General features: G+C 44.7%; 5 protein-coding genes across 6 annotated transcripts; 2 read left to right on the top strand and 3 right to left on the bottom strand.

The window, feature by feature from the left end:
• Positions 1–25,068: 25,068 nt before the first annotated feature.
• LOC123078102 (cyclic dof factor 2) lies at positions 25,069–28,666 on the top strand. Its single transcript, XM_044500501.1, has 2 exons — positions 25,069–25,435; positions 26,972–28,666. The coding sequence occupies exons 1-2, from the start codon at positions 25,271–25,273 to the stop codon at positions 28,421–28,423; spliced, it is 1,617 nt and encodes a 538-aa protein (XP_044356436.1). The 5' UTR covers positions 25,069–25,270; the 3' UTR covers positions 28,424–28,666.
• A 223-nt stretch (positions 28,667–28,889) lies between these two features.
• On the bottom strand, positions 28,890–33,928 carry LOC123078103 (mediator of RNA polymerase II transcription subunit 27). Its single transcript, XM_044500502.1, has 7 exons — positions 33,596–33,928; positions 31,951–32,112; positions 30,599–31,052; positions 29,770–29,829; positions 29,609–29,677; positions 29,417–29,460; positions 28,890–29,321 (listed from the first exon to the last, which is right to left on the bottom strand). Exons 1-7 carry the CDS (start codon positions 33,901–33,903, stop codon positions 29,180–29,182), a joined length of 1,239 nt encoding a protein of 412 aa, XP_044356437.1. The 5' UTR covers positions 33,904–33,928; the 3' UTR covers positions 28,890–29,179.
• A 216-nt stretch (positions 33,929–34,144) lies between these two features.
• LOC123078100 (pentatricopeptide repeat-containing protein At5g57250, mitochondrial) lies at positions 34,145–37,789 on the top strand. Of its 2 annotated transcripts, none has more exons than XM_044500498.1 (2): positions 34,145–37,498; positions 37,604–37,789. In XM_044500498.1, exon 1 carries the CDS (start codon positions 34,183–34,185, stop codon positions 37,438–37,440), a length of 3,258 nt encoding a protein of 1,085 aa, XP_044356433.1. In that variant the 5' UTR covers positions 34,145–34,182; the 3' UTR covers positions 37,441–37,498; positions 37,604–37,789. The 2 variants fall into 2 exon arrangements, with proteins under 2 accessions (XP_044356433.1, XP_044356432.1); XM_044500497.1 differs by having other exon boundaries at positions 34,145–37,516.
• Positions 37,790–39,193: 1,404 nt separating this feature from the next.
• Positions 39,194–41,096, bottom strand: LOC123078101 (peroxidase 15). Its single transcript, XM_044500500.1, has 3 exons — positions 40,783–41,096; positions 40,051–40,242; positions 39,194–39,955 (listed from the first exon to the last, which is right to left on the bottom strand). The coding sequence occupies exons 1-3, from the start codon at positions 41,005–41,007 to the stop codon at positions 39,371–39,373; spliced, it is 1,002 nt and encodes a 333-aa protein (XP_044356435.1). The 5' UTR covers positions 41,008–41,096; the 3' UTR covers positions 39,194–39,370.
• A 7,409-nt stretch (positions 41,097–48,505) lies between these two features.
• Positions 48,506–50,556, bottom strand: LOC123078099 (peroxidase 49). The gene is made up of 3 exons (XM_044500496.1): positions 50,154–50,556; positions 49,350–49,541; positions 48,506–49,268 (listed from the first exon to the last, which is right to left on the bottom strand). The coding sequence occupies exons 1-3, from the start codon at positions 50,382–50,384 to the stop codon at positions 48,684–48,686; spliced, it is 1,008 nt and encodes a 335-aa protein (XP_044356431.1). The 5' UTR covers positions 50,385–50,556; the 3' UTR covers positions 48,506–48,683.
• Positions 50,557–71,128: the final 20,572 nt, after the last annotated feature.

Raw genomic sequence — 71,128 nt, 5'->3', positions numbered from 1 at the left:
CGCGTCTTCAGCTTGCTCCAGTGCTTGTATTCATCTCTAGGTGGTTTTGCGGACATGGATGTAATTTGTGTTTCTTCTCGTGTTCTTTATATTGGCATGATGTTTGATGAATACTCCCTTCATCCCTAAATATAAGTATGATGTTTGATGAATACTCCCTCCGTCCCTAAATATAAGTCTTTATAGAGATTCCACTATGGACTACATACAGAGCAAAATGAGTGAATCTACACTCTAAAACGCATCTATATACATCCGTATGTGGTTTATAGTGGAATCTCTGCAAAGACTTATATTTAGGAATGGAGGGAGTAGATCAAAAAGTTTCCCCGCAAAATTGAAACACTTTGTTCTTTTACATGCCATAAAAACAAGATGGAACACTAAATTTATAGTATTTAACCAATAAAAATAATGAACAAAATCCAAACACCAAGCAAACATAAGCGCATCTGCAAAGCATACCCTCAAACCGACCGCAACTGTCCAGACTATGTGGTCTGGACGTGTTTTGCGATCCAACGCGTCCCTGTATCCGTCCGCTGGCCCGTGTGGACGTCCATTTCCTATAAATCGGAAGCAAACTAGCGGGCTTTGCAGGAGTCCCGACAACAGCCATGTAAGACTGCGACACTCCGGCTCACCCGAAATCCCTCTGAGACCCCATGTCTCCATCATTCCCTTTTTCTCTGCATCTGTTTTCTCTCTCGTGATGCAGCCGCTACACCTCCTAGGTCGCCCGCCAAACCCTTCCCGGAGCTCCACAACCTCCACCACTACAACCAAGCATCCATGCCGCTTTTCCACCACCATAGGTCCACACCTCTTCTCCGTCCGCCGCGCAGGTACCATGCCTGGCAAGTGTTTGGTGAAATGCCCATGTTAATTTTTTTGTCCCTTCTTCTTTGAAGCAATGGATTCATATATGGAGTACATGTATGAGCACTATGTTGAGTTGTCCGACGAGGAGGACTACGCGGATGAGGCGTCGATGATGCAGGAGGTCCTTGCAGACGTGGAGTGTGCGGAAGAGCATGTTATCAATTTCAAGGGATTGATCAAGGGTCATCGAGTGCTCAATCGGATAAGGGCGCAAGACTATTTGACACTGATGAGCGACTACTTTGCCCCCGATGCATATTCCCTGCCAACTTTCGCCGGCGCTTTAGGATGCGAAAAAATGTATTTAATCATCTCTACCATGGCGTATGGTCCTTTGATAACTACTTCATCTTGCATATGGCACGACCGCTGATTCGTGGGACGAATACCTACGGATGTCTAAGAGAACGCGCGAAGATGCCATGGAAAAATTGCTACTTCTATGGTCTCGATGTTTGGATCTCAGTACTTGAGAGAACCAATGTTGCACGCACCGATGGACTCTTGGCAATGTCTGAAACAATAGGGTGGCCAGGTTTCCTTGGATCTCTTGACTGCATGCATTGGAGATGGAAGAGCTGGCCAAAAGCTCTACAAGGGCAATACCAGGGTCATATTAAGAAGTCCATTATCATTCTTGAAGCAGCTGCATCATAGGATCTCTAGATTTGACACGCTTTCTCTATCAATGGCCGGGTCTCACAATGACACCAATGTGTTGCAGCAATCTCCATTGTTTGCAGGCCGACTGAAGGGAAGGCATCTCCTTCCTACTATACTATCAATGCCCAAGAACACAATATGGGTTACTATCTGGTTAACGGTATCTATCCTCCTTAGGCTACCTTTATCAAGACCATCTCTGAGCCACTTAGTCAGAAAATGTTTCACTTTGCCCAAAGACAAGAAGCAGCTAAAACAGATGTCTCTAGTCCTGTTTTACGGTTGTTCGTGGATGTGCTAAACAATGAGATTCGAAGACCTTAAGGGAGGTGATGGTATGTTCTGTGATAACAATGTTGCAGAGGATGAGGGTAAGGATGTTGCCTCGACTCTTGAATTTGAGAACATGGGTGATTCTATCGAACTTCCAAATCAGATTTTGGCCACGTTTGATGAGTTTGCTCAAATGCATCAACAAACTCGGCAGAAAGCAACTCATAAGCAACTCAATTAAGATTTGATTGAGCACCTGTAGGCAGTTAAAGAGGAAATAGAATATATATGCTATTTGATTTCATGTTTGAGCGACCGAGGGGGCAAACCCTGCCGCCGCTCCTAGTCCGCCGCCTCCAGATCCCTCCCTTGCCGCCGCCGACGTGCGCAACAGATACGGTCAGTGTAGGCGGCGGTGGGGATCCCTTCTCCTCGCACGATGCCCGGATCCATGGCACGGTGGATCCTGGCGGCAGCGCTTGGCGGCACGAGTGGATCCGTTGGGCATGGTGTGCCAGTCGGTTGGACATGGCTAGAAGATGGAGGTCGGGCTGGGCGTGGCCGATGGCGGCGGCAGCGTCTAGCCCAGATCCGGTCTTGGCGGTGACGACGGCGACGGCTGACCCGGATACGACCATGGTGGTAGCGGCGTTCCCTCCGCTGGGGATGACAGGCCAGGTGGTGGGTCCTTGTGGCGACGCCAGAGGCGGCGGATCTTGGGATCCCGTGTCCGGGCTCGTCGCGGGACACGCATGGCGGCCAGAGCTTCCTCCGGCCTCGACGGTGCTTGATGCGGGATCGCGGCGGCGGTTGCCGTTGTATGGGCGACGACAGCGGCTGCCGCGACGGTGGGTGCTCCCTGTAGTGCCCGGAATCGGGGCGGCGACCCCTCTTCATCAACGGCGGCAGACTCCGGGTCGTGTTGGCGACTCGGAGCCGGATCTCGAGATGGCGACGGCCTTCTGAGGCTGGGGGCGGTATGCGACGTCCTCTCCATCAACAGACCGGGTTCGATGCGGCTCGGCAGGTGACACATGAGCCTCTCTCGGAGTTGTCGGGCAGTGCCTGTCGTCGGCAGGTGAAGCCACCGGTGGATATGCTACCGGCGGATGCTACGCATGACATCTTATACGGAGGCGTCAAGTCATGCCTGCTGTCGGCAGGTTAATCACGACGGCTCTGGCGAAGGTGTCAAGTTTAGCCTGTTGTTGCTGGGTCGATGGTGGTGCGACAGTAGCGGGAGGCAGGTGGTATGGGACGTCTTTGTCTTCCGTTGTCTCCTCCAGAGATATCCAACTAGCGAGGCGTCGGTAGACGGATAAAGGCGAAGGGTACAAACAGCTTCAACGACAAGCTTATGCACTCCGGTGGAAACACAAGATCTCTGATCAGGCTATGTCATCGCGCGCCTGCGTCGTGTCCTTGCTGAAGGTGATGGATTGAAGCTTTGCTTTGGGGATGAGAATCCGAAGTTCAACCTTGTGGTGGACTCGCCATTATCGGCGCACGTGCGGCGATTCCTTCTTCAAGGGGTAGCCTAGGAGTTGTGTATTTTTCGTTTATGTTGTGTCTTGTATTATTGGGTTAGTGGTTATCTGCGGAAGTTACTGTCGTGAGGTATATGGCCTCAGAATTTGTTTTTTGCTTTTTTTCGGATCGATCGTGTTTGGCTGCTGGATTTTGCTATATTAATAATATATGGCTGCATGCATCGTTCTGATGCAGAGGCTGGGGCTATCCTTCTTTTCAAATAAAAAAGAATGTTTGGACTACGTTAATTTAAAAACTTCGTCATATTGTAATATTTAAGTTAGAATTATGATTTGATTTGCGGTATTTTAAGCTTGCGAACTTCAAATAAAAAGAACCGAAGATTTAACTATGATTGAATGACCGGCTCCCGCATCAGTAACTGTGGACTGGTTCTCACCAATCCACGGATGGATGCGGTGCCCGATTTGGGGTCGAAGATGCCCTAAACCACACATGCTCCGTTGAGATACTCATACACCGCCGGTGGATCCGACTGGAAAGCAAAAACCTATCGCGGTTGCATTCCATGCGCCCAGTGGCGGAGCCAGGAAAGAAATGGTGGGTGTGCACACCTAAAGAAATTCTACCTAATCCAAGTGTCATACATACAATAGTTGGCAAAAATATAATACAAATAGCCCAATCAAGTCAGACAACATTATAGTTCCCAAATATTCCAAATTTGCAACGTTGCAAATACAAATAGTCTTACATGAAAGATACACATATGTAGGCATGTAGAAACTATAACACTAAGTAACTCTACGACGTTCCTTTGCCATGAAATCTTCAACTATGTCTTCCTCGCTTACTTTCAAGAACACGTCTCGCTCAATGAATGTTACTAAACAGTTGTTCATGAGATCATCACTCATACTATTTCTCAACTTATTTTTCACTAGATTCATTGCCGAAAATACTCTTTCAACACTCGCTGTGGCCACCGGTAAGATCAATACCAATTTGATAAGCATGTAGACCAAATCATAGAGAACATGTTTGTTTGTACCGACAAGCATAACAGAGAGTTCACCAATATTACGCGCAGATCTGAACCTATCATCTTGTCTCATATCATCAATAAAAGTATCAAGTTGGAATTCAAGCCTTACCAAATCCATGCTTGATATGTCCTGGGGGTAGAATTCAGCAAGTTTCATTACCTTGAGTGCATCATAAGAAGCAAATGAATTGGCGGGGTTCAAAGCAGACATGCAAATAAGCAACTCCATATTAACCTCATCAAACCTATTGTCAAGCTCTTGAATGATTTGATCAAGGATACCAAGATATACTTCTTCTATAACGATCATCATTTGTTTGCACTTGATAATACCGAGGTGATCTTCCATGAGGCACATAATTATCCTCTGGTGTAGGAACTTCAATGCCATGTTTGTTGCAAAACAATGTCACCTTTGCAAGAAATTCTTCCCAGCCATGAGACCTCATATGTCGCATTTTATTCTTTGCCAAACTAACAAGTGCCATTGCATTAACAATATCTTGATCTCTCTTTTGCAATGACTGAGACAACTCATTAGTGTGGCCAAGAATAACAAGCATCACGTGAAGATTGAAAACAAAGTCATATGACTCCAAGGCAAAAGCCACTGCACGTATTCTTGTCCACTCACCACTTTGTGAAGGATCTTTTCCAATAGTATCAAGTACTTCTAGTATTGTGGGGTACATGGTAATAATGTGCAGAATGGTTCGAAAATGAGAACCCCACCGAGTATCACCGGGTCTAGCTAATCCCATCTCTTGATTTAACCCACTTCCACTTTCAATTTCACCCATTTCAAGTGCTTCCAGAACCTTTTGAGCTCTAACATCTCGAAGCATGTCATGACGCTTGCAAGAAACTCCAACAATATTCAGCAAGTAAGAAACATGATCAAAAAACCATTTACATGGTTCATTTCCCTTTGCCACGGCAATAAGAACCAATTGAAGTTGATGTGCAAAGCAATGAATGTAATAAGCAGAGGGCGACTCTTTCATGATCAATGTTTTCAACCCTTTAATCTCTCCTTTCATGTTGCTAGCCCCGTCATATCCTTGCCCACGGATTTGAGTAAGAGTCAAATGATGATCGGTAAGCAAAGATTCAATTGCAGCTTTAAGTGACAAGGAAGTTGTGTTGGCAACATGAACAACTCCAAGAAACCTCTCACACCCCTTTCCAACTTTATCAACATAACGTATGCAAATAGCAAGTTGCTCTTTATGAGATGCATCACTAGACTCATCAGCTAGGATCGCATAGTGCTCATCACCAAGATCTTCAATAATTTGTTTTGTAGTTAGCACAACACAAGATTCAATAATTTGTTTTTGTATCGTTGGACTAGTCAAGATGCAGTTTCTAGGAGCATTGTGCAAAACAATCTTATCAACTTCTTCATCATTTTCTGCAAGCCATTTTAGAAGTTCAAGAAAGTTCCCCCTATTGCTAGATTCTTCACTCTCATCATGTCCACGAAATGCCAATCCTTGGTTCAAAAGAAACCTCAAGCATCTTAGTGAATAAGTTAGCCTAGCCTTGTAAAGACGCAGATCATGTTTAGACACCCTCACCATGGTATTACAAATTGACGTTTGAGGTGTCACAAATAAATTGTACTTCTCTTGAGCTTGGTTGTGAATGCTACCAATACCGCCCATATGTTTGTCCAGTGCATCAGGTTTGTTCCAATTTCTCCAACCAGTTTTAACAAAGGCATCACCCCTAGGCCCCCCATTAGTTTTCCCTTTGAACAAATAGCACACAAAGCAATATGCTGCTTCCTTTGAGACACTATATTCTAGCCAACTGTACTTTTCAAACCAAACAAAACTAAAGTGTCGATTTTTACCATAGATTTTCCTGACTTGAAAAGCATGTGCATATGGTCGGCATGCAGTTTTTGCAATGTATCTTCTTCGAACACTATCTTGATCATTAAAAGCATACTCTAAAATAGGAGTTCTTTTCCCTGGATCACCTGAAAAGACATGTGCACTTGGCTGTTGGGGTGATGGAAGACTTGGCGTTGCATCTTCAATTTCAACATCGATCTCAGTATCTGTATCCATGTCCGTATCGGAATGGATTGGAGGTGGGGAATTAGGACACCGCACATTTTCAATAACTTCAGTGTGATGTTCAGTAGCAATCTTCCTCGCTTTCTCTTCATGTTTTCGAAAAAGGTCCAGAATGGCACCGTTCCTCTTCATGTTCTGCTCTGCAATTATATCAAAATTAAAACATCATTGGTAGCAGCAGCATACCGAATCAGTTCTACACAATATAAGCATCAGCTATTGACCATTGCATATAAACCAGTACAAATAAACGCTGGATTGGGCCACCGGGGCACTGGACATCAACTACTAGCAATTCATAATTCATATACACTGGACTGGGCATCAATTTATTTGGAAGCAGCAAAGCATCAATTTTGGGGGGAAGCTTGGAATCTCACCTTGCTGATTTGTTCAAACGGAGGTTGGGGAAGATGATTTGAGGCCGTCCGGCGCAGTACTAGTCCGGCGGTGCAGTGGTGAGGGAGACGCAGCTGGAGAGGCGTCCAGCCAGCCGCGAGCACGACAGGATCGATCCAGCCGCAGTCTGCAGGGGAGACGCAGCGGATGCCCCTGTCTCGTCTCTCGCCTGACGACGGCGACTGTGGGCGGGGCGAGCGGCGAGAGGAGGGGAGAGGAGGGGAGCGGCGAGAGGAGGGGAACCAGTGGCCGGAGCTCGGAGGAGAGACGGGTGAGGGCTGAGCCGCTGAGGCGGCGTGGCCAGAGAGGAGACGGGGGCACGGAGCTGCCTTCACACGCGAGAAGAAACCTAGACGGCTGGGGCTGGGCTTTGGACAGTCCTTTGGGCTAAATTAGTACATGGTAGAAAAAAAATTCTTCAAATTCTGGGTGGGCCACGGCCCACCGTGCCTACACGCTGCCTCCGCCACTGCATGCGCCCGTAGCGATCTATAGTAGTAGCACCGTTCTATCCACATGGTAGCGTGGGCGACTGCGTCAGAGACGAGGAGCGAGGGCCGCTGGATATGTACGCTTGCGCCCAGAAAAAGGCAGACGTGGGGAAAGGAGGCAGAAAAGTGTGGCTGGCAGCTGCCCTTTTTGGGTCCGCTTTCCGCCTGATTCGCACCCCCGCGCGCTGACGTCGGTGGACTGCCCTCCCAGCCACGAGTTTTCGTGCCTGACGAGCCCCCTCGCCGCTGACCTGGACGCCAGCTGTCCCCCCGCCGGGCGCCTCCCCGTCGCCGTCTCGTGTGCTACTTCCCACCCAGATCGGCATGCACCAGCGTCCTCCTCGAACCAGATAATTGCGTACACACCCCTATCGCTGCACTTGCTCACGAGAAGGCCGGTGCTGCTTTAGTTAACTTAAACCGGCCGCCATTTGCTGCACATCTGGATTGGATAAAGCCTCCCTGCAAATTTAGCTGCTGCAGCTTGACACCACGATTGCTACTGATACACGTGTACATGCATGCATATTGATACACATGTACGTGCATGAATATGGATCGACATGATGTGCACGTAGCCAGGTTGCCGGCGACGGTGTTTTCAGCTAGGCAACAAACACGCACTGGGAGGATGAATTACATGTGACTTGTATCTGTGCTACTTGGCCAAATGTTGCCATCTCTCTACACTAACGTGAATGTCTTTGCTTGTATATCCGCCACTGTGCCCATAAGAGAAATTCCAACGCCGCCGGCCCTTTTCATCCGCGCATGTTCGTTTGGATAAAAATCAGATATATCTAAACGAACCTGCGTCAGCTTTTCATCCACCGGGCGACCCATTTCAGGCCTAAATTTGGGTCTCATTTACGTCGGCGCGACACGAGGTGGACATGCGCGACACCCCCTACTCCTCCTCTGCCCGCCAGTCGGTGGCACATATGTCATTCTCTTTCTTCCTTCAGCAACAAGCACTCGGCTGCCCACCCTGTCACCGTCGCCGCCCAGTTTCAGTGCCCTCACCAGCCGGACGCACCCACATACCTCCCCGCAGCACACCACCTTGCAACATCGCCGCCTCCACCACCTCGCCGCTGGGCCACCGCAGCTTCCCCTGACGTCGCCGCCAGCACCACCTTGCCCCCGGCCAGCTCCTTCGACGACGACGCCGCGCTCGCCAGACGCCGCCAGGGCAGCTACTTGGTCCAGGGGAGGCGCGAGGCTCTTCGCCAACCTGCTTAGACGATGACGCCCGCAAGCTGTTCGACGGTTTGCCCACAAGGTACAAATGGACTCCGTCGACGAGTTCTTTTTTCACAATTGCATTTGCGACTCAGATGATTCTTCATCATACGATGAGGAGATGGTGGTTGCTGTATTGGTCGTCCATGACCACCTTAGTAGGCAGCGGCCGTTGTTCCGGGACTCGATTCCGGGGCACACTCCGGCGTTGAATCGCAACCGAGAGAGCGGTCATTTTCCGTCTCTGAAAGGACTACTTCGAGACACCTAATCCGCTCTTCAAACACCACCTATTCCGGCGTTGTTTCTGTATGGCTAGGCATCTTTTCAACCGTATCCGGGAGGGGGTGGTGGCATACGATAAGTATTTCGCTGCAAGGAGGATGCCCTTGAAAAGATTGGCTTCTCCTCTTATCAGAAATGCACTACAGCTATCCGGATGCTTGCATACGGAGTTCTCGGTAATCTCATTGATGAATATGTCCGTATGAGCAAGTCAAAATGCCTAGACTCCATGTACAAGTTCTGCAAGGCTGTGATAGCAGTGTTTGGCCCTGAGTACTTGAGAGAGAGAAATGTTGTCGATACAGCCCGCTTGTTGGCGATGAATGCCAGCAGAGGCTTTCCGGGGATGCTTGGTAGCATATATTGTATGCACTGGCAGTGGAAGAACTGCCCTTCTGCTTGGCAGGGGCAGTATAGGGGCTATGTCAAAGCTTGCACCGTCATACTAGAGGCCGTGGCTTCACAAGATCTATGGATTTGGCATCTTTCTTCGTCATGGCCAGATCTCACAATGATTTCAATGTGCTTCAACGCTCTCTGGTGTTTGCAAGGCCTGTCGAAGGGCAATTGTCCGGATGTGAATGTTAACATCAATGGCCACAACTACAACAAAGGATACTATCTAGCTGACGGTATCTATCCTCAATGGACTATCTAGTGAAGGCAGTTTACAACCCTGTAGGAGAGAAGAGGAAGAGATTTTCCCAAGCGCAAGAGAGTGCTAGGAAGGATGTGGAGCATGCATTCGGTGTTCTACAATCTCGATGGGCCGTCGTTCGGTGTCCTGCTAGAACTTGGAGCACCAAGAAGTTGTGGGAGGTGATGACTGCTTGTTTGATTATGCACAATATGATCGTAGAGTATGAGTGTCTGGAACGTATCTACGACCAAGGGTTTCAGTTTCAGGGTGACAATGTTGTGCCCAAACATGGAGGAGCGGCAATGTTTTCACAGTTCAACCAATTTCTTCATCAAATGCATGATTGGAAACTCAAATTCAGCTGCAAAATGGTTTGGTTGAGCATATATGGACTCACGTTGGCAACCAATAGATGTATTTTCTAAAAATGTATTTGAGAAAATTTAACTTTTATTTGGCTTGTAAACTATGATATATTTATTTGGCTTGTGAACTATGACATATTTATTTGGTTGTGAAACTATGTAAATGTTTGTATCTTGTTTGAATTATGTTTGAAAGCAAATGGCAGGCCGGCCGCGAGGGCGAAAATGGGTCTGCGTGTTGGGTGCACAACCGACCCAAACGCAAAAGGGGTCAGACGACAAGCGGGCGGTCAACCCAAACGGATAAAAAAACAAACAAAGCGCGCGTCCGTTTGGGTCAGCCCGCAACTCAAAATCCTGTTGTTTGCGCTTGTCCATTCAACACAACAGAAATCTGCATCATTCGACATATTGTTTTATGATTTTTACTTTCATGTATTATTACACAAGTAAATGTGTACATTTAAAACATGTTTTCTTACGCAGCACAATCAAAGCCGACCACATAGACAAGCATACACTCACATATATGAACGCACGCACGCACACCATACACATATGAGCATCTCCGAGGGACTGAGCTTGAATGCGAGCACGAATGTCAAGTTTAAGATTTGAACCCTGGTGGGTTGGGTATATCAAAGTTAACCCTGGTGGGTTGGAAATTACATAAACGCAAGACCAAAGGTGTGCTCCTCAAACTAGATATATCTCGAGCCTTTGACTCCTTGTCCTGGCCATTCCTTTTTGAAGTTCTTAGAGCCAAGGGTTTCTCGTGCACATGGAGATCGTGGATTGCCACTATGCTTAGAACGGCGAGCTCTAGAGTGATGGTTAATGGCAGTGTTGGGGAGAAAATTGTGCATGTCTGTGGACTTCGACAGGGAGCCTCTTTCACCATTACTTTTTGTGATTGCAATGGACGTGCTCACGGCGATGATGGTCAAAGCGCAAGAAGGGCAGGTGCTCAGCAGGATTCCTGGATGTCTTCCTATGCAACGGCTATCTCTGCATGCAGATGATGTGGTGTTGTTCATCAGACCGACGAGACCGGATCTGATGTTTGTCAAGGAGGCGATCATGATTTTTGGAGAGGCCTCGGGCTTGAGGATTAACTTTGCAAAGTCGTCGGCAATCATGATTAGAGCGGAGGAGGAAGAAGAGGAGCTAGTCAAACAAGCTTTACCGTGGAAGATGGAGAAATTCCCCTTCAAATATCTTGGATTACAACTGGGCATTAGGCAGCTCACGCGCTTGGAATGGCAGCCAATTGTGGATGATGTGCTGAATTTTGTTCCAGGTTGGCAGAGGGGCTTGGTCACGAGGCTGGGTCGGCTCATCCTAGTTAATCAAGTGGTACGAGCTCGCCCCACCCATCACTTAATGGTGGCAGAAGCGCCCAAATGGGCGATTGAGAGGGTGGATAAGGGGTGTCGCGCATTCTTTTGGGCAGGTACTGAATCTGTCCATGGCGGGGAGTGTTCTGTAGCCTGGCAGAAGGTTTGTCGCCCCAAACAGCTTGGTGGGCTTGGTGTGATTGACTTGCATAAGCACGGGATTGCGCTTCGTTTGCAGTGGGAATGGCTCAAACGACCGGACAGCTCGCGGCCCTGGCAAGGACTGAACTTTTCCTCCGACAAGCAAGTGCAAATTGCGTTCGGCAGTGGCAGCTTGGGGAAGGATCCAGCGTGCTGTTTTGGAGAGATCACTGGCTGAATGGAGCTCGCCTGGCTGAAATTGTGCCTTTGGTTGTTGGTAAGGTCAGGACTCAGGTGGCAAACAAGAGAACTGTCAAGAATGCGATGCATCTCCATTCCTGGACTTCAGACATTGTTGGAGATATGTCGACGGAGGAGTTGAGTCAGTTCGTTCATCTCTGGACTAGACTGATTGAGATAGAGCTCATTCCTAATGAGGAGGATAAACCGATCTGGCCAGGGGATGCCTCGGGTAAGTACACGGCAAAATCGGCATATAAGATGTTGTGCGAAGGGGGAATCAAATTCCAATGTGCATCTGCAGTCTGGCGGTGTTGGGCGCCACTAACTTGCAAGATTTTCATCTGGTTGGCTTTGCACTATCGTCTTTGGACGTCTGATCGGAGATACAGGCACGGGTTGCAGGATCAAACGTCTGTATGCTTTCTGTGTGATCAGGAGGAAGACACGGTGGATCACAATCTTTTACAGTGTGTTTTCGCTCGTCAGGTGTGGTATCTCTGCTGCACTAGACTTGGCATTGATGTTTCCATCTTGCCAACCACGACGGATAACCTGGAGGAGTGGTGGACTAGGTCGAGGAAGAGGATTCACAAGACATTCCGTAAAGGTTTTGACGCCTTTTGTATACTAGTTTGGTGGAACTTGTGGAAGCAGAGAAATGGTAGGGTATTTGCGTCACGAGCCATTGCTAGCGAATGGGGCACTGCTGAGCTGATTCATCAGGAGCTCCTGCGTTGGGTCCAAGCAGGAGGGAGAGGAGTACAACATCTAACCGAGGAGTAGTGTGTTTGCGTGGGAGTGGTGTGTTCGATGTGTTATCCGTCTGTGGATGGCCATCAATTGTAGCTCTTGTATATAACCTCTGCCTTCTATAAATCAATGGTACGCGTTTTGCGTACTCTAAAAAAAACCCACCCAATCACAAGTTGGTTTGCACAAGTAAAACATGTTGAACATACTACATGGCATATGTGGTGAGCAAATCTAAAAATAATGGATAAAAACATGTTGAACGTACCACGTGGCATATGTGGTGAGCAAACCTAAAAACAATGGAAAAGATATGTTGAACATAGTTCAATCACGAAACAACAACCCACTAAACTGTTTTGTTACATCCAACATCACTCGTGTGGACAGAAACTATAAAAAGCATGTTTTTTTGCATGATTTATAACAAGGGTCATATACATTTAAAAATTAGAGGGAATTTCATCGTTTACCCTCTAGTTTGACTTTTTACACTAATTACCTCATTCAGCACTTCTTCATCCAGATTACCACATTTAGAGAAAGTTTTGCTACTTTTATCCCTTTTAAATCTTTGAGGGCGGTCTAAAAGGTGGGTTTCGTCCGTCAACTACTCGTGATGTGCCATGTCGCGGGTTTTCTCCTGGCATTCTTTCTATGTATGAACTAGTTGAATGGCTTAACCAGACACATTTCCTCCCGATCAGGTGTACACTCATCGCATCATGGAGATGGTTTTGCTAAACAATGAGTGCGAGGGAGGTCCGACTTATGGATGCAAAAAAGTTCAAACGTGAGAAAAAAAATACAAGGAGGACAACCGCGACATGACATGCCATACTTATTTGACAGCCGAGACCGACCTTGCAGATCGCTCTAAAAAATTAATGAGGTAAAACTGTCCACATAAATCGATAAATAATCAAAATTCATTTTTATGTTATATAAAAGAGCCACTACTCTAAAGACTCAAATAACATCACTAATTAAGAGCGAACATATTTTTTATTAAAGATATTGTGTAAAATGCATGCAGCGAGGATAACATTATAGAGCAATCAATTAGGACATAACAAGCATATTGCTTTAAAGGTTGGATTAGAAATTTAAACATACCGGCTAAACAATAAAGAAACTAAATTATGCCTTTATATAGGCCTACATGATTATGGTCCATCGGATGCAAATCCTAGCGGTGATTTTGATCATGTGATGAATTATTTCTTTAAGTTCATATTGTGTTGATGTCCTATGTTTGATTTATATATGCATAATTTCCCCCGGTTTATTTCTCTTCTCTTGGCCAATTTACATGGGTAATCAGTAGTGAGAAAAGGTGTGAATTTGTTGGATTTAATCTTGCAAGTAAACTATCCCTGTGACAAAAGATGAAAAGGCCGTGTATTGTATTATTGCCATAAGGATATATCTTTGTATGAGACCTCTAATGATATCATGCAATACAACACCATGTCAACTTGCTTAAGGAAATCAGTCTTTTTATACTTAATACTTGGATGATGCCGAGGGTATATCGGTTTAAGAGTGGATTGTTAGCTATAGATGCAAGGTAGGTCTCAGTCTATATAATTATGGGCGTATCGGCTATATAACATCAACACATTACATGTAATCTAGAATGAGCATGCAATATTTCATATGCACTTTTTTTCACATGACTGTGTTAATTGTTGCATTTTTATCTTACGAAGAGTTACACTTGGTGAACTTACGAGCCTCAGTCCAGTTTTTAGCATAAGATAACACTTCCAACAACTTCTACTGGAACTTCTAATTTTAGTCATTATTTATTTCAAAAATACAGAAAATATTACCTACCGCATTATCTTCTAATATCTTGTACAACTAGAAAAGCTAGCAAGGTTGATACTGGTGTTGGGGACACAAGTGAAATTTTATTTGTGCTGCAGAGCTTATCGTTAGTGTAAACTCTTGTACTCTCCACAGAGATACCTTAGTTTCTCAGCGAGGAAAAATCTTGTTGCTTGCTAGAAACCATTGTAACTGCGTCCAACTAGTTGTTAGGCATAACCTAGCAATCATCACCCATCTCTATTCCGACATATACAACTCACCTAGAAGTGGTGGAGGAAGATCCAGGGACTTTACGAGTCTGCCGATAAGTTGCATAGGACCCGTCGTGTAACGCCCACGATGCGGCTATATCTCCCACGTGTCGAGGCACGACTTAGAGGCATAACCGCATTGTGGTTTTGTCGCAAGAAGGGTCATCTTCACACAATCCCATGTAATGAACAAGAAAGGGATAAAGAGTTGGCTTACAATCGCCTCTTCACCCAATACATAAATAAAACATACATCATTCAGAGATACCCACATAGGCCCGACTACGGAACCAAAAGAAAAGAAGACAACCCAACTGCTAGATCCCTAATCATCCCAACTGGGCTCCACTACTGATCAACAGGAAACGAAACAACACAACGAACAAGAGCTTCATCGGGCTCCCACTGGAGCTCAGTTGCGTCACCTGCACTGGTATCGTCGGCACCTGCAACTGTTTGGGAAGTATCTGTGAGTCACGAGGACTCAGCAATCTCACACCCGCGAGATCAAGACTATTTAAGCTTAAAGGAAAGGATGGGGTAATGAGGTGGAGCTGCAGCAAGCACTAGCATATATGGTGGCTAACATACACAAATGAGAGCGAGAAGAGAAGCAACGGAACGGTCATGAACTAGCAATGATCAAGAAGTGATCCTGAACTCCTACTTACGTCAAACATAACACAAGAACCGTGTTCACTTCCCGGACTCCGCCGAGAAGAGACCATCACGGCAACACACGCGGTTGATGCGTTTTAATTAAGGTCAAGTGTCAAGTTCTCTACAACCGGACATTAACAAATTCCCATCTGCCACATAACCGCGGGCACGGCTTTCGAAAGATAATACCCTGCAGGGGTGTCCCAACTTAGCCCATCATAAGCTCTCACGGTCAACGAAGGATAAACCTTCTCCCGGAAAGACCCGATCAGTCTCGGAATCCCGGTTTACAAGACATTTCGACAATGGTAAAACAAGACCAGCAAAGCCGCCCGAATGTGCCGACAAATCCCGATAGGAGCTGCACATATCTCGTTCTCAGGGCACACCGGATGAGCCAGACGTCGGGTTGGCATAGACCTTGGTTGCCCAGGGGGCGCCGGACATCGCTCGGTTTGGACCAGCACTCGAAGGAGAACTGGCCCGGGGGGTAAATAAAGATGACCCTTGAGTCTGCAGAACCCAAGGGAAAAAGGCTTAGGTAGGCAAATGGTAAAACCAAGGTTGGGCCTTGCTGGAGGAGTTTTATTCAAAGCAAACTGTCGAGGGGGTCCCATAAATCACCCGACCGCGTAAGGAACGCAAAATCAAGGAACATAACACCGGTATGACGGAAACTAGGGCGGCAAGAGTGGAACAAAACACCAGGCATAAGGCCGAGCCTTCCACCCTTTACCAAGTATATAGATGCATTAATTAAATAAGAGATATTGTGATATCCCAACATAAACATAATCCAACATGGAGCAATCTTCATCTTCACCTGCAACTAGCAACGCTATACGAGGGGCTGAGCAAAAGCGGTAACATAGCCAAACAACGGTTTGCTAGGAAGGTGACAAAGGTTAGAGGTTCATGGCAATTTGGGAGGCTTGATCAGCAAGTGGTAGGTAGCGCGGCATAGCAATAGATCGAACAACTAGCAAGCAAAGATAGAAGTGATTTCGAGGGTATGGTCATCTTGCCTGAAATCCCGCAAAGAAGAAGACGAGTCCATGAAGAAGACAAGCGGACGTAGACGAACGAGTCCTCACAACTCCGGAACGAAACCGAAGCTAACGAGAGAAGCAACCCGGAAAGAAACAAACGACATAGTAAACAACCATCACAGAAACATGGCATGATGCACAATCAAGTATGATGCATGTCCGGTTTAATGAGCATGGCATGGCAAAGTGCAACAAACAACACTACAAATTAAGTGGAGCTCAATATGCAACGAGTTGCATATTGACGAAACACCACATTTAATTATTTAGTTCTCTCTCATTTATGTGCCCAACAATATTAAATGTTATTAACCATGGCAAGAGGTGAAGCATATGGAAACTACCTATTTAGGCAATTTAAATGAGGCCGGAACAACAAACAATAATTCCGGAAAATCCTCATGCCATTTAGCAATTTTAAAGCGAACATCAATTTTAGACATCTTAAATGTTGTTATCATGATGCGAATGACAGATGTAAGTTATATATGCAATTTTATGAAAATGTTGACATGAAGATGATTAGGAGCATTTGTCACCGTGGTGGAAGAAAGGGGTGCCACGGCAACGAATCCGAAAATGATGCCACGGCAACATATCGGTTTCGGTAGCTCACGGAGATACCGGTGCACAAGAAATGGGCGTGAACGTGTCGCGCAAGGATGGTGGGGTGCTCCCGGATTCCGGGCTCCCACGGGTTAGTGGTATGGAAACGAGGAACGTGCAAAGACCTCTCTCGGAAACGGTGCAAACACGAGCATCTCAAACAACACACATGCATTCGGTCCACGGACGTCGTCTCGGGGTTATACCTTTGAAGCGTGCATTCGGGGCGGAACGCGTTCGAAGTGGAAGTAGTTGTTCACGGGGGCGGTATTAGAAGTAGCGGTACACGCGGAGGTAGTCGAACTTGACGGTTCTGTTACACGGGTCTTCGGCGACGGTAGTGGAGGTAGTGGCACATGTTCGTTTTCGGAGAGGTACTTGACGAATCCGGGTAACTTAGGGTCGACGGTAGTCGTTCACGTTCATAGTCGCACAAGTTTCCGTAGATGTTCGGGGTCACGGCGAGGAACTCGGCGTTCCGGTGCGGTGTAGAGGAAGTAGACGTTCTCGAAACGGTCGTAGTGGAAGCAGTGGTACACGGCGACGGTAGTGGTACACGGTCGTCGTGGTACTTGGCGAGTCCGCGTAGTCGTAGGCGTTCCAAGGTACTTGACGCATCAGCAGGTGTAGTCGTACATGTTCGGAGAGGATCTTGGCGCATCCAAAACGAAGCAACACAAAAGGGCCTCCGGTCTTGGTGGTCAACGAAGGGAGGCGGGCGACGAAACAGCAGCAACGAGCCGGCAGTCGGACAGCATGGCCGTGAGGTGGAAGGGCCCCGGCACGAGACGGTGATGAAGAGGAGGTCGCAGGGAGAGCTGCTGGAGGCGGATGCAGAAGGCCACGGCAGCAGCGGCTACTGGCGCAGTGGGGTCCGAGCGCGGCGTCGGCGAGAGGGAGCTGGCGCGCGACGCATGGTGGTGGTGGTGGGGAGCTCTGGCAACAACAGGCTGCAGGAGGCCGGCCTTGGAGCATCGGTGAGAGGGCGAGGAGCAGGAGACGGCGTAGACGAAGTCGTGGGGCGCGGGGCCTGCTCCATTGAGGCAGAAGGAGGCCGGGGCAGGAGCGGCGTGGGTTGGCGAGGTGGTAGCGGGGGCTCTAGACGGCGCGGAGGCGGAGAGGCGTGACGACGGCGGTGAGGAAGTTCGCGAGGCAGGGGCGCCGGAGTTGGCCTCCAGTGGCGGCGCGGGAGGAAGCTCGCGAGGAGGCAGAGGGAGGACGCGGTGGCTTGAGGAGGCGGACGAGCTCCAGGACGGGCGCGACTGGAGGTTGCCGCAGGTCTCCGGCGACGGGCGGCGTGACGGAGAGGCTACGCAGGGACGGCACTGCGTCTCTTGCGGCGGCTGCAGTAGGAGCTTGGGCGCGGCCATGGCTGAGGGAGCAGAGGAGGGGGCGAAGCAGAAAGGAGCTCCTCTCCCTTCGCTCGATGCGTGCGTGACGGCGCAGGGAGGGACGAGAGGGAGAGATGGGGATCGGGAGAGAGCGCTCGGGCTAGGGTTAGGCTTAGGTGGGCCGCGGGGATGGGCTGCGGGAGGCCGAGGTGGCCTGGGCCGACTGCTGTTGGGAGGCCCAGCTGGGCCGGCTGGGGTCTCTCTCTTCTCTCTCTCTCTTATATCTTTTAGCAGAAAAGAACTAGAGAGAAGAACAAGAAGGATAGGGTTAGGGAAAGAATTTACGCATGGGGATTATTTTCCTGGAATCACAAAAATGCGCTTGATCCAGGAAAAATAGAAGTGGCCTGATTGGACGATGTAAATTCATATGCATTTGAATTTAATTCAAATGATTTAAAGGAAGTGAGGGTTGGGAAGGTCCAAAAATGTTCGGATTTTTGGTGGAGCTTCGGAATAGATGAAAAAAATATAAAGCGAGGTTGGAGACCAAGAATTAAGATAACAAAGGCATTGAGATATTTGCAAGTGTGTTCCGGTTGATTCCAAACTAATGGAATATTTATAATATAGCTCCCTAATATTGGGAGGATATGTTCTAAAGAGAAGTCACCCTTCCCTCGATTTAAATAGATCGAAGATCCATGCAGTTTACTTGGTTGAGTTTTAAAAATTAATGACATGATGGCATGATGACATGATGCAATGCAAAAAATAAAGAGCAAGCACCAAAGAAACACGCGGTGATCACGAGAAAATGGAAGTCTTCTGAAGCATCGGTCTCAGGCGTCACACGTCGACTCGTAGCCAATCTCTACATGAGTGTGTTTGTTTTGATTTACCCATATAGCCCACATGACAGAAACCATGATCACTTCAACCTTCTTACTAATGAACGACATGTCAAGCAAATCGCTAGCCCATGTCAACAAATGTAACTTTGGCAGCTTCAAACCGAAGAAATGATAGGCTGAATGGTGGTGCAGATGATCTTAGAATGTCTATCCCTTCCTTCGGGTTACCTCCTATTACTGGGGATAAGGTGGGCCTTGTGGGCCTACTGGTAGCCCCCCCCCCCCCCCCGTCGAGCTCCCTGTGGTGAGCCACCCCGGTGTATGAAACCGTCACTGAATCCCGAACAACATGGCATGACCACATGCAATGAGAGCATGAAATAAAGACCTTACATCATTGCCACACATAGGACATGTAGATGCTTCCATAGTATGTCTTCATCTCATCTCCCCATAAGATGGAAACATGTTCTTCATCACTCACCACCAGAATATCCTGATCTTCGACTGGATTCACAACTTCCATAATGCCTTCCATGTCTCCACAGTCCACACCATCAGTGGAATTGCTTTGTAAACCTTCACTCAAAAACATCTCTCCAACATCGATGGGTATGCGGACCTAACCGAGAACACACCTAATTGCTCCCATCTAGAGGCTAAAAATCGCCCGCCATTACTCTCGACCGTGGCATACATAAGATTGCCTCTGCATTTGGAGGAATGAAGACTGACCGAATGAGATCCACATCCCATTTCCCATTACCAGCGTCAATGAGGTCCCCCACCAATTGCATGGTTTCATCCGAGATTCAACGCAAGGGCCTCATCATGAGAGTTCCCAGAATCCACTTGTCATGCCATATTTATGTTGTCAAACCATCCCTAACATTCCTAATTGGACCCTCCATCGGCACCTTTCTCCGTGTGTAATCGCCTCCCATGTCAGAGTAGAACTTTCAGGACACCTGACTTGTAAAAACTCTCCATCGGAGTAGCATCGTCCCTTTATGACTCGTGCACACAAGTTGTCGGGTTGCTCCAACGTCCTCCATGCTTGCTTATCAAGCATTGCATCATTGAAGATTCGCCAATCTCGGAAACTTAGCCTTCCTATAAATTTTGACACATTCATCTTATCTCATGCTTGCCAATGCATGCCTCTCTTATCGTGTGATCCCGCTAACCAGTACTTGGCCATAATCATCGTAACTTGCAGTACAATAGAGTTGTAATTCACAAGGAAAAATATATCCAAAATCCTTTTTATCCAGCATTAATTTGGAACCACGTGCATCTAAAGCACCCTTTACTAAGATCAATGTAGTTGTATGCAAACCTAGAGCAATAGCATGATGAACCAAGAAATCCCCAGGTCCTATTGTTAAGAAAAGCGAATTACTATTCTCATTAACAACATTCAATCATTCGGGCAACCATAGGCTTCGACCCGCATTGAAAGCGGGGCCATTCGTTGAAGATAAGAGTATATCGAACCCATATGTCGTCTTGCCATGAGCAGATTGTATCCATTGGGCAAATATAGGTTCGATCAAGATTTTCTTTTCTGGAGTACCAAAAGCAAGCATGACGTCGTTATGAACATAAAGGCCCAAGGTATGAAATCCTAGAAAGAGGCTAGCCCAACTTAAATGAGATATGATAGCTTCTTTATGGTGTAACATTCTTGCCAATACATTATGCTCATTCTGTTCCGGATTGTAATCCCTAATGAAAAAAATAGCTCCATGAGCAAAAGCCCCTGTCATGATGAACCCTGCAATATATTGGTGATGAGTATATAAAGCAGCTTGAGTAGTAAAGTCTTGTGCTATGAATGCATAAGGAGGTAAAGAGTACATATGTTGAGCTACTAAGGAAGTAATAACCCCTAAAGAAGCTAGAGCAAGACCTAACTGAAGATGAATCGAATTGTTGATTCTGTCATAAAGGCCCTTATGCCCACGCCCTAATCGACTCCCCGGAGGAGTATGCGCTTCTAAAAGTTCTTTAATACTATGCCCAATTCCGAAGTTAGTTCGATACATGTGACCGGAAATGAGAAAAATAAATGCAATAGCTAAATGATGGTGAGCCATATCGGTCAGCCACAAACTTTGTGTTTGTGGATGGAATCCCCCAAGAAGAGTTAGAATGGCAGTTCCCGCTCCTTGAGCAGTACCAAATAAATGATTACTCGAATCAGGGTTTTGGGCATAAAGATTCCATTGACCCGTCAAAAGGGGTCCCAACCCCCGGGGATAGGGTAATACATCTAAGAAATTATTCCATCGAACGTACTCCCCCTGGATGCGGGAATAGCAACATGAACTAAATGTCCTGTCCAAGCCAAAGAACTTACCCCGAAAAGTCCTGACAAATGATGATTGAGACGAGATTCCGCGTTTTTGAACCACGAAAGGCTTGGTTTCCATTTGGGTTGTAGATGTAACCAACCCGCTATTAAGGACAGCGTAGAAAGAAATAATAGAAAAAGAGCTCCAGTATAAGGATCCTCATTGGTGTGTAATCCTATTGTATACCACCACTGATAAACTCCAGAATAAGCAATATTCACTAGACCAGCAGCACCTCCTCGAGTAAAGGCTTCCACAGCGGGTTGACCAAAATGAGGATCCCAAATCGCATGAGCAATAGGTCTTACGTGTAAAGGATCATGTATCCATGATTCAAAATTTCCTTGCCAAGCTACATGAAACAGATTTCCGGACGTCCATAGAAAGATTATTGCTAATTGCCCAAAGTGAGAACCAAAAATGTTCTGATAAAGACGTTCTTAGCCCAAAGTGAGAACCAAAAATGTTCTGATAAAGACGTTCTTCAGTAATATCATCACGACTTTCGAAATCATGTGCGGTAGCAATACCAAACCAAATAAGACGAGTAGTGGGGTCCTGAGCTAAGCCTTGGCTAAACCTGGGAAATCTTAATTCCATAATGCCTTTCAAATCCTCCTAGCCACTATCTTACTGCAATAATTCTCGCTAAGAAGAATGCCCATGTCGTGGCAATTCCACCCAGAAGGTAATGGGTTACTCCTACAGCGCGTCCTTGTATAATGCCCAAGGCTCTATGCTGAGTAACAGGAGCAACTTTTAATTTGTTATGAGCCCAAACGATAGATTCAGTGAGTTCTTGCCAATAACCACAGCTGCTGAATAAAAAAATAAACTGAAGGCCCAGACAAAATGAGCACCTAAGAAAAAAAAAGACCATAAGCAGATAATGAAGAACCATAAGACTGAATGACTTGCGATGCCTGTGCCCACAAGAAATCTCGAAGCCACCCATTAATCGTAATGGAACTCTGTGCAAAGTTTCCCCTGTAATATGAGTTACCACCCCTTGATCACTTATAGTACCCCAAACATCCGACTGCATTTTCCAACTGAAATGGAAAATGACTACCGAAATTGCATTGTACATCCAGAATAAACCTAAGAAAACATGATCCCAGGCGGATACTTGACATGTTCCCCCTCGGCCAGGCCCATCGCAAGGAAAGCGAAAACCTAGATTTGCTTTATCGGGTATCAAACGGGAACACCGAGCAAATAAAACACCTTTCAAAAGTATTAATACAATCACATGTATGGTAAATGCATGAATGTGATGGACTAAAAAATCTTCGGTTCCTAATGGAATATGTAACAAAGCCACTTTGCCACCTACTGCTACTAACTCGCCGCCTCCCCACGTTAAGCTAGTACTTGTTGTTGCACCAGGAGCTGTTACGCCAGGCGCAGTAGCATGGATATTTTGTACCCACTGAGCAAAGATAGGTTGTAATTGCATGGCAGTGTCCGAAACCATATCTTGTGGATGGCCTAAAGCACTCATGGTATCATTATGAATGTACAAGCTAAAACTGTGAAAACCTAGAAATATATATACCCAGTTAAGGTGGGATATGATTGCATCGCGGTGTCTAAGGACGCAATCTAATAGATCGTTGTATCGAGTAGTTGGATCATAGTCTCTTACCATAAAAATCGATGCATGTGTAGCAGCACCGACTATTAGAAATCCGTCAATCCACATGTGCGCTCCCCCTCCCTAGGGTTCCGCCCGCGCCGCCGCCGGCTACCCCGCCGCGGGTAGCCACCGCCGCCGCTAGTCCTCCCTCTCGCCCCAGGCCCTCTCCCCGTACCCCCGCGTCGCCTTCCCAAGCGAGGCGACCGGGGCCCCCCTCCCGGCTCCTCCCAGCGCTCCCGCGCCGCTCCTCCCTCCTCCCGCCGCCGCCAGCGCGCGCCGCCGGGCCTTGCCCGTGTGGTGCCGACGGCGGCGGGTCTGCCTATCCCCGCGTGCGGCCATCCCTGCTCGGGCGCCGGTGGCTGGCGACGGTGCTCCTCGGCTTCCGATGGTGCGACTTGGCGGCGTTCCCGCGGGTCGCGGGCGTTCCTGATGCGGCGGCGCGGCCATTGGCCGTGGGGCGCGTGGTGGTGCGGCTGGCTGCCAGCTTCTTCTCCGCCCAGATCTGGGCCCCTCTGGGCCTCATCTGGGTTGGGGCGGGCCGATGCTCCGGCGCGCAGCGGCGCGGTTCCCTGGTGGAGATGGTGCGGTGTCGGGGGTTGCGGGCGGTGGCGGCCTCGTCGGCCAATGTGCTGCAGCGTGGCGGCAGGGGTTGTCCGGATCCTTCGAGGTCCGGCCGGGCCTATGCGGACCTGGTAAGCTCCTATCGTCCCGTCCGGTCGGCTCCGCGGCAGCAATGGTGGTAGTCCCCACCCGTCGGCTAAGTGACGGATGCCCCCGAGCCCGTTGGCTCTTCGTCCCTCCCCCAGGTCTCGTGTCGGTGGCTCAGAGAGACGGCAATGATGGTTCGGTGGCCGTGGTGGCACATGTTGGTGGGCGACAGTTCTGGTGGTGCACTTCAGATCGTTCGGGGTGGTGGTGGTCGTTTGGGTGGGAGAAATCCCTGGCGGCTCGTCCGTCATCGATGCGGTGGCGCCTGTGGGCGCCGCCATACCTTCCTGAAGGGCGTCGGATATACCCCTTCCCTACTGCCCTCTGCGTACCGGGGGAAACCCTTGGACTTGTCCGGGCAGCAGTGGCGTCGTCGTCGCATTCCTTCTTGAAGGTGATGCCTGGTACGCGACGCCTCGGAGTGCTAGAAGCGCGGTGGTACTTCTTCGGAGGGTGCAGTGGTTGCCGGCCATCTTTGTTTTGTCGATCTGCCGTCGTTGGCGTTTATTTCTCTTTCTTTCTCTCTTTTTTTCTTTTTGGCTTGTTTGTGTTGCGGCCCCAGCAAGCTCGTTGTATCGGATGGTTACTTTATAATCTAAAGTGGGGGGAAACCCCTTTTCTTACAACAATGGTTGTAGAGCCTAGCATAGCTAGGTTAAGAGATAATTGAGCATGCCATGACGTTGTTAAGATTTCATAAAGACCCTTATGGCCTTGTTATGTGGGCCCTTGTGAGCCTTCAAAATATTTTTAAGTCCATGGCCAATTCCCTAATTGGTCCTATACATATGACCTACGATTAGGAAAAGAATAGCAATAGCTAAATGATGGTGCGCAATATCGGTCAGCCAGAGACCACCGGTTACTGGATCTCGTCCTCCGCGAAAAGTCAGAAATTCTGCATATTTGGACCAATTTAAAGTGAAAAAAGGGGTTGCTCCTTCGGCAAAACTAGGATAAAGTTGAGCCAAAAGGTCCCGATTCAAGATAAATTCATGAGGAAGTGGTATCTCTTTAGGATCCACCCAGCGTCAAGAAATTGGTTAATTGGTAAAGATACATGAATTTGGTGCCCCGCCCAAGAAAGAGACCCAAGTCCTAATAATCCCGCTAAGTGGTGATTCAACATGGATTCTACATCTTGGAACCAGGCCAATTTGGGAGCGGCTTTGTGATAATGGAACCAACTAGCAAAAAGCATTAACGCTGCAAAAATCAATGCACCAATTGCAATACAATAGAGTTGTAATTCACTAGTTATTTCAGATGCTCGTAATATATCCATTGGCAAAACGATCTCATGAATAACCGGTGTACCCGGAACAATATCTTTTCATTCATGGGGATGCATGTGCAACTATTACACTAGTAGAGGACACGCCTGCATTAAACCCATTTCTTAATAAAAGAAGTCCCCACTCTCAAAACCCCTAGTACCTTTTATTTTGGCCCCTTCGGCTTCATACTTTAATCCCATATTCCCCATGTAGAGTAGCAGCTATATCCATTAGCCCCCCTCTCCTCTCCTCTCCCTCCACCAGCTCGGTGGTTGCTCTCTCGCAACTTCGCTCAACTTCCAGTGGCAATAGCGGAGGCAGCGGCAGCCGGCGATCGATCCTTGCCGGGTCCGCGGGTGGGATCGAGGATGTCGGATCAGATGGATTCCGGCATAAAGCTCTTCGGGCGGGTGATCCCGTTGGTTCCTGACGCTGCGCCCGGGCCGCCGGAAGCGGAGGCGACGGCCGGCTCCGAACACCCACCGCCGCCGCCGCCGGCGTCGGAGGCCGAGCCAGAGGCTGATAATAATAAGGTTAGCTCAAGGAGGGCTTCTGTTTGATCGGCAATTTCAATATGCATGTTCCTCGGTTTCCTTGTGAAATCAAGGAGGCGCGCCTTCGTCTCATCATGTTTAGAGTCTACATATTGCAAAATACTTATAACAAAAAATAAGAATTACTGCAAAATGTTTAGAATCCAGCGATCGAATTGGAGAACGAGGGTGGGTTCGAGGTTTAGAATTTTAGAGTGGACTCGAGGTTTAGATAAACGGCGAGGATGTGCATGCTGATCAGGTGACCCGCAGGATGATAAAATAGACTGGGTTTCGTCTGGATCTCAGAATGGATAGGTCCAAAAGTACAGGAGGGGTAATCTCTTTGGCCAGGCACAGTTGGACGTCGGTTTCTCCTATTTGGGCTCTATCTTTGTTTCCAAAAAAGCTGCAGCGAAAGGTCTCCGAGCTGTGGGGTCCGGAGGTACAATAATTGTACTACCATGCTGTGAGGGAGATGCTGATTAATGGGGATTAATAATCGTCTATTCATTTTTATACTAGCCGTCTGCCCGTCTGATCAAGATACTACTGTCATAGTTTTGCACTTGCGCAAATCTTGATGACCCAATCGAACATTTGTTTCGAAGTAGCCATTTCTTGGTCGCCTGGGAACCAGCAAACCATTTTTGTATATCATTTGCCTTCTTTTCTTCTCATTTTTGATACTCTTTATTTCGATAAGATGGAATGAAATTGGACATGGAATTATTACCATAGCTGGAGTAAATTGAAAAATTAGTTATCGCTTCCATTTGGTGCATGAACAGGAGATGGCATACCACATGTTGCCTACATATAGATGGCTGAGTGAGGACACAACAGAGTTGGTAGGATGTTGTCATGCTGCTTCCTCAGAAGTGGTTATCAGTTAGGAGTGCAGAGTAGTAAGCTATCCATGCAAAATCCAGCTTGTTTTGAGCATGCGGTGGTCCTTCAAGGGGCTTCTCATCTTCAATTGTTCAGGAGTGGTCACCAGGGAGCTTCTATTTTTAACACCAGGCCCAGAATACCTTGGATCTTGTTAAAGCAGGGGACGGAAAATTTGTATGTCATATCATATGTCACCATACGTAGTACAGTACATCTTTGTTTGTTCTTTTCTGGCCCAACTTACAAGTGTCTATTGCCGTTGCGCTAAGCTGATCGAATTTCAATTTTGTGTTCAAGCAGCCGAACTTGAACCCCATGATGAATTTCTGCAGATTTCTTAAAGCTGTCTTACCGTGGTTAAATGCGCACGCTATGTTAGTTTTGGTTAGTATTTGACAACACAATGCTTCCAAGTTTTCTATGCGTGGAGTGGTAACATAACCAAGACCTCAGATCTTTTGTTAGCCAATATTGTTCCCTATGAAGACTATAGTTGATCCGATTTATGGTCATGTTTTAGACCTGTTGGTGCATTTGCAGAAACATAATGTTCTCACTTCTGTAAGATGTTAAATACAGTAACTTCAGTTTTGTTTGAGTTGAAGTACTCTTTTGACAGTATCTCGTGTTGCAACCTTATAGGAACAACACAAAGAAATGGAAGACAAAGGTGATAGCGAAATGAAGGTGGATGCGCCAGAAGAGAAAGAAGATAGTGCAACGAAGGGTGATGAACCAAGAGAGAGAAAAGACAACGAAATGGAGGTTGATGCACCACAAGCCAAAGAAAAAGCAGAAACAGCCAGTTCGTCTACCTTGGACCACAAGAAAGATGACCAGGCCCAGATAAGCAATACTGAAGAGAAAGCAGCGTCAGACCCTAAGGAGGGGAATGAGAAGAAATCAAATGACGAATCAGGCCAGGATAAGGTGCTCAAGAAGCCAGATAAGATTATACCTTGCCCTCGGTGCAACAGCATGGATACAAAGTTCTGTTATTACAACAACTACAATGTTAATCAGCCTAGGCACTTCTGTAAGAATTGCCAAAGGTATTGGACTGCAGGGGGGAGTATGAGGAATGTACCTGTTGGTGCTGGGAGGCGCAAAAGCAAGAATTCAGCGCTGCACTACCGTCAGTTGTTGATGGCCCCTGATTGTCTACTGGGGTCTAGAGTAGACATCTCTAACACAGTGAACCCAGAAGTCCTTGCATCTCTACCTTCCATCCCGACACAATCAGCCAGTAGAAGTGAAACAGTTCTCAAGTTTGGGCCTGAGGTGCCACTTTGTGAATCGATGGTATCGGTGCTGAACATTGAAGAGCAGAATGTGACCAATGCTGGATCTGTACCAAGAGATGAAACCAGGGAAGATAACTCGTGCGCATCGTCTACCACATCAAACAATGGGTTACCTGCAAACGCAGTCCTGCCTGGTCAGAACGGAGCGCCTGCTTACTGTAATGGGGTTGGTCCGGTGCCTCAGTATTACCTTGGAGCTCCTTTCATGTACCCATGGAGCATGGGGTGGAACAACCTTCCTGTAATGGTGCCGGGTGGAAGTATGCCAGAATCTGCTTCTCCATCAGAAAGCTGTAGCACAAGTTCGGCGCCATGGATGAACTCTCCCATGATGCCAGGCTCAAGACTTCCCGCACCCCCATTTCCATATCCTCTTGTTCCGCCTGCCCTCTGGGGTTGCTTACCAAGCTGGCCAGCCGCGGCATGGAACACACCATGGGTCGGGACCAACGGGTGCATATCGCCGTCTGGGTCAAGCAACAGCAGCTGTTCAGGCAATGGGTCTCCTACTCTGGGGAAGCATTCCAGGGACCCCAATCCACAGAAAGATGACAAGGAAGAGAAATCACTGTGGGTTCCCAAGACGCTCCGCATCGATGACCCCGACGAGGCAGCGAAGAGTTCCATATGGGCAACTCTTGGCATCAAACCTGGAGACCCTGGCGTCTTCAAGCCTTTCCAGTTCAAGGGTGAGAGCAAGGGCCAGCCAGCAGATGCACGCCCTGCCCGTGCTTTACAGGCGAACCCCGCAGCGTTTTCTCGGTTGCAGTCATTCCAGGAGAGCTCTTAAACTGATGGCTGTTGCCTATCTAATACATTTTGGCAACACAGCTTGTCCTGTAGTAAAATTTGTACATAATAGTATAGCTTTGCGATATGGGAAAAGACCCAAGGAGAGCTTTTTGAATAGCCACTAACCTGCAGTGGAGCTTGCAAAGAGCTTTCATGAGAACGAACTTGAGAGGTTTGTACTGTAAATATTTGACAAACTGGTTATCTATAACAATGTAATTAGGTTAAGTCAGGAGTACAATCACCTGGTTTGCCACTCCTATTATTTCGGTGCGGGCTGTAACAATTTAACATTGCTACTGATGAAGACTATTTATAGTACTATCAATAAACAGTTTGAGATGTCGAGCGCAGTTACTCCTTTCCAGATAATTATTCCAGTGTTTCACGCCGCCATTTTGAAGTTTCTTTTATACATATGCATACTTTTCTATAATTATTTCTCAGGCAGCGACAAACAAATCAACAATGAATGCCCAAATAGTTTCACAGAGCAGTTAAAGCTCAGTGCATAAGAATTATCAAAATTTGCAACATCTGTTTACCACAATTTCTGCTCATGAGATACACAGGTTTTACACAGGTAAGGTGAAAATGCAAACAGAGTAACTCCTCGATCACCAAGCGTTTATAGTTCTTAAAAATTCACTTCAACATTTTCATCGTCCTACGGATTAGGCTGGTATATCACAAATACAGTCGGGTGACGGTGTTAGAAAACATCCTAGCTAGAAGTCCATAGTGCGTAGAAGCGTCAGGCATCATAGGAAGAACATCCAATGTGATAGGCTTCCTGATGATCTGAACCAATGCTTGAGATCTGGTGGTAGGGGCGGTGAACCGGGGGTAGAAGCAAAGCCAAAGACTTATCCATGAGCAGAAGCCGTCGGCATTTACTGCATGACAAATAATGCAGTGTTACTTGTCTGTACAGGAGAAATGGTTGATGATGATATGATGCAAATCAAGTTACATATCTAATGGGGATTACCTGCAAAGTTTTGCAAATAGAGTCTGATAATCAGCAATCCAACGCTGCAAAAGGTTTGCATCTGTTAGTACTTCCTTAAACAAAAGCAAGGTAGAATTGTAGCAATGGATTTCTAGCGATAAGTTTTGGTAATAACTGGATTACTGCCGTACAGTATATTTATCTCAATGACTAAAATTTGCTGCAACTCACCAATAACATAGAAAGTGCTTTACTGGGTTCCACACTGATGAAGTACTGCAATGCCTTGTCAGCATGCTCCTGCATAGTCACAACAGTACACCCATGCTTCACTTCGAATGCCTCTTATGGGAACAAATAATCAGCTCAAAGATCATAAAAGAAGCATTTACCGTCACATGCTTAAAGACGTGATGCACCGACAAGCCTCTCGCATGAAGGTAGCTTCCTCCCTAACAGAGGATAACTGCATCTGTCAGAAATAATATCTTGCCCACTCATTATCAAAAAGAATGCTCACTTTGCCTATTAAGTGTATCAATGGGAACATGCTAAGACACAGAAAGTGATCTTGCTACATAAGCAACTACTTATATGGTATTGGGTACTCGTTCCAGTTCACAAAGAAGCAGTGTTTTGGACATACCTTCGGTCAAAAATTTATAACTTTGACTGCCAAACCATTTAACATATATCGGAAACTTGAAAAATCATATGTACATATTTGTCTCAGAAAGTATTTCCAAAATATTACATCTTTCTTGGGTTTTATGCTTGTACTATAGTAGAAGTTAGTGGTTAAAGTTATATCTTAAGACTCTGTCCAAGTCCAATACTCCCTCCGTTTCTTTTTACTCCGCATATAAGATTTGGTCAAAATCAAACTACACAAAGTTTGACCAAATTTTATATAAAAAATATGAACATCTACAATAATAAAACTATATAGTATGAAAATACGTTTCATGGTGCATCTGCTAATATTGATTACATATTGTGAATGTTTATATTTTTTAATATAAAGTTAGTCAAACTCTACAAAGCTTGACTTTGACCAAACCTTATATGCGGACTAAAAAGAAACGGAGGGAGTACATCAGTTATTTCTGGACTGGAGACGGTAGTGAACACACACTTCTTGCACCAGTGCTTGTCTGCTTACGCAAAGTTCAAAACTGTGATGAATCATGAATGGAGTCAGCTTTTGGAAGACATCCTTACCTCAGTTGGAGAGAAGAATGCCACAGCATCAGGATCAACAGATCCTGCAGGATGCAATGACACTACAACTCTAAATATTGAAGGAACCAGCAACTCAATTACTGCAACCTGATCTATCGGAGTCGTCACAGAACCAGGTCTCAATTTTCCCATATTTTGCAGGTTCAACTCCTTAGATGGATCCACAAAGTCATCATCCATCAGAGATGCTAATGATGAAGCTCTTTTTGACCAATCTAAACGACGATACGTGGATATTTTCATGTTGGGTACTTCATTTTCTAGATTCTTAAGTATCTCGGACAAAGTTTTTTCTTCCAGCTCTCCATTGCCCGCAGGCATCCTTGGCCTTTTAGCAATACCAGATTCACCATCATGGAGATGGTTAAGAACTTCGTCTTCTAGATGAGGAAAGAATCTTCTTTTCTGGTCAGTGAAGGCCTTGAGAGCTAACCTGAAAACAACATTGAAACAAGATGAATCCCAAACCAAAAGCTTCCTCCCAAGTTTTTAGGTATATAGCACTTAGAAATTGTATGCATGAAAAAATAAGAAATAATATCGGGAGAGCAATTCCTCCATTTAGGCATAAACCAGTACGCGCATAACCACATATAGAGGGAGTGAGTGAGTGAGAGATCCAGAAATTATCATCGTATTTTAGAGAGTAACACTATACAAAAAACATTGAATATACATTCAATTGATTGTATGGTTGGCCATGTTCACCAAGGCGTTAGGCGCTAGTCGGGCTGTAAAACAGTGCCTAGCACCTAATTGCTGAATAGGCAAGCAGGCTAGGGGCCCGCCTGGGTGGGATAAACTGGCTAGGTGACAGGGCGTCGCCTAGCATCAAGGTGGGCTTGTCAGTTACTCCCTCTGTAAAGAAATATAAGAGTGTTTAGATCACTAAAGAATGTAAGCTACTTTAGTGATCTAAAAACTCTTATATTTCTTTACAGAGGGAGTTCCTTTTAGCGCACTGATGGTTGGTGAAAGTGTCGCATGCCACTCTCCTAGATAAGGTCTATGGTATCACCTCCGGTGGTCCATGATTGCTGATCCAGCTCACCTCTTGGTGGATGTGGAAATAACACAAAAGTGCGCAGAGACCAGGTGTCCATCATCTATTAAACACTATCGAAGTATAAGTACAGTTCGGGTGACATCGTAACCTCATTCTTGGTTCCACAGACATTGTGTTCCCAGTGGGTTTCTTAAGGCCTGTACATATACTTTTTTTAATCTGAACACATTGAGACAGATGTTTTTCTACATTTTCCCGAAGAAAATGTTGCACATCAATAGCAAATCAAGAGTAAGGCAAACATCATGGAAGTAATGAATTTCACCTAGTTCTGTCAACAGCTGATGCGCCAGCTTGGCCTGCCAATTGACGCTTCCAAGCATATGCCACAACAGCACCATCTGGGCACACAAGTGGCATGTGCAAGCCCCAAGAATTTCCTCGAGCTTTAAGGGCCCCATTTAGAACCCCAGACTCTTCCAATTGCCTTGCTAACAGAAAAAAATAAATAAAATGAATTAATCACCACAAAATAAATGTTAAAAAAAGGAATACATGATACTTTGGATACAGTTGAACCTTTAAATGACTATCCCCCAACCGTTGATGAAAAAAAATGTGGGATTACTCTTGAAAAGTTCAAAAAGAATCAAAGAAATTTTGGTATCACATAGCCTATGATGTCTTTATGAATATAAATGCTTACTTCAGTTCAGTAGGAGAATAGTGTGACTAACTCATAACTTTCAAGTATGCTGCTGAACTTTATTCACATTGGTTCCAGATACCTTTACAGCTTTCATCACCCATAAGTCAAATCACATGGCTTATTAGCCTTATCTAGTAACTTCAGAGTTTTCTCAAAACTTAACTCATATATGTAAAACTACAATTAATTAACAAGTAACTTCACAGCTTCATAAGGATTGACAACTCGCACATCTTTGATGTGCAGGTAAAGATGTGCAGGTGGATAAGTACATTATATTGCTGCAGCCGTTCATGCGCCATACAGGCAGTACCACAAAGCAGACTATCAAACTGTTCACAATTTCCTATCCAATACAAAAATTACAGGGCTTGCTGAACATGATAAATGTTGCTCTGATGAAATATGTTTGTAGGGCGACTTTCTAGCGTAAATTATGGCCGTGGGTCACACTGAAGCAATAGCTGCTAAACGCTAGTTCTAGCCACAGCAGTTAAACAAAACAGCCAGGTATAAAACATGTGTTATACAGAATTAGAATTATCCCAATTTAATAGATCACGCTATGTCCCCAGAAAAGGCCACAAACACCTAAAACATCTAGATCAAAGTCGAGTGATTAAGCAAAACATAGACCTGACTACCTGAGGGGCTTAGGAAGGAACATTACTGAGATTCTGTCAAAATCAGAGCACAATCTCACTTTAAACCTCTCAATACATTTGTTTGAAGTTATCAAATTTTCTCATGGATATTTCACACAAAATGTTTTCCTTGTTGAGGACAAACTAGGCCAAGCAGAACAAAAGAAGATCAGAATCTAGCTGACAGTAACTCTGTCTAACCAAATTACTTTTAAAGTCCAAACATGATCCGCAAAAAATAGCTATAGAATTCAAAGTATGATATGTGTATCTAGGGAATGACCAAACCCTCAAGAGTTACAATTTTCTTGCAAAGTCAGCTACGCAACTCAAATTAGCTTAGCCAGAATCACAGGCATCAATTTCCCCAGCATAATCTAAACATTACTAATTTCCACTATATTTCAACAATGTCCTGATTTAGATTTAGGGCATAGGCATACGGCCTCCCCTAGGCATACCGGCAGAAGATGGGACAGTGGCTGTTGTCCAGACGCTTCAGAAACCATCCCAGCGGAAATTCGTTTCCCAAACCAAACGATACAACCACCCAAGGGAGCTCACAAGAAGCTCCCAGATCAAGATGGAAGAAAGTGGGCGCGGGCGGAGTCGAGTACCTGCCGAGGGCGCGGAGGTCGTCGAAGTGGCGGTGCATGGAGACCTCCTCCTTAGCTACGACTTCCTCGTTCCTCTCGATGTGCTGCTGGGCGCTGTCCGGCGGCGCGCTGGCGGCGACGAAGAGCGCCTCGAGGAGGCGGTCCGCGCCGAGCCGGATGTCCGCGATGATCCTGCCCGCGCGGCCCAGCCGCTCCATCGCCTGCGCCACCTGCTTCGGCGGCGCGTCCCCGCCCGCTGGCTCGTGCGCGCGCGCCGCCGCCGCCGCCGGTGCGGCCACCGCCACCGTCGCCTGCGACTGCTGCATCATAATTTCTCCTCTGCTCGAGTAGATGCGGGAGTTGTCTCATGGTGGACTGGCTAAACCTTGTGGCCATTTACTAGAGTCGGCCCATTATTGGAAACTGAGGCCCAAAGAGATCTGTTAAACCAAGCTCATGGGCCGATACCATGACTCAAATACAAGTGAGCTCGGATACAGCCCAGCCCTAACGACACCGCCAAATGCCGCTTCACTGCGGCGCTTGAACGTTCCTCTCCTCCCCCCCACTCGCACTCACACCGCGGCAGCAGCCAACCGCCGACGGCCATGGGCTTCCCCGGCGGCGAACCCCCTACGCTACCGTTGCCGACGCTCGTTAAGCTCGGTCGCGCGATCACCGAGCAGCATGTGGACCGAATGCTCGCGGCGCTCCTCCGCCGCCGCAGGCACCGTCTCGTCGGCGCCCTCGCCTCCCAGGCGCTCGCCAACTCCCTGCGCCCCACCGCCCGCACCCACCTCCTTGCCGCCTCCGCGCTGCTCGACTCCGCGCTCCCCCATGACGCCGCTCGGCGTCTCGCTCTCGCCGGGTCGGCGTCGTCATCCCGTCGCCTCTGGGACGCGCTGCTCCGCCGGGCCTGCGCCCAGCGTGGCGACCCTCGCCTTGCGCTGGAGCTGCTCTCCGCTGGTGTAGAGGATCACGGAGCTGTCCTTTCCCCGTCCACCTATCGTGCGATTATATCTGAGTTGTGTGCCCGTGGGGACATGGCCGGGGCGCTCAAGGTGTTCGATATAATGACAGCGAGGGGGTGTCAGGTCGACGACCGTGTTTGTAGTGCGATCATTTCTGGCTTCTCCAAGGCCAGCAAGGCCGAGGCTGGCTTGGAGTTCTACAATAGAGTGAGGAAGGAGGTCAGAGGGTTTGAGCCAGGCCTGGTGACACTGACTGCGGTTGTGAGTTTGCTCGGGAGGCAGGGGAGAATTGGTGACGTGGCTGAGCTGATAAGGGAGATGGAACGGAAGGATATGGTGGGTGATGCGATGTTCTATAGTAGCTTGGTTCATGGATACATGAGCAGTGGCCTGTTGATGGAAGGGTTGCGGGAGCATCGGCTGATGTTAGACAAGGGTGTTGCAGCTGATGTGGTTAATTACACTATTGTTATTGATGGGATGTGTAGAGAAGGTAGTGTGGAGAAAGTGAAGGGGTTCATAGATGAGATGGAGCGACGGGGTGCTAAGCCGAATTTGATCACTTATACGTCACTTGTTGGTGGTTACTGCAAGAGGAATAGGCTAGAGGATGCCTTTTCCATAGTGAGGAAACTTGAACAAACAGGTGTAGTGGTGGATGAGTATGTATATTCAATTTTAATCGACAGTTTGTGCAAAAAGGGGGATTTGGATAAGGCTGTCTCTTTGCTTGGAGAGATGGAGAGCAAGGGGGTAAAAGCTGGGACAGTGACATACAATGCAGTAATAAATGGTTTGTGTAAGGCTGGTGAAACTACCAAGGCCGCGGAAATGTTTGAAGGTGTTACTGCTGATAATTTCACATATAGCACTCTGTTACACGGTTACATTAAGGAAGAGGATACGACCGGTGTTATGGCGATAAAGGCTAGGCTCGAGAGTAGTGGGATTGCACTTGACGTTGTCACATGCAATGTACTTATCAAAGCATTATTTGTGATCAAGAAGGTGGATGATGCCTGCAGCTTGTTTCATAGAATGCGTGATATGGGCTTAAGCCCTAATACCGTCACCTATCATACACTCATAGACATGATGTGTAAACTTGGGGATTTTGATAGGGCAGTTGAGTTGTTTGATGAGTACAAGAAAGATACATCATTCTCCAGTACTGTTGTTCACAATGGCCTGATTGGAGCACTATGTAATGGAGGAAAGGTCACCATTGCTGATCAAGTCTTCTATGATCTCATTCATAAAAAACTAAGGCCTGATTCCTGTACTTACAGGAAGTTGATTCATGCAAATTTCAAAGAAGGTGGTGAAGAAGGTGTGCTAAATTTCATTCGTAAGATGGATGAACTAGAAATGGACTTGTTTTCATCTGTTTGCAATTATGCTTCTGATTTCTTAAGCAGCAGGGATTGTTGCCAGGCAGCATTATATGTTTACAAGATACTCAGAACACAAGCCTTTGCTGTATCAAGCAAAACATTCTACAGGCTACTCAAGAGCTTACTCCGCAATGGAAATGAACAGGTCGTAGAACCATTGTTAAGTGAGTTCATTAAGATCCATGGCCTGCATGAACCTAGAATGATTAATATGCTGTCTTGCCACCTCAGCAAGAAGGGTGTTGGTGAAGCTATTCGGTTTTCAAGTAACATGAACAGTGGCAGCATTCCTATCAGTGTTCTAAGAGGAGCTGTCTTTGCACTAAAGAAAGAAGGTGAAATTATGGATGCATATAATTTTCTCAAGGAAGCTGAACAAAGTGGGTTTTCTGTGGATCTTGCCATGTACTCTATAGTAGTGGAGGGCCTTTGCAAAGGTGGTTATCTTGTGAAGGCATTAGACTTGTGTGAAAGCATGAAAAGAGAAGGGATTCATCCAACCATTATCATCCATAACTCTGTTCTCAGTGGTTTGTGCCAGCACGGATGCTTTACTGAAGCATTCAGGCTCTTTGATTACTTAGAAAGAAGCGACATTCTTCCAACAATGATAACTTACAGTATACTTATAGGTGCTTTGTGCAGAGAAGGTTTCTTAGATGATGCATATGAATTGTTTCAGAAAATGTCCAACAAAGGTATCAGACCCACTACCCGTGTTTACAACATGTTAATAAGTGGTTACTGTAACTATGGTTTAGCTGAAAAAGCGCTTGAGCTTATGTCTCGTTTTGAGAAGCTTTGTCTACATCCGGATGCTTTTACACTCGGCGCAGTTATTTGTGGGCATTGTTTGAAAGGTGACACTGAAGCTGCATTAGGCTTCTTTAATGAATACCATTGTAAGGAGATGGCCCCAGATTTTGTTGGATTTATGAGCCTGGTCAAAGGGCTCTATGCAAAAGGAAGGATGGAAGAGTCCAGGGGCATCTTGAGGGAGATGTTTCAGTCCAAACAAGTTGTTGAGCTAATAAACAGCGTAGGATATGAGGTTGAAACAGAATCTCTTGTTGCTCTTCTGTCTTCTGCATGCGAGGAAGGGAAGATCGATGAGGTTGTGACTATCCTAAGTGAAGTGAGACTCATGTCTGTATCCTCTTCAGATTCGAATAGTTCTAATACACTTGGTCAGCTCAAGAAGCTGCAGAGAACTGATGATGCTTGTGATCCTAGAACAGATTCAGAACAAGTTGCCGATTTTGATGTTTCTAGCAATTGCCTCCACGGAAGTTCCCAAAGCACACTGCAGCCCATGACAGAGAGAACTGATACTTTATGCACAGGAAGTGATAATACTGATATTGACAATGGCAATTTGCTAGGGAAGTCTTTCTATGACGACTTTGATACATATTATCCTGCTATTGCTTCCCTTTGCTCGAAAGGGGAGCTGGTTAAGGCCAATAAGGCAATTGAAGCAATGATTCGGAATTCTGGTTAAGTTTGGTGACCGGTGCAATCTGTTAGGGAAGTTCTTCTGGCCCATTGCATCATCTTCTGTAAGCAAAGCAACTCTCGTAAGGACACCATGTTCTTGCAGATATAACTGAGGCTTCATAATGCATCCTCGAGAATTTTGTTAATATGCATTCTGTGTTTTGTAGGTGAAGCAAATATTTGTTGACATCATTGACCATCCTGGCAGTTGGCAACAGAAGATCTTGTACACTGGGTAGGGCATGAGAAAGGAGGAAACCAGTGGCACTTCTTCGTGCAAGAAATGCACTTAAACGGCTAATCAGATCAACTGAGGGTAGTAAACTACTAGTAGAGCTACCAAGGCTTGGTGATAAAAAAAAACACCACACGAGAGAAAATGGTGCAAACAGAAAGCTTGTAAGAGCAATGGACCTGCAGGTAATTAGTTTAAGTATATGCTCTTTGTTCCCTCGTTGTCTTATTATTTTCACTTTCTAGCCCTATTCGAATATGTTTCCTTTGGAATCTTTGACAATGTAATGATGCACTTGTCTCCTGCTTCACATACAGATTCTGTAAATACATGTTAAAGCGGCTAGTCTGCCTTTCCATTTGTCCCTGTACAAATTTCTGAAAATGGCACCTTTTACATATGAACTGAACACAATCACCCTTGCTCTATACTTAGATTTATGCGCCCGTTTATTAGATGGTCTTTACTTTTTCAAAAAACTTTTAATTCAATTGGGTGAGGTTACCCAGAACTATCTTGGAACTGACTGGTTTCAGATAAACATGACTAAAACAATGATTCTCAAGAAACCTACGTGTCATTTTGGGTGTTGTAAAGAAATATCATGAACCCCTGACACAAGAAGCTCAAAAAATAATTCCCCAAAGCAAACAGTTTATGAAATGCCTTAGTTTGCTCCCAGTTTCTCTGGATGTTGAGCTGGTGGTTCTCAGCTAATGAGTGACTTCAAGCATAGAGTCTACAAATAAATTCCTCTCTGCTGGAACCAAGTATCCTGTTCGGTAATGATTACACCTCTCGTCCATGAGTTCTAACAATACTAGTGTAGTATGAAAGCAGGAACTGAGGGTTTGCAATGCAAGTTGCCCTATACCTATCTGTTTGATGAAATATCAACATCACAGATCCTTGAATTTATTTTTGCAAACATGATTTGCATCTCTGATTACTATGGTGAAACTTGGTATGACTAGTTTACTGTGTGATAATTCCTTGCTTGCTCTTCCGATGAGCAAGGGAGGAGACTGGACTCCTCTTTTTTGGGCACTTCTCCTCATTTGCTCTTGTTCCAATTTGATTGGCATCCTGCTTTCTCCAGCTGTCATCAAAAGATAACACTGCTGCCAGCTTTGAACAACTTGTGCTGAAAAGAATCACATGTACCTGATTTTCTTCATTTAGAAATTAGGAGGTTTACTTGTTGTATGAACCTAGTATGGCACAGCAATATGATGTGGTGTATCCTAGTGGTCGTCAGCGCAAACTTGGTCAAGTCATATTTAGTTTTAGTGGTTACATAACCGTCCAAGATATTTCTTGGAGGCATAACAAGATTGAATCAATAATTTATAAGTATCTTGAAAGACTAACTTTTTTTTTGATCCATTTTATTTTGACAGATGATAAATCTTGAAGTCAGCACAGCTGGAGTACCACGAGAGCTGTTGAACAATAGGTGGATGTGTGCCATGAGTGGAATTTGGAAGTGAGAACTTGGTAAGTTATGTCAAACAACCAGCTCTAAAGCAAACAAGTGAACTCATCTTATATATTGAATTATTATTACACACATTTCATAATGCAATTACATAACACAAATGATCAAGCGATTTCGAAAATTACAACCACACTTGCTTATTCAAACAAAATATGGCGCCAACTTCACACACAATTCAGCACTTACAGGAGCTTCAGTAACTCAGTGATCGTTGTTGAGCCTCCTGCAGTCCTTCCTGATCTCCCCCTGTGACCCGGTCAGTGGCATGATGTTGCCCATGTTCACCATCGACTGTGCAAAGTGCTGGAAGAAGAGATGCACATCATTCGCGTACGCCTTCACGAGTGCTGCAGTTTCCGCGCTCTTGGTAAGCAGGACCTCGTCAGAGCTGAGGAGACCCCTACCGGCAAGGATGTTCTTGAAGTAGAAGTTGTCAAACTTGGTCGAGCTGACGACGTCGAGTGGGAAGAGATTGTTGTCGCCGCCGGAGCGGGGGCACCCCTGCCTTAGTTGCGCAGCGTAGGACACATCCAGTGTGCTGTCAGCCAGGCCGTTGCCCGACTGGTTGTACAGCCTCTGCCGGAAGCTGGTGCAGCGGGACAAGCCGATGGTGTGGCCACCTGAGAGGGCGACGACATCGACGACATTGAGACCGAGGCGATTGAACTTGGTGATGATAGTGGGTAGGGTGTTGTTGGGGGCAGGGATGTCATTGTTTGATCCCTGGATGCTCGCGCCCAGAGAGTCTCTGCGGCCGAGTGGCACGTCCCAGTAAGGGCCACCAACCTGCAGGTTAATTTGGGTCCCAAAGAATCTCAAATACTGGCTGCATTGTTTAACCCGTGCTATCTGGGAAAGAATTATTTTTGGTGTGCACATACGAGGACAGTAGAGTCACGGGCGGCAAGGGCGAGGATATCGGCGCAGGAGACAGTACCGGGGCAGGCTGTCTCAAGGGCGACCTTGATCTGGTCGACAACCTCGAACCCCCGGAGGGAGTTCAGATTGGGGTTGGACCCCTTCTCGCTGACTATGCTGCTGCTGTTGTCCAGTAGCACGGATGCGTCGCACCCCTATGCACAGAAGGAAAAAAAATGTCAGAAAAAGTTACTGGTACTACACAGATTGGGCACATGCAACGAAATAGCAGTTTCATTGGACAGGTACATGCATTTTGTGAAGGATGAGCATTGCATGGAGAGTGCCAATTATTGTGCACTTGAATTAAGCAATCGCCATCTTTTCGGGGAAAAAGCAATCATGGTACGGACTCGCAAGACAATAAGTAGTGGTCGTATGGGCATTGTAGGCAGGCTATCTTATCATAGGTAAAACTAAAAGTTTAGCCTAGGAACTACAGATTCTTCCATGTTCCTGAGGACAAGGTTCCCCATATGAAGGACAAATATAGCAAAAATAACACTTTAGGCATTTAGTTGAGCATTGGAACTGCTGTAAGATCAGAAATAAAATGCATAGCTTATCCTATTAGTCACAGACTCACAATGAAATAGTAATTTTCTGTACTACATTGCAGGAACTATGTTCAGCAAGTATCATTGTAGCGGTGTAGAAAAATGTAAAGGATACTACAGGAAAGATGAAACAGAGACCTTGACAAAGCAGTCATGGAAATGCAGCCTGACCAAGGATGCTGCCATCCTGGTCTCCTGGGCAACAGCCTGCGCCACGATGGATTGCACAATCTCCTTTGCCTTCGGGCAAGAGTGGTCGTAAAACTGTGGGAACAAGCCGTACCATGGGTTGGCACGTACAACACCAGCAAGGAGGGGACAGACAAGGCATAGCACCAGCAGGCAACTCATGGAAGTCGCCATGTAAGTGTCCTTAGCTGCACTTTGTTACAAGTAATAGAAGAGACTTGTTATTTGTTTGTTTCTACTTCTCTTGTGGGTTATGAGGTGCAGAATGGGGTGGTTTATATAGTAGGAGGATGAGGCGCATGTAGGGAAGAGAAAGAAGGGTGGTTTCTGGGAAAGAACTGTGAGATGCTGCAGGGCAGCTGGGTTGTTAGACGATGCGTATAAAATAAGTGAGCTACCAGGCATTGTCAACTGCTTCGACAATAACTCTTCTATCAAGTACTCCCTCCGTTCCGAAATATAAGTCCTTTTAGAGATTTCAATACGAACTACATACAGATGTATATAGACCTACTTTAGAGTGTAGATTCACTCATTTTACTCCATATGTAGTCTATATTGGAATCTCAACATATATTTAGGAATGGAGGGAGTAACTCCAAAGGTTTAAATCATCTGATTTTCTTCCAAAGGTGCTATGCCCTATGTCATGTTTCGGTCTTCATTTCTGGTGTTGTAGTTACTCGAACTTTAAGCTTTGGTGATTTGGTAGACAAGTGTAGATGGAGATTCTTATAAAAGTTTAAACTTTAAACTCAGTAATTATTTTATTGACGAGTTAATACAAATGCACACTGTAACACTGATGAAATATCAATAGTACCATCACCACTTGAAGAACAACTATTCTTATGAAAGTTCTGCAAAGTTGCGAGTACAGAATGTCTTCAACAAACATATCCATACACAATAGCTTTGTGAACTAATCACATAAATTTGTGATCATGTAATTTCACCCTTCGTGACCATGCCTTGGAGGTAAAGCTGTTGCCTTGTGACCATGAGGTCATGGGTTCGAGTCTTGAAAACAGCCTCTTGCAGAAATGTAGGGAAATGCTGCGTACGAAAGACCCAAAGTGATCGGACCCTTCCCCGGACCCTGCGTAAACGGGAGCTATGTGCACCAGGCTGCCTTTTTTTTAGTTTCACCCTTCGTGAGTTGGAATGTTACAGTGATTGAATCGGAATGTTACAGTTACTGGTTTGAATTACCTTACCAAGGCATGTACAATCTTACAATAGATCAGTAATCGGTCTGATGTCTCACTTTAACCTTCTATATCACGGTAGGCCCACCCCTAACAAACCATAAGTCTCTAGGAACCTCTCCATACACATGGCAATACATCATATATCATATGTGAAACCAAGCTGCCAAAGTACACGAAATGGCATAACCAAAAGCGAGAGGTTTGCTTCCTAATTAATACTGGTACTTTTGTTATACATAAGTATCGTTACAGGTAAGAAGGTATTGATTAACGCTAAGACTGTATGCAGGGATTTTTTTATATTGGTCATCATGGGAACAGGGATTCGTATCCCACGCCTTTGTGGATAAAAGTATGCCGCTACAGCAGCGTGGTGCCTTAAAAGAAATGCAGGTTTTCTAGATGAAGGGTAATGTCTAAGATCATTAGGACATTATTGTTGTGTCTTATCGTAGAATCATGCTGAGTTAGGTGACTTTTCCCACCTTACTGAAACTTTTCGATGGCTCATCTAATGGCCAAGGCCAGAGAACGTGTGTGACATGTTGCCTTCTGTACAGCCTGGGGCTTATTTCCCTAGCTAACACACGTGCATGGATGCTGATCAGGTCAAAGGAGATGTGCGATATTGTACCAACTTTGGAGGCACAGGATGCGTGATGAATCTGCGTTAGGTACTTGCATGGCCTACATTGATTGATGCCGGGAGCAGGTTCCTGGAAGTACTTTCAACTGTTCCTAAGTTTTGTCACTGGGCCCAGCAGCCTTGTTTCTCTGCACAGCACATAGCAGTGGCCGTTTCTTGAAGAAAACAACAGCTGTGGTTGTTACTGCCAGAGAGTCAGAGATTCAGGGACTTTGCATATGACTTGCAGGTATGCTTATGCTACGTGTGTGCGTGGGAACCGTTTTCTGGTTTAGAAAGAAAAGTACATAAATGTGGAGACCAATTTGTGACCTAGCACTGTCATATATTCTTTTTTTTGCAAATTAATATCCTAGCTAAACTAACACGGACAGAATGAGCATAAAGAAAATTCATAGTAGCTAGGAGTTTTCAAGTTCATATCTAGCAGCAGTTTCATTGTGTCGATGTTGAACATGAGATTCCTCCCCTTGGCATGTATCCCTACTGCTAAAAAACCTTGGGAGGAAACTAAAGCGATATAAGAGTGCCTGCTCATTTGACTTCTGCTGTTAGGAGGATCCTGAGTCATAATTGTTTCCTATTCCCTTTCCCCCCATTCTCCTCCTGCAATCAACTCTCAACTCCACACCAATCATGCTTACTGTAGAAGTAAAAGGCAAATCTTGAACAGGTCCCACATGTTTCTTAGAAGTTAACCAACACAGATTTTCCAATGTAATTGGCCAATGATTTCTTACAACTTGTTCCCTGAATAAAGGACTTTACACTGAATGATTGATTAGAGAGTGCCTTAATGTATTGTCTGATCTTCCCTTTACCAACCCCGGTCTGCTTAAGCAAGCTTTTGTAGAAAGAGAACATTATTAAGCAAAGCTCTTTCAAAGTACTCTGTTTTTTCTCATTATCATATTTGGCTTCCCTATGATGTTACTTGACAGTTTTACTAGGTGAAATCTACTTTTCTTGATGTTAAACATACTCAGTTAAGCATAGAAGACTTTTGACCTGTGTTATGAAAAAGGGCAAGTATTTAATCAGATACATTAGCATAGACGCCTTGCTGATCATCGTTATCATAACAGTAGCTTATACTGGTAGCCAAGTTGATCACTGCTTTGTTGAATATCAGAGAAGGCCCTTAGCTTCCAAGACATGGTTAAAATTTATTTCCATGCTTTCCTTTTTCTTTTTGTGAAGTGTAGTTGGCTTGACTAAGGAGCTTTGTGATTCTGGAAACCAGCACTTTAAGCAATGCGCTGTGTGAATATTTGACACCGTGGCTGCGTATCTGCTATGCCAAGTTACATTGCGTAAAAAGGAAGATAAACGTATAAAAGAAGTAAATTTGGAGAAAAAGGAAAGATATACATAGTGTATTATGAATATACAGAACGATGCGGTTATTCCGCAGCTTAGAACAAATCTTAGTCACACTTCAATTTGGCAATAAATTAGGCCCTGTCGTTACGAATGCGGTTATATCCTGCTCTCACTATATGTAGTAATATACTCCTCTCTTATATTTGATTTCCATGGCAATCGGATACACGTGTGACATACTTACTTTTACTTGTGTCATGCTGCCGAGGCTTGCTGAAGCAATTATGAAACGTTCTGGAATTTCCTTGAATCTTCCTGGACATCTTGGAGCTTGCCTAATCACCCTCGGAAATAATATGGAACTACTTTTTGTACATGCATATCAAACATGTGTTTGAAAGTTCATACAACTTGTTATGTTTTTGGGACTCCAGTTAAATCTATAAACACATAACAGTTCATCAGGCTTGCACTAGGGTTTTGGCGGGTGCCAAGCACTTGAGTATTGTAATGCCGTGAGAGTAATTTTCCTTCGTTTGCCGCTTGCGGCTTCTGTCTAAAACCTTCTTCCTTAATCAATGAAATGGCAAGTTTTTTGCCTCGTTTCAAAAATAAATAAAAGTTAAGTAATTTTTCATGCTCTCTGCTTTCATACATCAGAATCCAATGTACCGTAGCAAGAGCTGGTAACACAATCAGATATATACCTACTACTGGCATATGGGATACCAAAGAGTCATAGACGCATCCGTGGACATCTACAGTTTGATGAAAACTACCAACTGCTAGAGCATTTGGCATACCAGCAACACCAGGGGACACCACATTAAGTATACACCACTGGTTTTGGCAAAATGAAAAGAAAAGAAAAATGCACTACCGGTCTTTACCTTTTTTTGGCGGTGCATGGTCTCCTTGTCTACTGTTTTTCTATGGCACAATTAGAGGGCTTGCTAAAATGAGCACCCTCAAAAAGCATTATTTCATCGTGATTTGAAAAAAAGATGGTCGGAAAAGGGATCTGACTCATACCAGTAAAATAGAAAATCGCCCACGTCTGCATATACATTGCTCAATCATCTCACACGTTTTTATATACAACAACTAAACACCCCATGCATTCATCTAATCCATCAGTTCTGGCAAAACTCTATAAGGCTAGGTACAAGGGACATATATAATCCTATTAAGTACGCAACAATCACGCCTGTTTATCTATCTACTCCACATCATGCACCATGCATCTGTACACTGATCACAATAACCAAATTGCCCATACATAACACAGATTCCCAAGAAGACAAAGTACGTATAAATTAGTAAGTAGTTATGATATTGTAAGCCAATAGAGGTAGAACTAGTGGAGTGCATCCCACGGCTAAAGAAGAAGAATACAATGGCAGTGTACCAACTCTAACTAACCGCCGATTCGTCTGGTTCCATCTTGGATGTGTCTGTACGGCCTTTTCACCTGCCCATGCCGGCAGCTAGTTACTGCACATGGAATCTGCGTAACCACTTGACTTTTGAGTTCGATGGGTGCACATCAATTATATGGGACCTGGAGCAGGAGTAGCTATTTGGTTTGTTTGTTTTTTTGAGGGAGTAGCTATTTGGTTTGTTCTTCTTTTCGATCTTTATTATTTCCCTTTGTAGGTCGAGGCTCTTAATCCTCATCTGCTAGCTGTTGGTTCTATCTAATCTAGCCTGGAGGCGATCGTTATTCAACTAAGCCATTTAGTTTCAATTGAGCCATTTAGTTAGAGCATCTACGGGCGGACTTTGTAAATCCGGCCCCTCAAATGCCCGTGGACGCGACCGGACGCGTCCGCGAACAGTGACCGGTCACGCCTTAAATTAGCATCTCCGTATCTGAATCTCTTATATTTCAACTCATAGATCCATATAAAGCATGCAAAATAAATCCTATGTACTACATACTACGTACTACTCTAACTAATCTTCGTCGCCAGAGGTGTCCACGACGATGGTGTCGGGCGCCGGCTGGACGGGCGGGTAGGAGGGCTCTGGCTCATCCTTCTCCTGCTTGACCTCATCCATGTAGGTGAGCATCTCCGCCTCCTCCGCGGCCTCCATCTCCTGCCGGCGATGGCGTTTGGCCTCCGCTCTCGACTCGGTCTGCTGATCTGCGTCGCTTGCATCACCCCCATCTCCCCCCCCCCCCTCGGCGGCTCCTCCTCCTCCTCCTTCAACCCCTCCTTCGGATCCACTGCATTCGGAGGTAGCCCCCGCGGCGATCCGGGCTTCGCTCCTTGCCCGAATCTGCTCAAGAAGGTCGAGTCGGTGCTTCGGCGTTAGAAATGGGTGGTTCCTCTCCCGGCGTCGTGGGGGAATGGCTACAAGGCGGACGGGGGAAGTGAAAAGTAGTGGTACGGCGAACAGCCGGAGGAAAATGTGGATGATAGGGTTTCGGTGCCGCCGGTCAACTTAAATAGCCGGTCTAGGCACTACGGGGCCTGCTGGAGCGGCGACATCGGTCCGACGGAGGAGACGAGCTACGTGTCGCCGGGTTTCCGGGCGTTTCTGCGTGAGACTCCGCTGTCAGTCCGACGTGGTGGGCGCGCCCGGACGCCCCATATCCGCCCCATTTTTGTGCTGGGTATGAGGGGTGCGGCCAGCCCAGACGTTTAAGCTCCGTTTGAGGCGTCCGTCTGGGTAAGATTTTCGTGACCGGTCAATGACCTGGTGGGCCGCCCGGGCGTTTGAGGCCGGTTTGAGGCGCCCGGCTGTAGATGCTCTTAGATGCATGCATGCTTCATGGAAAACAATTGTAAAGATGAAGACATACAGTATAAGCCTCAAGTACCACCTCTATCCGGGTTTGTAAGGTGAGAACGGGGTCTTCAGTTTGACTAGCGAAACGTTTTGTCGCATGTCAGTGCTAAATATATCATTGGATTCGTCGTCGAACAAAGTTTCTAAACATATATATACTATTAATGGCTTGTTACACATATTTTTTAGTGAAACTAAAGACCTAAATATCCATGCCAGTCTCACAAACTCAGATTGATCAAGGGAGTATTACCTTGTGTTTCAGATTAATTCCTTGGTAAAGTTGTTCCCGGTTAAACCGTTGTGTGTAAATTTTAAGTAGGGCTAAACACGATCATGCTGCTTCGCGCAAGCAGTGATGTGCAGTTCAGTTGAAAAGGTTCAAACCAGTTCGTGAGTTCCCTTTGCTCCGGATGCAATGATGAGAATGTTGGTGGGTCGACCCTGCACACGCCTGTTACACAAAATGATTACATGTTTATTTCCGCACGCACATCACTATTTACCCTTCTGCCTTTGTTGTACAGTAGATAAGGGCAGTCCATTGACCTCTAGTAGTACTGGAGACGAACAAAGTGTGCTTTCTTCCGGTAGCTAGCTAGGTTGCTCTCCTTTTTTGATGCATGAGAAGGCATGATTACTCACCCTTGCAATAAGTTGGCTATCTAGTACTCCCTCCGGTCCTTTTTACTCTGCATATTAGGTTTGTCTGAAGTCAATCTCATCCAACTTTGATCAAGTTTATATAAAAAATTATAGACATTCACATAACAACACCAATATCATTAGATTTATCTTGGAATATATTTTCATATTATATTTATTAGATATTATAGATGCTAATAATTTCTAATATAAATTTGGTCAAACTTAGCAAAGTTTGATTTTCGGCAAATCCAATGTGCACAGTAAAAAGGACCGGAGGGAGTATCTACCTAGTGCTTGTTAAATGCATGGTAGACCGGGAGTGAGCTCTTTTCGGTGGCTCTACCCCTTTCTGCATTGCAAAAGAGCTCTCTCTCTCCGAGCTTATATGAATGCAGTGGTGGGGCTTTCTTGTGAAAGCTATGGGATGGGTATATGCATCCAGCGTGTGTGGTCGGCACGCCATGATTCACCCACCCACACGCGCGCCTGAGCACTAGCTTGTTTGATTGCTACCTTGACCTAGGAAGACCGGCCGGCGGTCCGGGCTGGGCATCCACGTACTACGACCCACATGCATGTTACCTACCTAACCAGCAAACGGTGGTGTTTGGTTCTCTAGTCGTAGGACTTTTTCTAGCCCCTAGGATTTTTTGAAAAATACTCTTAAGGAGGTGCTTTTAAGAACTTTTAGCAAAAAGTCTTAAAAAAGTCTCTCCCTGTTAGGTTTGCTAGGGACTTTTTTTTAGTCCCAACACAAAAAAAGTCCCTGAAACCAAACACCCCCTAATTATTAGGAGTAGTAGTTCTACTGACCAAGATGACACATATGCTTGGCATTTCTCGTTCCGGCCGTTGGACGCTGAGCCAGATTCCACATGACCCCCATGCGAGGTGCTCGCTCACTGCCACCACCATGAAATTACTACTCCTACTGATTAGTTTTCCCGACGGTAACGTGAATAGGCAACTGCCACGCCAGTGAGTACACGGTAGTCGGTAGGTATATATTCCCTGACACAACAATGTGAAAAAAAAATGACACCTCAAGTTAAGATCCGATCGATCGATTCTTTTACGTGATCAATTATGAAGTTGGGGCTCGATCACAAGACACAATCTTCTGGAATTCCAAAGCACACAACCACACTTGCTTATTACAAAGAAAGGAAAAAAAATCAAGGCACACACAAAGCAAGCAGCTAAGCATTTAATTTCCAGCCACTTAATTAGTGGAAGTTGTTGAGCCTCCTGCAGTTCTTCCTGATCTCGCCCTGCGACCCGGTGAGCGGGGTGATGTTGCCCATGTTCACCATGGACTGCGCGAAGTGCTGGAAGAAGAGGTGCACGTCGTTGGCGTACGTCTTCACCAGCGCCGCCGTCTCGGCGCTCTTGGTCAGCAGCACCTCGTCCGAACTGAGCAGGCCCCTGCCGGCCAGGATGTTCTTGAAGTAGTAGTTGTCGAACTTGGTGGAGCTGACCACGTCCAGCGGGAAGAGGTTGTCGTCGCCGCCGGAGCGGGGGCAGCCTTGCCTCAGCTGCGCCGCGAAGGACACGTCCAGCGTGCCGTCGGCCAGGCCGTTGCCCGACTGGTTGTACAGCCTCTGCCGGAAGCTGGTGCACCGGGACAGGCCGATGGTGTGGCCGCCCGAGAGCGCGACGACGTCCACGACGTTGAGGCCGAGGCGCTTGAACTTGGTGATGATGGTGGGGAGGGTGTTGTTGGGTGCCGGGATGCCTTGGTTGGAGCCCTGGATGCTGGCGCCCAGAGAGTCCCTCCGGCCCAGCGGCACGTCCCAGAAAGGCCCGCCAACCTGCATGCAGGTCCATTTCCATGTCAAATTAAGAACCGGGAATAGAAGTGTTGTTGGTGGTGGTGTTTAACGGTGACATACGAGGATGGTGGAGTCGCGGGCGGCGAGGGCGAGGATGTCGGCGCAGGAGACGGTGCCGGGGCAGGCGGCCTCGAGGGCGGCCTTGATCTGGTCGACGACCTCGAAGCCCCTGAGGGAGTTCTTGTTGGGGTTGGACCCCTTCTCGCTGATGATGTTGGTGCTGTTGTCAAGCAGCACGGACGCGTCGCACCCCTGCAATCACAGCAAGATACCAGAAAAGTTTATTTAGATTACGTACGTGGCGTGGTTAATTAGGCGCACACATGAAAAAGATTAGCTAACAGTAGCACATAGGGCAGAGGCACATGCGTTGAGTTAACGTGCTATACGTTGCATGGATATCAGCGTTATTCAGGTTAATCAATCACGGTACTGACTCGATCATGCCGCCACCCAGACAAACACAAAAGCAGCGCTCACATGGGCAATGTAGGTAGGCTATCTCGTCACATCACTGGTTAAACAGTTTGCCTAGAAAACTAGATTCCTCCATGCTCCTAGAGTTCATATCTAGTGATGTTTTTTCCTGATACCAAGGTGCACTTATAGCAAAAGCTTTAAAGCTGAAATAGAACAGTTTGCACGTTCAGTTATGTGTTCCGAGAGGTAAGAGTGCTAACACATAAAATGCACATCTTAATTATCGCGGTGAACGTAGAGTAAATAATCTGAGGCAACGAATTCGCTGTAGCGCATTTGCATGGAGTATGTTCACCAAGTATATCCTCGTAGCTTTGTGAGGGCATGCATGCAAAGTTGCAAACAGCACTGGTACAGCAGAGAGGGAGCAGAGTATGGAGGTACCTTGACGAAGCAGTCATGGAAATGCAGCCTGACGAGGGAGGCGGCCATCCTGGTCTCCCTGGCCACGGCCTGCGCCACGATGGAGTGCACGATCTCCTTGGCCTTGGGGCACGAGTGGTCGTAGAACTGCGGGAACAGGCCGCCGTAACCCGGGTTGCCGACGACGGCGCCGGCGAGGAGCAGCGGAGACAAGAGGCAGAGCGCAACCAGGCAAACCATGGAGGTCGCCATGGATGTATGGGTGTGAGGAAACTACTTTGCTTTGCTGCACTACGGTTGCAAGTGAGAGAAGACCGGAGAGCTGCTTCCCGTGTTGTGGGTGGTGAGAAGAGGTGAACATGGAGTGGGTTTATATAGCAGGGGGATGGGATGGGGGCGCGTCTAGGGAGTGGCCGGGGAAGAAGAAGGGTGGTTTCGAGAGCAGAGGACGGATGGTGAGATGGAGCTGGCGGCAGGGTGGTTAGGCAATCCCGTTAGATGGGCACCTGTTTTCAACTGCTTCCTCAATAATTCTCCCATCAAGCAACTCCAACGGAAGAGCTCCAAACTTGGCCCCAAGCCAAGGCCTAAAGAGCACAAAGTGCTACCAGTACTCTGCCAGTGTGCGTGCCTTGTCTGGGCCGGGCTCCATGGAAGATTAAACTTTCGTGAATGCAGCTTCGATAATTGCAATATGCTGATCTGTCATCTCATCACATGTCTCACTTTAACCCCCGGCCAACCATGCTCAGGCCTCGAGCAACACGTGAGTGACGACGATATATACCACATATCATATGTGTGATCAAGCTTACAAATTGCGATATCTACCGCCGGACCGTGTTGCCAACTTTGCATGCATGGTGCGTCCCCGCGGAGCCATCATCCAACACATACTACTCGGATACGTATAATCATCATTCGCGCATGCGTTGCTTCCGCTCTTATCGTAGAATCATCACAATTCGTGTATCCGGGGTTCATCATTATACTTTCGTACACCCTGGGTATATCCATATTGCCTTTTAACTTTCTTGCTTCACGGCAGGCAGACACACACTAAAAGTAACAAGTGACAAGCAGCAGAGAGAGGATTTTGGTTCTTGGGCTTCGACGAAGCCCCAAATTTTCAAAAATTCAAAAGCCAACATAGAGATGTATACTATGAAATGCATTTTGATGTGAGATGTACAAAAAAATGTGTTGTTTTATACGTAGGGAATAGCACATGTGCTACAAATATATTTCCTCCGTCCGAAAATACTTGTCGAAGGAATGGATGTATCTAGACGCAATTTAATTCTAGACACACCCATTTTTATCCATTTCTCCGGCAAGTATTTCCGGACGGAAGGAGTATGATTTTGTTTTATTTTTTGGTAGCTCGCACAAAATTGAATTTCACTATGAAACTTTACTGACAAGTAGTATACATCTGTAGGTATGTGTGCATTTTGTTCTAGAATCTTTTTAAACCTAAAAAAAATAGTTTTTTTGTATTTCTCAAAAACCAGTCTCCATGGAGCCCCGGAGCCAAACGCAATTTCCGTACTAGTATATATAATTCCAAGGATATACATGTTGTCTATATGTTAGTACTCCTATAAAAGGAATCTCAGTTTGACCATCTATTTGTCACATGATGGCAGGCCGTTTGCAATAGATGTTAGCAATTCGACTATTGTCGAACCATATTTTCCATTTAGTTTGACACATTAAACCCTTGAAGCTGATCAAATTTCCTTAGGTGCAAATTATGAAGTTTCAATAAATAGGTAGTCTAGTTTTCTCGTAATTTTTTTGCATGAAAATAATAATACATATTTTAGCACGCGCAACACATTACACTAGACGGTAGTCTACGTATACATACTCTCCTCTTCACGTGTGAAATGGAGAAGACAAAGTAAGTAGAAAAAGGCGGTGATCAAAGTAGAGGCTTTGCTTCCAAATGAACCATACTACTTTTGTTATACGCAAGAGTAAGCATTGTTAATCATCATTATACTGATTAATGCAGGCCCCTGTGTGTTGTTGTTGGCGATTGTATATGTATACCGGGGTACGGTTGGGGGTATTCCCTTTGCTCCTACGTGCATATGCATCCATTGTCGAAATACACATTTTGAAAAGTTAAAAAATTCGGAACAAAAATCCCGCGTGTATAACCGGACATTTTATGTCCGTTCACAAGGTTTCGGTGAAAAACGACGTTTTTTGTGGCTTGTGTAAAAAAGACAATTTCTGATGCTTCATTCTAACTATTCACGAGGCATTTCTTTATCTTTTTTACACAAGCCACAAAAAACGTCGTTTTTCACCGAAACCTTGTGAACGGACATAAAATGTCCGGATATACACGCGGGATTTTTGTTCCGAATTTTTCAACTTTTCAAAATGTGTGTTTTCGACAATGGATGCATATGCACATAGAAGAAAAAAGCCGCGTCCGGGTTGGGTTCGCATATAACTATAGCAGATTTGGATTTGGCTACGTTTTGGCTACACAGACGGTTGTGGCGCTGGCAGCAGATCTCCCTCCCAACCCAAGTCAGCCAACCGATGGATTGCGACTGATGATGCGATGAAGTCAAAGGCCGGGGATGCACGCGCGATGATGTACCAACTCACTCTGTAGGACAGGGTCAGAGTGGGCATGCATGCGTGATCATTCCGTTCCGGCTTGGCGCGGGGAGCAGGTTACTACTAGTCTAGTCGCCGGAAGGACCTGGCTGGCTGTACCAATGCTACCTCCAGTCACCGGCCAGCAGTGCTAGCGTGCATATCTACCAGCCTCCTCCGTTTCTTCAAATGAAACATCTCAGCTGCGTGCGTGGTGGTGGTGGTGGTGGTTACTTTCAGTTTCAGTCAGAGACTGGCTGGCTCACACGCACACGCACACATCAGTGGCAGGTTGAGGTTGGTACGTGCAGTTCCATTTATTACAGTCCACTATTTTTCACTTGTACTATGCCTAAGAAAAAATCCAAAGAAAACATGCCTACTCCATACACTTCTTTTTTAGCACGTACTCGTGGTTAAAGTTTCAAAAGGTGAACTGGACTATAGCAGTGGCGTAGCCAGCCCAATAAGTCAGGGTGGTCCACCAATAGAAATATTTACATAAGTTTATTTATTTTCAAAGAAATATATTTTTAATACACTATGGGGAAATTCCAGGGTGGTCCATGGACCACCCTGGCCACCCCCTAGCTACGCCACTGGACTATAGTCAGAAATCTCATGTTTCTCGACACAGAGATAGCAACAAACACAACAAGTCGGCTCACTGTCTAAAGTCTTCACGCACGCTAGGGGTCTGGTCTGGTAAAACTAAGCCATAGCAAGAGCACGCTACATGCCTCAAAAGAGACCACAAACCTATCATCAGTGCTGCTAAATTTAAAATTTGTGGGAGACACACAAGTGATTTCTGCTCTAGGTGTTAGGATCACTCTGATTCATAATTGTTTTCTGCCCCTCCACGTCCCTATGTTACTCTTATATTCAAATCATATATAGCAGCTAGCATACATAGCAACCCGTGCTTACTCTGGAGGAAAAAGGCTCGGCCAAAGCTTGAATAGGTCCTACACATATTTCTTAGAAGGTAACCAACAGACTTTCAGATTAAAGATTCGCAAATGATCTGCCAATGATTTATTAGGAGTACAACTTAAACAGCTACTACAAGATTGATAAGAGAGTGGCTAATGTATAGTATTCAGATGTCCTTTTTACCAAACTCATTATGCTTGTAAGCAATCTTATAATTTTAAAACAAACACATCAGAGCAATGCTATTAATCTACTCTTCCTTTTCCATAGTATGTTCTGTTTGGCTTCTCTATTTCCCGGTCCTAGTAGGTCAAGTCTTACCCTTGTTCTTCTTCATGTTCACATATACTCGGTTACGCATGCAAGCCTTTTGACCCGAGTTATGAGACAGGGCAAGCATTTAATTACATCACTTGGCACACAAGCCTACAAATGAAAACGTTAATCACTACAGATAATTGTTCTACGATGCTAGTTGATCATAGACGAAGACAAGTTGACGGCTGCTTTGTTGACTATTACAATACCCATTTAATTACATCACTCGAATCCGTATGTGATCGTTACTCGGCCATGTGGACCACAGGGAGCATATGGATATTAGGTGCAACCGATGAGAGATGGTTGCACGGGATACTTACAACCGATTTGGATGGCGGTCCAATAATATGATAGATGTTTAGTCATCTTTCCCTATTGTTTCGTGGTTGTGGCAAATTTATTTTTTGCGGTGGTCGTACTACTGTTTTAAGACTTTGTTTTGGACCTGGTTTATTTAATAAGATGGCTGTGTGCATCAAAAGAGAGGCTGGGGTACTCCTCCTTTTTGAATTTTTTTATTAGATCACTTGGCACATAAGCCTACAAATGAAAACGTTAATCACTACAGATAATTGTTCTACGATGCTAGTTGATTATAGATGAAGACAAGTTGACAGTTGCTTTGTTCTATTACAATACCCTTGGCTTTCAAGCGATGATTAAACTGTTTTATCACACATTCCCATTTTGTGAAGTGTTCTGTTCATCGACAAACAGAGGGAGTGATATCCAATGTCTTCCTATATATGCTTTTGGAAAATAATAACGTACGCAACCTATGGAAAGTGTGAGATTTTGACCGCACCGGAACATGGAGCTGGGCGACAGACCCTACCCCCTAATCACACTAAGGTCATGTTTGGAGTACCGCCGCTCCACAACTCCACTCCCAGAGCAGGTGGAGTGATACGTCCATTTTGCATCATGTTTTTCTACTGTTATTTATTGTGTCTTGAATTGTTATTTCACTTTATAATGCAATTCTTATGTCTTTTCTCTCTTATTTTGCAAGTTCCACATGAAGAGGAAGATTACCGGCAGCTGGAATTTTGGACCGGAAAGGGCTACAACAGAGATAGCTATTCTGCACAACTCCAAATGACCCGAAAATTTACGGAGAATTATTTTGGAATATATGAAAATTATTGGCGGAAGAAATACCAGGAAGGGGCCCACCAGGGAGCGATAAGCTCAGGGGCGCGCCCTATGAGCTTGTGGGCCCCCTGGCAGGCCTCTGGTGCCCATCTTCTGCTATATGGAGCCATTTGCCCTAGAAAAAAATAAGGAGAATATTTTCGGGATGAAGCGCCGCCGTCTCGAAACGGAACCTGGGCAGGAGCACTTTTGCTCTCCGGCGGAGCGATTCGGCCGGGGAAACTTCCCTTTGGGAGGGGAAAATCGAAGCCATCGACATCACCAACACCCCTCTCATCATGGGAGGACCAATCTTCATCAACATTTTCACCAGCACCATCTCATCTCAAACCCTAGTTCAATCTCTTGTATTCAATCTTTGTCCCAAAACCTTAGATTGGTACATGTGGGTTGCTAGTAGTGTTGATTACATCTTGTAGTTGGTCTATTTGGTGGAAGATTAGATGTTCAGATCCTTAAGTATATTCAATAGACCTCTGATCTTGAACATGAATATGATTTCTTAGCTACTTTTGTTCTTGAGGACATGAGAGAAGTCTTGTTATAAGTAATCATGTGATGTTGGTATTCGTTCGATATTTTGATGATATGTATGCTGTTGCTTCCTTTAGTGGTGTCACGTGAACATCGACTACATGACACTTCACCATACGGGAAGGCATTGTGGAGTAATAAGTGGATGCTGGTTTGCTAGAGTGACAGAAGCTTAAACCCTAGTTTATGTGTTATTCCGTAAGGGACTAATTGAATCCATATGTTTCATGATATGATTAGATTTATTTTAATTCTTCTTTCGTAGTTGCGGATGCTTGCGAGAGGGGGTAATCATAAGTGGGATGCTTGTTCAAGTAAGAACAACACCCAAGCACCGGTCCACCCACATATCAAATTATGAAAGTAACGATCGCGAATCAACTAAACATGATGAACGTGACTAGACAACAATTCCCATGTGTCATCGAGAACGCTTTGCTTATTATAAGAGAATGTTCCGGCTTGTCCTTTGCTATAAAAAGGATTGGGCCATCTTGCTGCACTTTTGCTACTATTGTTATTTGTTACTTGTTACGAAATATCTTGATATAAACTATCTATCACTGTTACTTACAGCACTTGCAGAGAACACCTTGCTGAAAACCGCTTATCATGTCCTTCCGCTCCTCGTTGTGTTCGACACTCTTACTTATCGAAAGTACTATGATTGATTCCCTATACTTGTGGGTCATCAGGACTCTTTTCTGGCGCTGTTGTCGGTGAGTGAAGTGTCTTTGGTAAGGAAACCTTTATATTACGTGCTGAAATTTTCAGTCACTTGTTACTATGGAAAATAATCCTTTGAGGGGCTTGTTGGGGTATCTTCACCTCGAACGGAAGCAATAAGAGTTTTCCCTCAACCTACTGAACCTACTGAAAATATTTATTATGAGATTCCTGCGGGTGTGTTAAAGAAACTGCTAGCTAATCTTTATGCAGGAGATGAAACAGTACATCCTAATATGCACTTAATCTATGTGGAAGAAATTTATGCAATGTTTAAGCTTGCAGGTTTATCCGAGGATGGAGTTAAGAAGAAGGTATTCCCTTTATCTTTGGAGGGAAAGACATTGGCATGGTATAGGCTATTGGATGATATTGTAACATGGGATTGGTACCAATTGAAATTGGAATTTCACCAGAAGTTCTATCCTATGCATTTGGTTCATCGTGATCAGAATTATATACATATAATTTTTGGCCTCGTGAAGGAGAAAGTATCGCTCAAGCTTGGAGGAGGCTTAAGTCTATGATGCACACATGCCCCAATCATGAGCTCTCAAGAGAAATTATTATACAGAACTTTTATGTTTGGCTTTCTCATGATGATCGATCCATGCTCGATACTTCTTCTGCTGGTTGTTTTATGAAGAAAACTATTGAATTCAATGGGGTCTTCTAGAAAGAATTAAACGCAACTCTAAAGGTTGGAAATTCGACAAAGGTAAGAAGTCAGGTATAAAACTTGAGTTTGATTGTGTTAAAACTTTTATTGAAACATATGCTTTTCATAAGTTTAGTACTAAATATGGACTTGACTATGAAATAGTAGATTCCTTTTGTGAATCATTTGCTACTCATGTTGATCACCGTAAGGAGAAGTGGTTTAAGTTTCATCCACCTATTCAAGATATGTTAGAGGAACTGATAACCCACAAGTAGGTATTCAACCCAAATTTATAGATTCGACACAAGCGGAGCCAAAGAATATTTGCAAGTATTAGCAGTTGAGTTGTCAATTCAACCACACCTGGAGATTTAATATCTGCAACAATATGATCAGTAGCACAGTAATGTGATAGTTTTGATAGTGGTAGTAATAGCAATAGTAACGGTAACAGTGATAGCAATGATTTTGTAGCAGGTGTAACAGTAAGAGCAGCAGTAGTAACTTAGCAAGAACAACATGTGGAAAATTCGTAGGCATTGGATCGGTGGATTTGGATGATATTCATCATATAACAGTCATAACCTAGGGCGATACAAAACTAGCTCCAGTTCATAAATATAATGTAGGCATGTATTCTGTAAATAGTCATACATGCTTAATTATGGAAAGAACTTGCATGACATCTTTGTCCTATCCTCCCGTGGCAGCGGGGTCCATAAGGAAACTAAGGGATATTAAGGCCTACTTTTAATAGAGAACTGGAACAAAGCTTTAATGCATAGTGAATACATGAACTCCTCAAACTACGGTCATCACCGGAAAGTATCCCGATTATTGTCACCCCGGGGTTTACGGATCATAACATGTAATAGGTGAATATTACTTGCAAGATCGGATCTAGAACATAGATATAATGGTGAAAACGGTTAATATCTGAATTCATGGCACCCGGGCCCAAAGTGACAAGCATTAAGCATGGCAAAGTCATAACAACATCAATCACAGAACATAATGGATACTAGGGATCAAGCCCTAACAAAACTAGCTCAATTACATGATGAATCTCATAATTCTTCAATATGTTTTTCAATAATTCCTCAGCTAGTTCAACAGTTCGTTCCCTGAAAACACAACCAGCACAACTATCTAGGAAGTCCCTAGAATCATCGGTTAGTCCATTATAGAAGATATCAAGTATTTCATTTTTCTTAAGAGGACGATCAGGCAAAGCATTAAGCAATTGGAGAAGCCTCCCCCAAGCTTGTGGGAGACTCTCTTCCTCAATTTGCACAAAGTTAAATATTTCCTATAAGGCAGCTTGAGCAGGAAAATATTTTTCAGAGAAGTAATAAATCATATCCTGGGGACTACGCACACAACCAGGAGCAAGAGTATTGTACCATATCTTAGCATCACCCTTTAATGAGAATGGAAATAATATGAGAATATAATAGTAGCGAATTTTATCATCATGAGCAAAAAGGGTGGCTATATCATTTAATTTGGTGAGGTGTGCCACAACGGTTTCAGTTTCATAGCCATGGAAAGGATCAGATTCAACCAAAGTAATTAACTCTGGGTCGACAGAGAATTCATAATCCTTATTGATGTCTACTACGCAACCTTCTTCTTGTAGACTCTAGTTGGGCCTCCAAGCGCAGAGTTTTGTAGGACAGTAGCAAATTTCCCTCAAGTGGATGACCTAAGGTTTATCAATCTGTGGGAGGCGTAGGATGAATATGGTCTCTCTCAAATAACCCTGCAACCAAATAACAAAGAGTCTCTTGTATCCCCAACACACCCAATACAATGGTAAATTTTATAGGTGCACTAGTTCGACGGAGAGATGGTGATACAAGTGTAATATGGATAGTAGATATAGGTTTTTGTAATTTGAAAATATAAAAACAACAAGGTAGCAAGTAACAAAAGTGAGCAAAAACGGTATTGCGATGCTTGAAAACAAGGCCTAGGGTTCATACTTTCACTAGTGCAAGTTCTCTCAACAATGACAACATAATTAAATCATATGGCTATCCCTCAACGTGTGACAAAGAGTCACTCCAATGTTCCTATCGCGGAGAACATAAGATGAAATTGCTTGTAGGGTACGAAACCACCTCAAAGTTATTCTTTTCGATCAACCCATTGAGCTATTCCTATAAGTGTCACAAACAGCCCTAGAGTTCATAGTAAAATAACACCACATGGCACACATCAATCAACCCTAATGTCACCTAGATACTCCAATGTCATCACAAGTATCCGTGGGTCAATTATACGATATGAATAAAACAACTTCAGATTCATAATATTCAATCCAACATAAAGAACCTCAAAGAGTGCCCTAAGATTCCTACCGGAGAAACAAGCACGAAAACGTGCATCAACCCCTATGCATAGATTACCCCAATGTCACCTCGGGAATCCGCGAGTTGAGTGCCAAAACATACATCAAGTGAATCAATAGAACACCCCATTGTCACCACGGGTATCCCACGCAAGACATACATCAAGTGTTCTCAAATCCATAATAGTATTCAATCTGATAATAGTGAAACCTCAAAGGTAAAACTCAATTCATCACAAGAAGGTAGAGGGGAAGAAACACCATATGATTCAACTATAATAACAAAGCTCGTGGTACATCAAGATCGTGCCATATCAAGAACACGAGAGAGAGAGATCAAACACATGCTACTAGTACATACCCGCAGCCCCGAGGGTGAACTACTCCCTCCTTGTCATGGAGACCGCCGGGATGATGAAGATGGCCTCCGGTGATGGTTTCCCCCTCCGACAGGGTGCCGGAACGGGCTCCCGATTGGTTTTTCATGGCTACAGAGGTTTTCGGTAGCGGAACTCCCGATCTAGGTTTGTTTCTGGGGGTTTCATGATTTATAGGAATTTTTGGCGTCGGTCTCACGTCAGGGGAGTTCCCGAGGGACCCACAAGCCAGGGGGCACGCCCTAGGGGGGCGCCCTCCACCCTTGTGGTTGCCTCGGAACTCCTCTGGTCCATCTCCGATGCCCCGTGGGTCTCTTCTGGTCCATACAAATTCATCGTAAAGTTTCAGCTTATTTGGACTCCGTTTGATATTCCTTTTCTGTAAAACTCAAAAACAAGGAAAGAAAAACAGAAACTGACACTGGGCTCTAGGTTAATAGGTTAGTCCCAAAAATAATATAAAATAGCATATTAATGCAGATAAAACATCCAAAATAGATAATATAATAGCATGGAACAATCAAAAATTATAGATACGTTGGAGAAGTATCAAGCATCCCCAAGCTTAATTCCTGCTCGTCCTCGAGCAGGTAAATGATAAAAATAGAATTTTTGATGTGGAATGCTACCTAACATATTTATCCATGTAATCTTCTTTATTGTGGCAAGAATATTTAGATCCATAAGCTTCAAAACAAAAGTTTAATATTGACATAAAAACAATAATACTTCAAGCATACTAATAAAGCAATCATGTCTTCTCAAAATAACATGGCCAAAGAAAGTTATCCCTACAAAATGATATAGTCTGGTGATACGTCTCCAACTTATCTATAATTTTTGATTGCTTCATGCTATATTATATTCTATTTTGGATGATTAATGGGCTTTGTTATACACTTTTATATTATTTTTGGGACTAACCTATTAACCGGAGGCCCAACCCAAATTGCTATTTTTTGCCTATTTCAGAGTTTCGTAGAAAAAGAATATCAAACGGAGTCCAAACGGAATGAAACCTTCGGGAACGTGATTTTCGGAACGAACGTGATCCAGAGGACTTGGACCCTACGTCAAGAAAGCAACCAGGAGAGCACGAGGTAGGGGGGCGCGCCCTCCACCTTCGTGGGGCCCACGTTGCTCCACTGACGTACTTCTTCCTCCTATATATACCTACGTACCCCCAAATAAACAGAAGCATCCACGAAAACCTAATTCCACCGCCGCAACCTTCTGTACCCGTGATATCCCATCTTGGGGCCTTTTCAGGCGTCCTGCCGGAGGGGGCATTGATCACGGAGGGCTTCTACATCAACACCATAGCCTCTCCGATGATGTGTGAGTAGTTTATCTTAGACCTTCGGGTCCATAGTTATTAGCTAGATGGCTTCTTCTCTCTTTTTGGATCTCAATACAAAGTTCTCCATGATTCTCGTGGAGATCTCTTCGATGTAATCTTCTTTTGCGGTGTGTTTGTTGAGACCGATGAATTGTGGGTTTATGATCAAGTTTATCTATGAACAATATTTGAATCTTCTCTGAATTCTTTTATGTATGATTGGTTATCTTTGCAAGTCTCTTCGAATTATCAGTTTGGTTTGGCCTACTAGATTGATCTTTCTTGCAATGGGAGAAGTGCTGAGCTTTGGGTTCAATCTTGCGGTGTCCTTTCCAAGTGACAGTAGGGACAGCAAGGCACGTATTGTATTGTTGCCATCGAGGATAACAAGATGGGGTTTATATCATATTGCATGAGTTTATCCCTCTACATCATGTCATCTTACTTAAAGCATTACTCTGTTCTTTTGAACTTAATACTCTAGATGCATGCTGGATAGCGGTCGATGTGTGGAGTAATAGTAGTTGATGCAGGCAGGAGTCGGTCTACTTGTCGCGGACGTGATGCCTATATACATGATCATTCCTAGATATTCTCATAACTATGCTCAATTCTATCAATTGCTCAACAGTAATTTGTTCACCTACCGTAATACTTATGCTCTTGAGAGAAGCCACTAGTGAAATCTATGGCCCCCGGGTCTATTTTCCATCATATTAATCTTCCAACACTTAGCTATTTTTATTTTCTTTTATTTTACTTTGAATCTTTATTATAAAAATACCAAAAATCTTATCTTATCATATCTATCGGATCTCACTTCTGTAAGTGACCGTGAAGGGATTGACAACCCCTTTATTGCGTTGGTTGCGAGGTTTTTATTTGTTTGTGTAGGTGCGAGGGACTTGAGCGTGGCCTCCTACTGGATTGATACCTTGGTTCTCAAAAACTGAGGGAAATACTTACGCTACTTTACTGCATCACCCTTTCCTCTTCAAGGGAAAACCAACGCAGTGCTCAAGAGGTAGCAAGAAGGATTTCTGGCGCCGTTGCCGGGAAGTCTACGCAAAAGTCAACATACCCAGTACCCATCACAAACTCTTATCTCCCGCATTACATTATTTGCCATTTGCCTCTCGTTTTCCTCTCCCCCACTTCACCCTTGCCGTTTTATTCGCCCTCTCTTTTCTGTTCGCCTCTTTTTCGCTTGTTTCTTGTTTGCTCGTGTGTTGGATTGCTTGCTTGTCACGATGACTCTACCCAGATTTGGTGATCTTCACCTTAAAAGGTTAGAAGAGATCGAAAGCAACGTCAGAAGTTTTATGACTTTACAATTTGAGCATAATAATTTCTTTAGGAACGAGCTTAAGGAACAAAAAAACTTCATGGGTTATATGAATAAAGAGCTCGATGATATGTCTAAAGAATTTTATGGTTTGAAATCTCAGATTGCTCATCTCGAAAAATTAATAGCTGAAGTTTCGGATAAGCAGGCCACCTTAGTTAATAAGATGGCCGCTAAGCCAGAAAATTTTGAAAATAAAGATGAAGATCTAAAAGTTATTGATGTGTCTCCTATGAAATCTTTGTTTTGCAATATGAATCTTGATAATGATGGGACTGAATATGAGCCACCTTTACCTATAAGGCGTTCCAAAAATTCGGAGTTGTTAGATCTTGATGCAAAAATTGGTAAAAGTGGGATTGAAGAAATAAAAACTCTAGATATTAATGAACCCACTATTTTGGATTTCAAGGAATTTAATTATGATAATTGCTCTTTGATAGATTGTATTTCCTTGTTGCAATTCGTGCTAAATTCTCCTCATGCTTATAGTCAAAATAAAGCTTTTACTAAAGATATCGTTGATGCTTTGATGCAATCTTATGAAGAAAAACTTGAGTTGGAAGTTTCTATCCCTAGAAACTTTATGATGAGTGGGAACCTACTATTAAAATTAAAATTAAAGATCATGAATGCTATGCTTTGTGTGATTTGGGTGCTAGTGTTTCCACGATTCCAAAAACTTTGTGTGATTTGCTAGGTTTCCGTGAATTTGATGATTGTTCTTTGAACTTGCACCTTGCGGATTCCACCATTAAGAAACCTATCGGGAAGAATTAATGATGTTCTTATTGTTGCAAATAGGAACTATGTGCCCGTAGATTTTATTGTGCTTGACATAGATTGCAATCCTTCATGTCCTATTATTCTTGGTAGACCTTTCCTTAGAACGATTGGTGCAATTATTGATATGAAGGAAGGGAATATTAGATTCCAATTTCCGTTAAAGAAAGGCATGGAACACTTCCCTATAATGAAAATTAAACTACCATATGAATCTATTATGAGAGCCACTTATGGATTGCCTACCAAAGATGGCAATACCTAGATCTATCCTTGCTTCTATGCCTAGCTAGGGGCGTTAAACGATAGCGCTTGTTGGGAGGCAACCCAATTTTATTTTTAGTTTTTTGCCTTTTGCTTCTGTTTAGGAATAAATATTTGATCTAGCATCTGGTTAGATTTGTTTTTATGTTTTAATTAGTGTTTGTGCCAAGTTAAACCTATAGGATCCTCTTGGATGATAGTTATTTGATCTTCCTGAAAATTCCAGAAACTTTCTTTTCATGAAAATAATTGTTAAAATCACCAGAACGTAATAAAATATTGATTCCAATTGCTGCTGATCATAAATAAATTGTCTAGATCGTCCTATTTTGGAGTTCCAGAAGTTTGCGTTAGTTACAGATTACTACAGACTGTTCTATTTTTGACAGATTCTGTTTTTTGTGTGTTGTTTGCTTATTTTGATGAATCTATGGCTAGTAAAATAGTTTATAAACCATAGAGAAGTTGGAATACAGTAGGTTTAACACCAATATAAATAAATAATGAGTTCATTACAGTACCTTGAAGTGGTGTTTTGTTTTCTTTTCGTTAACGGAGCTCACGAGATTTTCTGTTAAGTTTTGTGTTGTGAAGTTTTCAAGTTTTGGGTAAAAGATTTGATGGATTATGGAACAAGGAGTGGCAAGAGCCTAAGCTTGGGGATGCCCATGGCACCCCAAGATAATCTAAGGACACCAAAAATCCAAAGCTTGGGGATGCCCCGGAAGGCATCCCCTCTTTCGTCTACTTCCATCGGTAACTTTACTTAGAGCTATATTTTTATTCACTACATGATAAGTGTTTTGCTTGGAGCATCTTGTATGATTTGAGTCTTTGCTTTTTAGTTTATCACAATCATCCTTGTTGTACACACCTTTTGAGAGAGACACACATGATTCGGAATTTATTAGAATACTCTATGCGCTTCGCTTATATCTTTTGAGCTATATAGTTTTTGCTCTAGTGCTTCACTTATATCTTTTAGAGCACGGCGGTGGTTTTGTTTTATAGAAACAATTTTTCTCTCATGCTTCACTTATATTATTTTGAGAGTCTTAAACAGCATGATAATTTGCTTAAGTAGGAAAATTAATCCTAATATGCTAAGTATTCAAGACTAGTAAAAAACTTTCTTATGAGTGTGTTGAATACTATGAGAAGTTTGACGATTGATGATTGTTTTGAGATATAGAGGTAGTGATATTAAAGTTGTGCTAGTTGAGTAGTTGTGAAATTGAGAAATACTTGTGTTGAAGTTTGCAAGTCCCGTAGCATGCACGTATGGTAAACGTTATGAAACAAATTTGAAACATTAGGTGTTCTTTGATTGTCTTCCTTATGAGTGGCGGTCGGGGACGAGTGATGGTCTTTTCCTACCAATCTATCCCCCTAGGAGCATGCGCGTAGTGCTTGGTTTTTGATGACTTGTAGATTTTTGCAATAAGTATGTGAGTTCTTTATGACTAATGTTGAGTCCATGGATTATACGCACTCTTACCCTTCCATCATTGCTAGCCTCTTCGGTACCGTGCATTGCCCTTTCTCACATTGAGAGTTGGTGCAAACTTCGCTGGTGCATCCAAACCCCATGATATGATACGCTCTTTCACACATAAACCTCCTTATATCTTCCTCAAAACAGCCACCATACCTACCTATTATGGCATTTCCATAGCCATTCCGAGATATATTGCCATGCAACTTTCCACCGTTCCGTTTATCATGACACGTTCATCATTGTCATATTGCTTTGCATGATCATGTAGTTGACATCGTATTTGTGGCAAAGCCACCGTTCATAATTTTTCATACATGTCACTCTTGATTCATTGCCTATCCCGGTATACCGCCGGAGGCATTCATATAGAGTCATACTTTGTTCTAGTATCGAGTTGTAATCATTGAATTGTAAATAAATAGAAGTGTGATGATCATCATTCATAGAGCATTGTCCCAAAAAAAAGGCCAAAAAAAGGAGGCCCAAAAAATATATAAAAAGGGACAATGCTACTATTGAAGGAAATATGCCCTAGAGGCAATAATAAAGTTATTATTTATTTCCTTATATCATGATAAATGTTCATTATTCATGCTAGAATTGTATTAACCGGAAACATGATACATGTGTGAATACATAGACAAACAGGGTGTCACTAGTATGCCTCTACTTGACTAGCTCGTTAATCAAAGATGGTTATGTTTCTTAGCCATAGACAAAGAGTTGTCATTTGATTAACGGGATCACATCATTAGGAGAATGATGTGATTGACTTGACCCATTCCGTTAGCTTAGAACTTGATCGTTTAGTATGTTGCTATTGCTTTCTTCATGACTTATACATGTTCCTATGACTATGAGATTATGCAACTCCCGTTTACCGGAGGAACACTTTGTGTGCTACCAAACGTCACAACGTAACTGGGTGATTATAAAGGTGCTCTACAGGTGTCTCCGAAGGTACTTGTTGGGTTGGCGTATTTCGAGATTAGGATTTGTCACTCCGATTGTCGGAGAGGTATCTCTGGGCCCACTCGGTAATGTACATCACTTAAGCCTTGCAAGCATTGCAACTAATGAGTTAGTTGCGGGATGATGTATTACGAAACGAGTAAAGAGACTTGCTGGTAACAAGATTGAACTAGGTATTGAGATACCGACGATCGAATCTCGGGCAAGTAACATACCGATGACAAAGGGAACAACGTATGTTGTTATGCGGTTTGACCGATAAAGATCTTCGTAGAATATGTGGGAACCAATATGAGCATCCAGGTTCCGCTATTGGTTATTGACCGGAGACGTGTCTCGGTCATGTCTACATAGTTCTCGAACCCGTAGGTCCGCATGCTTAAAGTTCGATCACGGTTATATTATGAGTTTATGTGTTTTGATGTACCGAAGGTAGTTTGGAGTCCCAGATGTGATCACGGACATGACGAGGAGTCTCGAAATGGTTGAGACACGAAGATTGATATATTGGACGACTATATTCGGACAGCGGAATGGTTCCGGGGGTTATCGGATATATACCGGAGTACCGGGGGGGTTACCGGAACCCCCCGGAGGTTATTGGGCCTCATGGGCCCAAGTGGTGGAAGAGGAGAGGCGGCCAAGGGGCAGCCGCGCGCCCCTCCCCCAAGTTCGAATTAGACTAGGAGGGGGGCGGCGCCCCCCCCTTTCCTTTCCCCCTCTCTCTCCTTCCCTCTCCTCTCCTACTCCAACATGGAAGGGGGCAGTCCTACTCCCGGTGGGAGTAGGATTCCTCATGGGGCGTGCCAAGGGTGGCCGGCCCCCTCCCCCTCCTCCACTCCTTTATATACGGGGAGGGAGGCACCCCCTAGAGATACAACAATTGATCCCTTGGATCTCTTAGCCGTGTGCGGTTCCCCCCTCCACCATAATCCACCTCGGTCATATCGTAGCGGTGCTTAGGCGAAGCCCTGCGTCAGTAGAACATCATCATCGTCACCACGCCGTCGTGCTGACGGAACTCTCCCTCAAAGCTCGGCTGGATCGGAGTTCGAGGGACGTCATCGAGTTGAACATGTGCTGAACTCGGAGGTGTCGTACGTTCGGTACTTGATCGGTCGGATCGTGAAGACGTACGACTATATCAACCGCGTTGTGTTAATGCTTCCGCTTTTGGTCTACGAGGGTACGTGGACACACTCTCCCCTCTCGTTGCTATGCATCACCATGATCTTGCATGTGCGTAGGAATTTTTTTGAAATTACTACGTCCCCAGTGGCATCCGAGCCAGGTTTTATGCGTTGATGTTATATGCACGAGTAGAACACAAGTGAGTTGTGGGCGATACAAGTCATACTGCTTACCAGCATGTCATACTTTGGTTCGGCGGTATTGTTGGATGAAGCGGCCCGGACCGACATTACGCGTATGCTTACGCGAGACTGGTTCTACCGATGTGCTTTGCACACATGTGGCTGGCGGGTGTCAGTTTCTCCAACTTTAGTTGAACCGAGTGTGGCTATGCCCGGTCCTTGAGAAGGTTAAAACAGCACTAACTTGACAGACTATCGTTGTGGTTTTGATGCGTAGGTAAGAACGGTTCTTGCTCAGCCCGTAGCAGCCACGTAAAACTTGCAACAACAAAGTAGAGGACGTCTAACTTGTTTTTGCAGGGCATGTTGTGATGTGATATGGTCAAGGCATGATGCTATATTTTATTGTATGAGATGATCATGTTTTGTAAACGAGTTATCGGCAACTGGCAGGAGCCATATGGTTGTCACTTTATTGTATGCAATGCAATCGCCCTGTAATTGCTTTACTTTATCACTAAGCGGTAGCGATAGTCGTAGAAGCAATAATTGGCGAGACGACAATGATGCTACGATGGAGATCAAGGTGTCGCGCCGGTGACGATGGTGATCATGATGGTGCTTCGGAGATGGAGATCACAAGCACAAGATGATGATGGCCATATCATATCACTTATATTGATTGCATGTGATGTTTATCTTTTATGCATCTTATCTTGCTTTGATTGACGGTAGCATTATAAGATGATCTCTCACTAAATTTCAAGATAAAAGTGTTCTCCCTGAGTATGCACCGTTGCCAAAGTTCATCGTGCCCAGACACCACGTGATGATCGGGTGTGATAAGCTCTACGTCCATCTACAACGGGTGCAAGCCAGTTTTGCACACGCAGAATACTCAGGTTAAACTTGACGAGCCTAGCATATGCAGATATGGCCTCCGAACACTGAGACCGAAAGGTCGAGCGTGAATCATATAGTAGATATGATCAACATAGTGATGTTCACCATTGAAAACAACTCCATTTCATGTGATGATCGGTTATGGTTTAGTTGATTTGGATCACGTGATCACTTAGATGATTAGAGGGATGTCTATCTAAGTGGGAGTTCTTAAGTAATATGATTAATTGAACTTAAATTTATCATGAACTTAGTATCTGATAGTATTTTGCATGTCTATGTTTGTTGTAGATAGATGGCTCGTGCTATTGTTCCGTTGAATTTTAATGCGTTCCTTGAGAAAGCAAAGTTGAAAGATGATGGTAGCAATTACACGGACTGGGTCCGTAACTTGAGGATTATCCTCATTGCTGCACGGAAGAATTACGTCCTGGAAGCACCGCTGGGTGCCAAACCTGCTGCAGGAGCAACACCAGATGTTATGAACGTCTGGCAGAGCAAAGCTGATGACTACTCGATAGTTCAGTGTGCCATGCTTTACGGCTTAGAACCGGGACTTCAACGACGTTTTGAACGTCATGGAGCATATGAGATGTTCCAGGAGTTGAAGTTAATATTTCAAGAAAATGCCCGGATTGAGAGATGTGAAGTCTCCAATAAGTTCTACAGCTGCAAGATGGAGGAGAATAGTTCTGTCAGTGAGCATATACTCAAAATGTCTGGGGTATAACAATCACTTGATTCAACTGGGAGTTAATCTTCCGGATGATAGCGTCATTGACAGAATTCTTCAATCACTGCCACCAAGCTACAAGAGCTTTGCGATGAACTATAACATGCAATGGATGGATAAGACGATTCCTGAGCTCTTCGCAATGCTAAAGGCTGCGGAGGAAGAAATCAAGAAAGAGCATCAAGTGTTGATGGTCAATAAGACCACCAGTTTCAAGAAAAAGGGCAAAGGGAAGAAGAAGGGGAACTTCAAGAAGAACAGCAAACAAGTTGCTGCTCAGGAGAAGAAACCCAAGTCTGGACCTAAGCCTGAGACTGAGTGCTTCTACTGCAAGCAGACTGGTCAATGGAAGCGGAACTGCTCCAAGTATTTGGCGGATAAGAAGGATGGCAAGGTGAACAAAGGTATATGTGATATACATGTTATTGATGTGTACCTTACCAGAGCTCGCAGTAGCACCTGGGTATTTGATACTGGTTCTATTGCTAATATTTGCAACTCAAAACAGGGACTACGGATTAAGCGGACACTGGCTAAGGACGAGGTGACGATGCGCGTGGGAAACGGTTCCAAAGTCGATGTGATCGCCATCGGCACGCTACCTCTACATCTACCTTCGGGATTAGTATTAGACCTAAATAATTGTTATTTGGTGCCAGCGTTGAGCATGAACATTATATCTGGATCTTGTTTGATGCGAGACGGTTATTCATTTAAATCAGAGAATAATGGTTGTTCTATTTATATGAGTAATATCTTTTATGGTCATGCACCCTTGAAGAGTGGTCTATTTTTGACGAATCTCGATAGTAGTGATACACATATTCATAATGTTGAAGCCAAAAGATGCAGAGTTGATAATGATAGTGCAACTTATTTGTGGCACTCCCGTTTGGGTCATATTGGTGTAAAGCGCATGAAGAAACTCCATACCGATGAACTTTTGGAATCACTTGATTATGAATCGCTTGGTACTTGCGAACCATGCCTCATAGGCAAGATGACTAAAACGCCGTTCTTCAGAACTATGGAGCGAGCAACTGATTTATTGAAGATCATACATACTGATGTATGTGGTCCAATGAATGTTGAGGCTCGCGGCGGGTATCGTTATTTTCTCACCTTCACAGATGATTTAAGAAGATATGGGTATATCTACTTAATGAAACATAAGTCTGAAACATTTGAAAAGTTCAAAGAATTTCAGAGTGAAGTTGAAAATCATCGTAACAAGAAAATAAAGTTTCTACGATCTGATCATGGAGGAGAATATTTGAGTTACAAGTTTGGTCTACATTTGAAACAATGCGGAATAGTTTCGCAACTCACGCCAACCGGAACACCACAGCGTAATGGTGTGTCTGAATGTCGTAATCGTACTTTACTAGATATGGTGCAATCTATGATATCTCTTACTGATTTACCGCTATCGTTTTGGGGTTATGCTTTAGAGACGGCCGCATTCACGTTAAATAGGGCACCATCAAAATCCGTTGAGACGACGCCTTATGAACTGTGGTTTGGCAAGAAACCAAAGTTGTCGTTTCTTAAAGCTTGGGGCTGCGATGCTTATGTGAAAAAGCTTCAACCTGATAAGCTCGAACCCAAGTCAGAGAAATGTGTCTTCATAGGATACCCAAAGGAAACTGTTGGGTACACCTTCTATCACAGATCCGAAGCCAAGACATTCGTTGCCAAGAATGGATCCTTTCTGGAGAAGGAGTTTCTCTCGGAAGAAGTGAGTGGGAGGAAAGTAGAACTTGATGAGGTAATTGTATCTGCTCCCTTATTGGAAAGTAGTTCATCACAGAAACCGGTTCCTGTGACGTCTATACCAATTAATGAGGAAGTTAATGATGATGATCATGAAACTTCAGATCAAGTTGTTACTGAACCTCGTAGGTCAACCAGAGTAAGATCCACACCAGAGTGGTACGGTAATCCTGTTCTGGAGGTTATGTTACTGGACCATGATGAACCTACGAACTATGAAGAAGCGATGGTGAGCCCAGATTCCAAAAATGGCTTGAGGCCATGAAATCTGAGATGGGATCCATGTATGAGAACAAAGTGTGGACTTTGGTTGCCTTGCCCGATGATCGGCAGGCCATCGAGAATAAATGGATCTTCAAGAAGAAGACTGACGCTGACGGTAATGTTA

This window comes from Triticum aestivum, chromosome 3D, assembly GCF_018294505.1.
Source record: "Triticum aestivum cultivar Chinese Spring chromosome 3D, IWGSC CS RefSeq v2.1, whole genome shotgun sequence".
Taxonomy (NCBI): Eukaryota; Viridiplantae; Streptophyta; class Magnoliopsida; order Poales; family Poaceae; genus Triticum; species Triticum aestivum.
This window is presented reverse-complemented; position numbering and strand designations above follow the sequence as displayed.

Excerpts from the sequence above, each read along its gene's own strand:
- LOC123078102 (XM_044500501.1), top strand. The coding sequence starts at position 25,271 with ATGTCGGATCAGATGGATTCCGGCATAAAGCTCTTCGGGCGGGTGATC. Across the intron at positions 25,436-26,971 it reads CAGAGGCTGATAATAATAAG|GAACAACACAAAGAAATGGA; the intron begins GTTAGCTCAAGG and ends GCAACCTTATAG.
- LOC123078103 (XM_044500502.1), bottom strand. The coding sequence starts at position 33,903 with ATGATGCAGCAGTCGCAGGCGACGGTGGCGGTGGCCGCACCGGCGGCG. Across the intron at positions 32,113-33,595 it reads GACCTCCGCGCCCTCGGCAG|GCAATTGGAAGAGTCTGGGG; the intron begins GTACTCGACTCC and ends TCTGTTAGCAAG. Across the intron at positions 29,678-29,769 it reads ACGTCTTTAAGCATGTGACG|GAGCATGCTGACAAGGCATT; the intron begins GTAAATGCTTCT and ends GTGACTATGCAG.
- LOC123078100 (XM_044500498.1), top strand. The coding sequence starts at position 34,183 with ATGGGCTTCCCCGGCGGCGAACCCCCTACGCTACCGTTGCCGACGCTC.
- LOC123078101 (XM_044500500.1), bottom strand. The coding sequence starts at position 41,007 with ATGGCGACTTCCATGAGTTGCCTGCTGGTGCTATGCCTTGTCTGTCCC. Across the intron at positions 40,243-40,782 it reads TCCATGACTGCTTTGTCAAG|GGGTGCGACGCATCCGTGCT; the intron begins GTCTCTGTTTCA and ends TTCTGTGCATAG. Across the intron at positions 39,956-40,050 it reads CCCGTGACTCTACTGTCCTC|GTTGGTGGCCCTTACTGGGA; the intron begins GTATGTGCACAC and ends ATTAACCTGCAG.
- LOC123078099 (XM_044500496.1), bottom strand. The coding sequence starts at position 50,384 with ATGGCGACCTCCATGGTTTGCCTGGTTGCGCTCTGCCTCTTGTCTCCG. Across the intron at positions 49,542-50,153 it reads TCCATGACTGCTTCGTCAAG|GGGTGCGACGCGTCCGTGCT; the intron begins GTACCTCCATAC and ends CTGTGATTGCAG. Across the intron at positions 49,269-49,349 it reads CCCGCGACTCCACCATCCTC|GTTGGCGGGCCTTTCTGGGA; the intron begins GTATGTCACCGT and ends ACCTGCATGCAG.